The 72,089-nt window shown below is 38.4% G+C and overlaps 2 protein-coding genes across 50 annotated transcripts in view; both read right to left on the bottom strand.

Annotated features, from left to right (window-relative positions):
- Positions 1–39,619: 39,619 nt before the first annotated feature.
- On the bottom strand, positions 39,620–66,923 carry LOC311054367 (basement membrane-specific heparan sulfate proteoglycan core protein). Of its 3 annotated transcripts, XM_084070269.1 has the most exons (26): positions 66,794–66,923; positions 66,301–66,342; positions 64,043–64,357; positions 63,590–63,880; positions 63,069–63,335; positions 62,589–62,879; positions 62,189–62,455; positions 61,793–62,083; positions 61,099–61,374; positions 60,620–60,913; positions 60,242–60,511; positions 46,148–46,438; positions 45,745–46,017; positions 45,354–45,644; positions 44,646–44,924; positions 44,159–44,452; positions 43,765–44,034; positions 43,343–43,633; positions 42,404–42,685; positions 42,201–42,315; positions 41,801–41,952; positions 41,521–41,622; positions 41,154–41,222; positions 40,821–40,886; positions 40,595–40,663; positions 39,620–40,417 (listed from the first exon to the last, which is right to left on the bottom strand). In XM_084070269.1, exons 1-26 carry the CDS (start codon positions 66,822–66,824, stop codon positions 40,353–40,355), a joined length of 5,544 nt encoding a protein of 1,847 aa, XP_083926395.1. In that variant the 5' UTR covers positions 66,825–66,923; the 3' UTR covers positions 39,620–40,352. The 3 variants fall into 3 exon arrangements, with proteins under 3 accessions (XP_083926395.1, XP_083926396.1, XP_083926397.1); XM_084070270.1 differs by lacking the exons at positions 45,354–45,644; positions 45,745–46,017; positions 46,148–46,438 and adding an exon at positions 59,773–60,063; XM_084070271.1 differs by lacking the exons at positions 60,620–60,913; positions 61,099–61,374.
- Positions 66,924–70,145: 3,222 nt separating this feature from the next.
- Positions 70,146–72,089, bottom strand: part of mybpha (myosin binding protein Ha) — a 35,394-nt gene continuing 33,450 nt past the window's right edge. For all 47 annotated transcript variants that reach the window (XM_084068141.1, XM_084068152.1, XM_084068142.1 and 44 more), the window contains 2 exons: positions 70,994–71,036; positions 70,146–70,901 (listed from right to left, as the gene is read on the bottom strand). The gene's annotated coding sequence lies outside the window, so the exon portion shown is untranslated. The remainder of the gene's footprint in view (positions 70,902–70,993; positions 71,037–72,089) is intronic.

The raw sequence follows: 72,089 nt of genomic DNA, 5'->3' as shown, positions 1-72,089 counted from the left end.
ACACACACACACAAAATAAACTGTTCATTCACGGAAGCCGATACACCCAAACTTTTCCTGTCATGCTACACGCTCTGTTATCACTGTTTGCTAATTATCTTTGATAATTGCCAGAATCGCTCTTCACAGCTTTTTATTACAGAATTGCAGTCATTTACAGTTGAACCATACAGTCCTTTGCTGCTTAACATCATCATCAACTCTCCTCCCATTTGACAGTACAGACCGTAGGGTCTTCCTATTTGCTGTCTGTAGTCCTATAGTCCTCTCTGTGTATGTATTACATGTATATTATAATGATTGCTACCCTGATGGGTTAGTACAGAAAAACTCATTTGTTGGTCTTATGTGGTAAACAGTGTCCCCTTATGTCCATTATGTGTATAGGCCTGATTCCAGGGCCAATCTGTGGTACAATGACATGTAACTTTTGTCTAATCTGTCCGTGTGGGAGAAGATTAATTGCTTTGTAAGATAGAACACACTTTTATCTTTTACATTCATGAGTTTAATGAATGTCATATCCCTTTTATTATGACTGGTATATGGGCCTTATTTGTACTGCTAACTGGAGTTGGCGTATTTGACCGCGTGTTAAAGATTGGTAAAACACAGTAGTAGTAGTAGTAGTAGTAGTAGTAGTAGTAGTAGTAGTAGTAGTAGTAGTAGTAGTAGTAGTAGTAGTAGTGTTGGTTTTAAATGATATGCAAAATGTATAAAATAAATATTATTTTGACAGAAGTGAAATGTTGACTTGAAAGTCATCATGTTTATGATACTATATGTTGGTGTTGCAGGCAGTACAAAGTAGGCCCATGTGTGGATTTTAGATGTATGGAATCCTTGACATTATTTATATACCTGATCTAGAAAGATGTAATGAACTCTTTGAACCGAACTGACCAAGGCCCTTTGTTGAGCGGAGTCCCTCAGGGCTCTATCTATAACAGTGACTTTTCTGTTTTCGCTCTACAATAAATATCTTCACCGAAAATAGACGATCTACAAGCTTACAGCGCGTTGTTAGGTTGTAGATCGTGTAGATCTGTAAGCTACCATTGTCTGCGAAAGTTTTCCCAAGAATATGGATGTGGGGCTTTAAGTGGTTAAATGGACAATCCACACAGTTTCGAAGTCACTTGCTGAGAACAGAGAAAAGGTAGGGTTAGGGTTGTGGGGGGGGGGGGGGAGGGGGGGGGAGCAGGGGGGGGAGCACAATGTTGAAAATTATTATTTCTATGTATTTATGTCTGAAGATAAGCTGGTACGTAGTGGTGGATGTTTACTTTGTTTTCTTATCAATGTAGATTTGTCATCTGTACCCCATTCTGCTGAACAAGGACTGCTAATATGTTTTTGTACATTATAACCAAAGGGGTTCAAACTTCCTTAATCCAGTGTCCAATTAGTCATCATTGTTGTTCACACTGCCCCCCAGTGGACACTGTTGTTATATCCCTTGCTATGTGACGCCCCCTGTATACACAGTAAAATCCTCAGTGTCAATTAACTCTCTTGTACTGTGTACAAATGACCACGTGATTTGGTTACATTTGTACACAGTTAAATTAATACTCAGTATTTACTGTGTAGCTCACATATAGTTTATGTTAGTGAGAAAGACGGAGAGACGGAGCATGCATGTACTGTATGTATGTATGTATGTATGTATGTATGTATGTATGTATGTATGTATGTATGTATGTATGTATGTATGTATGTATGTATGTATGTATGTATGTATGTATGTATGTATGTATGTATGTATGTATGTATGTATGTATGTATGTATGTATGGTGGAAAGTAACTACGTGTACTCAAGTACTGTACTTAAGTACAATTTTGAGGTATTTGTACTTGAGTATTTCCAATTTCCAATACTTTGGAGTTCTACTCCACTATACATCTCAGAGGCAAATATTGTACTTTTACTCCACTACAATTATTTGAAAACTTTAGTTAGAAGTTACTTTGTAGATTTTGATTATTATTACAAAACATACATTAACCACTCTTTATAGCCGATCTACGCTGAGCTCACAGTCACAATGCGTCCCGATGCGATGCATTGTGAGCTTGTAGATCTGCTATTTTCAAAAGATGTGTATACATTTGAAAGACATTTTGCATAATGAGTACTTTTACTTCTGGTTCTTCAAGTACATTTTGATACCAATACTTTTGTACTTTTACTCAAGTAAATTTTGAATTCCAGACTTTTACTTGTAACAAAGTATTTCTACACATTTGAGTACTTTTCCCACCACTGTCTGTATGTATGTATGTGCATACATACAGTGTGTGTGTGTGTGTGTGTGTGTGTGTGTGTGTGTGTGTGTGTGTGTGTGTGTGTGTGTGTGTGTGTGTGTGTGTGTGTGTGTGTGTGTGTGTGTGTGTGTGTGTGTGTGTGTGCGTGCGTGCGTGCGTGCGCGCGCATGCGCTTCAGGGGACAGGAGAGTTGTGTATACTGGTTGAGGTGCGTGTGTTTAGGGCAGTCTGTCACAGTTCAGAGGTTGCAGAGGCAGACACGAACTTGCCACACTGTAATGCTCCTAGAGCTAGAGGTGTTTGTGAGTTGTCACTTGTCACATTGTTTTTGGTTAACACAATAAAATAAATACCCAGTTACTTCAATGCGTGGTTATCTGTTTTGTTATGAGTTTGTTAGACATGCATAAAGGCAGTGATGATAGAAGTAGGCTACTCAGATTTATTTTTTACGTAAAGGAGTAGTTCACCCCAATTGTAAAAGGCGAAAGCAGGTTCAAGTCCCGCCAAGGCACTGAAGCACATACTGTACTCATCGATGTACTCTACCCCCGGTTTACGGGGATGCAGTACAGTGGGGCCGGGGAGCGGTTTAGCTCCCCGGTGTTTCCACACAGTAAAACTATGTGATTATGGCAAAAGAAATCACACCTATCTGAACATTTATGTAACCAAGGTAACAATGACAATTAGGTGAGGTCACTTCCTGAACTGCACTCCTCCCACCTCACTGTACTCCTCCCACCTTGTGTTTCAGTAGTGACAAACTTTCGTTTCGGTAGTGACCCAATGGTGAAAAAATACATTTACTAAGTCCAGAACTCGATGAATGTTAGGGACCAAAAAATAAGTCACTACCAATCAACTTTAAATTGCCTGAAACGTACTCCTAACAGGTTTTTGGGGGAACAATTTTTTTTTTGGCCTCCACACTTAGTGATTTTTTCGTATTTAACTTCGTTTCGGTAGTGACACAATGGTGTCACTACCGAAACGAAAAAAAAATGAGAAAGTCCAGAGCTCGATGAATGTTAGGGACCAAAAAAAAAGTCACTACAAAGTACTACCAATCAACTTTAAATTGCCTGAAACGTACTCCTAACAGGTTTTTGGGGGAACAATTTTGGCCTCCACACTTAATGATTTTTTTCGGATTTAACTTCGTTTCGGTAGTGACACAATGGTGTCACTACCGAAACGAAAAAAAAATTACTAAGTCCAGAGCTCGATGAATGTTAGGGACCAAAAAAAAAGTCACTACAAAGTACTACCAATCAACTTTAAATTGCCTGAAACGTACATCTAACAGGTTTTTGGGGGAACACATTTTTTTTTGGCCTCCACACTTAGTGATTTTTTCGGATTTAACTTTGTTTCGGTAGTGACACAATGGTGTCACTACCGAAACGGAAAAAAAATTATTAAGTCCAGAGCTCGATGAATGTTAGGGACCAAAAAAAATGTCACTACCAATCAACTTTAAATTGCCTGAAACGTACTCCTAACAGGTTTTTGGGGGAACAATTTTTTTTCCGTTTCGGTAGTGACACCAGTGTCACTACCGAAACGAAAAAAAAAATTACTAAGTCCAGAGCTCGATGAATGTTAGTGACCAAAAAAAAAGTCACTACCAATCAACTTTAAATTGCCTGAAACGTACTCCTAACAGGTTTTTGGGGGAACAATTTTTTTTTCCGTTTTGGTTGTGTCACTACCGAAACGGAAAAAAAATTACTAAGTCCAGAGCTCGATGAATGTTAGGGACCCAAAAAAAAATCACTACCAATCAACTTTAAATTGCCTGAAACGTACTCCTAACAGGTTTTTGGGGGAACATTTTTTTTTTCGTTTCGGTAGTGTCACTACCGAAACGGGAAAAAAATTACTAAGTCCAGAGCTCGATGAATGTTAGGGACCAAAAAAAAAGTCACTACCAATCAACTTTAAATTGCCTGAAACGTACTCCTAACAGGTTTTTGGGGGAACAAATTTTTTTTCGTTTCGGTAGTGACACCATTGTGTCACTACCGAAACGAAAAAAAAAATACTAAGTCCAGAGCTCGATGAATGTTAGGGACCAAAAAAAAAGTCACTACCAATCAACTTTAAATTGCCTGAAACGTACTCCTAACAAGTTTTTGGGGGAACATTTTTTGTTTTTCGTTTCGGTACTGTCACTACCGAAACGGAAAAAAAAATACTAAGTCCAGAGCTCGATGAATGTTAGGGACCAAAAAAAAAGTCACTACCAATCAACTTTAAATTGCCTGAAACGTACTCCTAACAGGTTTTTGGGGGAACAATTTTTTTTTCCGTTTTGGTTGTGTCACTACCGAAACGGAAAAAAAATTACTAAGTCCAGAGCTCGATGAATGTTAGGGACCCAAAAAAAAATCACTACCAATCAACTTTAAATTGCCTGAAACGTACTCCTAACAGGTTTTTGGGGGAACAATTTTTTTTTCGTTTCGGTAGTGACACCATTGTGTCACTACCGAAACGAAAAAAAAATTACTAAGTCCAGAGCTCGATGAATGTTAGGGACCAAAAAAAAAGTCACTACCAATCAACTTTAAATTGCCTGAAACGTACTCCTAACAAGTTTTTGGGGGAACATTTTTTTTTTTCGTTTCGGTACTGTCACTACCGAAACGGAAAAAAAAATACTAAGTCCAGAGCTCGATGAATGTTAGTGACCAAAAAAAAAGTCACTACCAATCAACTTTAAATTGCCTGAAACGTACTCCTAACAGGTTTTTGGGGGAACAATTTTTTTTTCGTTTCGGTAGTGACACCATTGTGTCACTACCGAAACGAAAAAAAAAATTACTAAGTCCAGAGCTCGATGAATGTTAGTGACCAAAAAAAAAGTCACTACCAATCAACTTTAAATTGCCTGAAACGTACTCCTTACAGGTTTTTGGGGGAACATTTTTTTTTTCGTTTCGGTAGTGACACCATTGTGTCACTACCGAAACGGAAAAAAAATGACTAAGTCCAGAGCTCGATGAATGTTAGGGACCAAAAAAAAGTCACTACCAATCAACTTTAAATTGCCTGAAACGTACTCCTAACAGGTTTTTGGGGGAACATTTTTTTTCTCGTTTCGGTAGTGTCACTACCGAAACGGAAAAAAAATGACTAAGTCCAGAGCTCGATGAATGTTAGGGACCAAAAAAAAAGTCGGTAGCACTTTACAATAATGACCCGTTATAAAGCATTTATAAACGTTTATAAGTAGTTTGTAGACTATTAACAAATCATTAACAACCTGTTTATTGACATTCGTAAATGATTACTAAAACCTTTATAACTACGGTTACAAATCATCTATAAAGGTATTAGTAACTATTCATGAATAAGCCATGTATAATACATCTGTAAATGATTATTAAATCATTTGTAACTGATGTTACATAATATATACAAACTATTGGTAGCTTGTTCATGTTTAACATAATGCTTTGTTAAACATTCCTAAAGTATCTATAAATCCTTAGTACATGTTATTATGTGCCCTATAGTAAAGTGAAGACAGTTCATCATTTACAACTGTCTGTTAATGTGTTTGTTCATGTTTAACATGCTTTGTAAAACATTCCTAAAATATCTATAAATCCTTTGTACATGTTATTATGTGCCCTACAGTAAAGTGAAGACAGTTCATCATTTATGACTGTCTGTTAATGTGGACTTTCTCCTTACCTGTTGCAAACTACCTGGCTTTCATGAATGCAGACACCAAACAATTACTAGAATTATCATTCATGTTAAGCAAATGATGCGTAAGACATTCATAAAGAGTATGTAAACCATTTGCAGACGTTATCATGAGCCTGAGCCTAGTTGCTTCTTTTGGGCTTGTTTTCATAGACCTGTCCGCTTGTTTCTTTTGCAAAATCTGGCAACACACTGATTACCTGCTTTACACCTGCAGTAGCCTACTAGGGAGGAAGTGAACAGTGATGCAGTTGCAGACTGGACAGAAATATGTCTAATTCATGTTTTATGTGTTTTAACTGTCTTGTTGCAGGTGATCGAGGTAACATAAAATGGCTAATCTTACACACATGAAGTAGCATTATGACTAGGGGGTATTTTGATGGTGGCTGTTTGTATCCACAATGTTTGTTTTGATGTGTAGGCTAGTAATGTCCTCCATGCTTAGCAGTTTAGCTTAGCAGCTAAAGCTAACTTGTCATTTTTCGTCACCAGCATTTTTTCGTCATTTTTCGTCACCAGCATTTTTTTGTCACCAGCATTTTTTTCGTCACCAGCATTTTTCGTCATTTTTCGTCACCAGCATTTTTTCGTCACCAGCATTTTTCGCCATTTTTCGTCACCAGCATTTTTTCGTCAAAATGACAAAAAATGCTGGTGACCAGCATTTTTTGTCATTTTTCGTCACCAGCATTTTTTCGTCACCAGCATTTTTCGTCATTTTTCGTCACCAGCATTTTTCGTCACCAGCATTTTTTCGTCACCAGCATGTTTTTCGTCACCAGCATTTTTCGTCATTTTTCGTCACCAGCATTTTTCGTCATTTTTCGTCACCAGCATTTTTTCGTCACCAGCATTTTTTCGTCACCAGCATTTTTCGTCATTTTTCGTCACCAGCATTTTTCGTCATTTTTCGTCACCAGCATTTTTTCGTCACCAGCATTTTTTCGTCACCAGCATTTTTCGTCATTTTTCGTCACCAGCATTTTTTCGTCACCAGCATTTTTCGTCATTTTTCGTCACCAGCATTTTTTCGTCACCAGCAGTTTTCGTCATTTTTCGTCACCAGCATTTTTTCGTCACCAGCATTTTTTGTCATTTTTCGTCACCAGCATTTTTTCGTCACCAGCATTTTTTGTCATTTTTCGTCACCATCATTTTTTCGTCACCAGCATTTTTCGTCATTTTTCGTCACCAGCATTTTTCTGGACTCAGTAATTTTTTTTCCGTTTCGGTAGTGACACTACCGAACGAAAAAAAAAAAGTTCCCCCAAAAACCTGTTAGGAGTACGTTTCAGGCAATTTAAAGTTGATTGGTAGTGACTTTTTTTTTGGTCCCTAACAATCATCGAGCTCTGGACTTAGTCATTTTTTTTCCGTTTCGGTAGTGACACTACCGAAACGAAAAAAAAAAAAGTTCCCCCAAAAACCTGTTAGGAGTACGTTTCAGGCAATTTAAAGTTGATTGGTAGTGACTTTTTTTTTGGTCCCTAACATTCATCGAGCTCTGGACTTAGTAATTTTTTTTCCGTTTCGGTAGTGACACTACCGAAACGAAAAAAAAAAAGTTCCCTCAAAAACCTGTTAGGAGTACGTTTCAGGCAATTTAAAGTTGATTGGTAGTGACTTTATTTTTGGTCACTAACATTCATCGAGCTCTGGACTTAGTAATTTTTTTTCCGTTTCGGTAATGATACTACCGAAACGAAAAAAAAATTGTTCCCCCAAAAACCTGTTAGGAGTACGTTTCAGGCAATTTAAAGTTGATTGGTAGTGACTTTTTTTTTGGTCCCTAACATTCATCGAGCTCTGGACATTTTTCGTCATTTTTCGTCACCAGCATTTTTCGTCATTTTTCGTCACCAGCATTTTTTCGTCACCAGCATTTTTTCGTCACCAGCATTTTTTCGTCACCAACATTTTTCGTCATTTTTCGTCACCAGCGTTTTTCGTCATTTTTCGTCACCAGCATTTTTTCGTCATTTTTTGTCACCAGCATTTTTTCGTCACCAGCATTTTTCGTCATTTTTCGTCACCAGCATTTTTTTGTCACCAGCATTTTTCGTCACCAGCATTTTTCGTCACCAGCATTTTTCGTCACCAGCATTTTTTGTCATTTTTCGTCACCAGCATTTTTTCGTCACCAGCATTTTTTGTCATTTTTCGTCACCAGCATTTTTCGTCACCAGCATTTTTTCGTCACCAGCATTTTTTGTCATTTTTCGTCACCAGCATTTTTCGTCATTTTTCGTCACCAGCATTTTTTCGTCACCAGCATTTTACGTCATTTTTCGTCACCAGCATTTTTCGTCATTTTTCGTCACCAGCATTTTTTCGTCACCAGCATTTTTCGTCATTTTTCGTCACCAGCATTTTTCGTCATTTTTCGTCACCAGCATTTTTTCATCACCAGCATTTTTTCGTCACCAGCATTTTTCGTCATTTTTCGTCACCAGCATTTTTCGTCACCAGCATTTTTTCGTCATTTTTCGTCACCAGCATTTTTTCGTCACCAGCATTTTTCGTCATTTTTCGTCACCAGCATTTTTCGTCATTTTTCGTCACCAGTATTTTTTCGTCACCAGCATTTTTTGTCATTTTTCGTCACCAGCATTTTTTCGTCACCAGCATTTTTCGTCATTTTTCGTCACCAGCATTTTTCGTCACCAGCATTTTTTGTCATTTTTCGTCACCAGCATTTTTCGTCATTTTTCGTCACTAGCATTTTTTCGTCACCAGCATTTTTCGTCACCAGCATTTTTTGTCATTTTTCGTCACCAGCATTTTTTCGTCACCAGCATTTTTCGTCATTTTTCGTCACCAGCATTTTTCGTCACCAGCATTTTTTCGTCACCAGCATTTTTTGTCATTTTTCGTCACCAGCATTTTTCGTCATTTTTCGTCACCAGCATTTTTTCGTCACCAGCATTTTTCGTCATTTTTCGTCACCAGCATTTTTCGTCACCAGCATTTTTTGTCATTTTTCGTCACCAGCATTTTTCGTCTTTTTTCGTCACTAGCATTTTTTCGTCACCAGCATTTTTCGTCACCAGCATTTTTTGTCATTTTTCGTCACCAGCATTTTTTCGTCACCAGCATTTTTCGTCATTTTTCGTCACCAGCATTTTTCGTCACCAGCATTTTTTCGTCACCAGCATTTTTTTGTCATTTTTCGTCACCAGCATTTTTCGTCATTTTTCGTCACCAGCATTTTTTCGTCACCAACATTTTTCGTCATTTTTCGTCACCAGCATTTTTTGTCATTTTTCGTCACCAGCATTTTTTCGTCACCAGCATTTTTTCGTCACCAGCATTTTTCGTCATTTTTCGTCACCAGCATTTTTTTGTCACCAGCATTTTTCGTCACCAGCATTTTTCGTCACCAGCATTTTTTGTCATTTTTCGTCACCAGCATTTTTTCGTCACCAGCATTTTTTGTCATTTTTCGTCACCAGCATTTTTCGTCACCAGCATTTTTTCGTCACCAGCATTTTTTGTCATTTTTCGTCACCAGCATTTTTCGTCATTTTTCGTCACCAGCATTTTTTTCGTCACCAGCATTTTTCGTCATTTTTCGTCACCAGCATTTTTCGTCATTTTTCGTCACCAGCATTTTTCGTCATTTTTCGTCACCAGCATTTTTTCGTCACCAGCATTTTTTCGTCACCAGCATTTTTTCGTCACCAGCATTTTTCGTCATTTTTCGTCACCAGCATTTTTCGTCACCAGCATTTTTTCGTCATTTTTCGTCACCAGCATTTTTTCATCACCAGCATTTTTCGTCATTTTTTGTCATTTTTCGTCACCAGCATTTTTTCGTCACCAGCATTTTTCGTCATTTTTCGTCACCAGCATTTTTCGTCACCAGCATTTTTTCGTCATTTTTCGTCACCAGCATTTTTCGTCACCAGCATTTTTCGTCACCAGCATTTTTTCGACACCAGCATTTTTTGTCATTTTTCGTCACCAGCATTTTTCGTCACCAGCATTTTTTCGTCACCAGCATTTTTCGTCATTTTTCGTCACCAGCATTTTTTTCGTCACCAGCATTTTTCGTCATTTTTCGTCACCAGCATTTTTCGTCATTTTTCGTCACCAGCATTTTTTCGTCACCAGCATTTTTTCGTCACCAGCATTTTTTCGTCACCAGCATTTTTCGTCATTTTTCGTCACCAGCATTTTTTTCGTCACCAGCATTTTTCGTCATTTTTTGTCATTTTTCGTCACCAGCATTTTTTCGTCACCAGCATTTTTCGTCATTTTTCGTCCCAGCATTTTTCGTCACCAGCATTTTTTCGTCATTTTTCGTCACCAGCATTTTTTCGTCACCAGCATTTTTCGTCATTTTTCGTCACCAGCATTTTTCGTCATTTTTCGTCACCAGCATTTTTTCGTCACCAGCATTTTTTGTCATTTTTCGTCACCAGCATTTTTCGTCATTTTTCGTCACCAGCATTTTTCGTCACCAGCATTTTTTCGTCACCAGCATTTTTTGTCATTTTTCGTCACCAGCATTTTTTCGTCACCAGCATTTTTCGTCATTTTTCGTCACCAGCATTTTTCGTCACCTGCATTTTTTCGTCATTTTTCGTCACCAGCATTTTTTCGTCACCAGCATTTTTCGTCATTTTTCGTCACCAGCATTTTTCGTCATTTTTCGTCACCAGCATTTTTCGTCATTTTTCGTCACCAGCATTTTTCGTCACCAGCATTTTTTCGTCATTTTTCGTCACCAGCATTTTTTCGTCACCAGCATTTTTCGTCATTTTTCGTCACCAGCATTTTTCGTCACCAGCATTTTTTGTCATTTTTCGTCACCAGCATTTTTCGTCATTTTTCGTCACTAGCATTTTTTCGTCACCAGCATTTTTCGTCACCAGCATTTTTTCGTCACCAGCATTTTTCGTCATTTTTCGTCACCAGCATTTTTCGTCACCAGCATTTTTTCGTCACCAGCATTTTTTGTCATTTTTCGTCACCAGCATTTTTCGTCACTTTTCGTCACCAGCATTTTTTCGTCACCAACATTTTTCGTCATTTTTCGTCACCAGCATTTTTTGTCATTTTTCGTCACCAGCATTTTTCGTCACCAGCATTTTTTCGTCACCAGCATTTTTTGTCATTTTTCGTCACCAGCATTTTTCGTCATTTTTCGTCACCAGCATTTTTTCGTCACCAGCATTTTTCGTCACCAGCATTTTTTCGTCACCAGCATTTTTTGTCATTTTTCGTCACCAGCATTTTTCGTCATTTTTCGTCACCAGCATTTTTTCGTCACCAGCATTTTTCGTCATTTTTCGTCACCAGCATTTTTCGTCATTTTTCGTCACCAGCATTTTTTCGTCACCAGCATTTTTTCGTCACCAGCATTTTTTCGTCACCAGCATTTTTCGTCATTTTTCGTCACCAGCATTTTTCGTCACCTGCATTTTTTCGTCATTTTTCGTCACCAGCATTTTTTCGTCACCAGCATTTTTCGTCATTTTTCGTCACCAGCATTTTTTGTCATTTTTCGTCACCAGCATTTTTTCGTCACCAGCATTTTTCGTCATTTTTCGTCACCAGCATTTTTCGTCACCAGCATTTTTTGTCATTTTTCGTCACCAGCATTTTTCGTCATTTTTCGTCACTAGCATTTTTTTGTCACCAGCATTTTTCGTCACCAGCATTTTTTGTCATTTTTCGTCACCAGCATTTTTTCGTCACCAGCATTTTTCGTCATTTTTCGTCACCAGCATTTTTCGTCACCAGCATTTTTTCGTCACCAGCATTTTTTGTCATTTTTCGTCACCAGCATTTTTCGTCATTTTTCGTCACCAGCATTTTTTCGTCACCAACATTTTTCGTCATTTTTCGTCACCAGCATTTTTCGTCACCAGCATTTTTTCGTCACCAGCATTTTTTGCCATTTTTCGTCACCATCATTTTTCGTCATTTTTCGTCACCAGCATTTTTTCGTCACCAGCATTTTTCGTCATTTTTCGTCACCAGCATTTTTCGTCATTTTTCGTCACCAGCATTTTCTCGTCACCAGCATTTTTTCGTCACCAGCATTTTTTCGTCACCAGCATTTTTCGTCATTTTTCGTCACCAGCATTTTTCGTCACCAGCATTTTTTCGTCATTTTTCGTCACCAGCATTTTTTCGTCACCAGCATTTTTCGTCATTTTTCGTCACCAGCATTTTTCGTCATTTTTCGTCACCAGCATTTTTTCGTCACCAGCATTTTTTGTCATTTTTCGTCACCAGCATTTTTTCGTCACCAGCATTTTTCGTCATTTTTCGTCACCAGCATTTTTCGTCACCAGCATTTTTTGTCATTTTTCGTCACCAGCATTTTTTCGTCACCAGCATTTTTTCGTCACCAGCATTTCTCGTCATTCTTCGTCACCAGCATTTTTCGTCATTTTTCGTCACCAGCATTTTTTCGTCACCAGCATTTTTTCGTCACCAGCATTTCTCGTCATTTTTCGTCACCAGCATTTTTCGTCATTTTTCGTCACCAGCATTTTTTCGTCATTTTTCGTCACCAGCATTTTTTCGTCACCAGCATTTTTCGTCATTTTTCGTCACCAGCATTTTTTCGTCACCAGCATTTTTCGTCATTTTTCGTCACCAGCATTTTTTCGTCACCAGCATTTTTCGTCATTTTTCGTCACCAGAATTTTTCGTCATTTTTCGTCACCAGCATTTTTTCGTCACCAGCATTTTTCGTCATTTTTCGTCACCAGCATTTTTTCGTCTTTTTTCGTCATTTTTCGTCACCAGCATTTTTTCGTCACCAGCATTTTTCGTCATTTTTCGTCACCAGCATTTTTTCACTACCAATCAACTTTAAATTGCCTGAAACGTACTCCTAACAGGTTTTTGGGGGAACCATTTTTTTTTCGTTTCGGTAGTGTCACTACCGAAACGGAAACAAAATTACTAAGTCCAGAGCTCGATGAATGTTAGGGACCAAAAAAAAAGTCACTACCAATCAACTTTAAATTGCCTGAAACGTACTCCTAACAGGTTTTTGGGGGAAACATTTTTGGTAGCACTTTACAATAATGACCCGTTATAAAGCATTTATAAACGTTTATACAAAAGTACAAAAGTAGTTTGTAGACTATTAACAAATCATTAACAACCTGTTTGTTGACATTCGTAAATGATTACTAAAACCTTTATAACTACAGTTACAAATCATTTGTAAAGTATTAGTAAGTAGTGAACTATTAATGAATAAGCCATTTATATACATCTGTAAAAGATTATTAAATCATTTGTAACGACCCATTCTAAAGCATTTATAAACGTTTATAAGCAGTTTGTAGACTATTAACAAATCATTAACAACCTGTTTATTGACATTCGTAAATGATTACTAAAACCTTTATAACTACGGTTACAAATCATCTATAAAGGTATTAGTAACTATTCATGAATAAGCCATGTATAATACATCTGTAAATGATTATTAAATCATTTGTAACTGATGTTACATAATATATACAAGCTATTGGTAGCTTGTTCATGTTTAACATATGCTTTGTTAAACATTCCTAAAGTATCTATAAATCCTTAGTACATGTTATTATGTGCCCTATAGTAAAGTGAAGACAGTTCATCATTTACAACTGTCTGTTAATGTGTTTGTTCATGTTTAACATGCTTTGTAAAACATTCCTAAAATATCTATAAATCCTTTGTACATGTTATTATGTGCCCTACAGTAAAGTGAAGACAGTTCATCATTTATGACTGTCTGTTAATGTGGACTTTCTCCTTACCTGTTGCAAACTACCTGGCTTTCATGAATGCAGACACCAAACAATTACTAGAATTATCATTCATGTTAAGCAAATGATGCGTAAGACATTCGTAAAGAGTATGTAAACCATTTGTGGTGTTAGGAACCAAAAAAGTCACTACAAAGTACTACCAATCAACTCTAAATTGCCTGAAACGTACTCCTAACAGGTTTTTGGGGGGACGATTTTGCCTCCACACTTAGTGATTATTTCGGATTTAACTTTCGTTTCGGTGGTGACCAACTTTCGTTTCGGTAGTTTGATTACAAAATGTAAGTTGTGTAAAAAATAATCTGACTATACTAAGTTGTTATTTGTTTGTTTAAGTCAGGCTATACTCTACTCAGAGTCATAAGTTTACAAAATGTACTAAAGTACAGTGAACGTCTGTGCGGTTTGTCTTCATCACTGAAAATAACGTACATGTAAACTGATGTCATGTGCAGTTGGGTTGAAGAAACACAACCATTTCACTCCTAATAATACCTATTTGATTTGACATCCTGACTTGCTGCTGTAACTGAGGCTTGAACCTGTTACCTGTGGCTCACTAGTCAGTGACTCTATCCATTCACCTACAGCTGTTTCCTTGGAATCTGTGGTTCTGAAACGTTTTGTTGTCAACCCCCCAAATTGACATGTATTTGGGCAGTGGACCCCAATGTGAAAAGATGTAGTGTCAGGGCCCCCCATGAAAAAGATTTATATTTATGCTGTAACACATTTTTTTAAAGTTATTTGTCTTGTTTGTTGTTCAAGTCAAAGCACCAGGAAGGCTGTACTTGTCAGCCATCTGTTAGCTCAATGGGTTGAGACGCAGTATTCATGATCCAGAGGCCATGAGTTCAAATCCCATTGATGTCTTTCCTATGATTCTTTCCTTTGCAGACTGGCTTCCAGAAGGTCAACTGAAAACTACCAGGAAGGCTATATTTGTCATCCAACTGTTAGCTCAATGGGTTGAGACGCAGTATACGTGATCCAGAGGCCATGAGTTCAAATCCCATTGATGTCTTTCCTATGATTCTTTCCTTTGCAGACTGGCTTCCAGAAGATCAACTGAAAACTACCAGGAAGGCTGCACTTGTCAGCCATCTGTTAGCTCAATTGGTTGAGACGCAGTATTCATGATCCAGAGGCCATGAGTTCAAATCCCATTGATGTCTTTCCTATGATTCTTTCCTTTGCAGACTGGCTTCCAGAAGATCAACTGAAAACTATCAGGAAGGCTGTACTTGTCAGCCATCTGTTAGCTCAATGGGTTGAGACGCAGTATTCATGATCCAGAGGCCATGAGTTCAAATCCCATTGATGTCTTTCCTTTGCAGACTGGCTTCCAGAAGATCAACTGAAAACTACCAGGAAGGCTGTACTTGTCAGCCATCTGTTAGCTCAATGGGTTGAGACGCAGTATACATGATCCAGAGGCCATGAGTTCAAATCCCACTGGTGTCTTTACTGTGATGCTTTCCTTTGCAGACTAACTTCTAGAAAAACAAGTTAAAACCACCAGGAAACCTGTAACTCTCAGCCAACAGCTTAGCTCAACTGGTAGAGCGTCTGTCCAATAACATGACTTGACTTGACTTGAGTAGGTTCGATTCCCACTCGAGTCAAGTGTCCCCGGTAACTTGGGGCAAAGGATAAATTGACTGATATCCTTAGTGATGCTTCCCTTTGCAGACTAACTTCTAGAAAAACAAGTTAAAACCACCAGAAAACCTATAACTCTAAGCCAACAGCATAGCTCAACTGGTAGAGCGTCTGTCCAATAACATGACTTGACTTGACTTGAGTGGGTTCGATTCCCACTCGAGTCAAGTGTCCCAGGTAACTTTATCCGTTGCCCCAAGTTACCGGGGACACTTGCCTCGAGTGGGAATCGAACCCACTCAAGTCAAGTCAAGTCAAGTCATGTTATTGGACAGACGCTCTACCAGTTGAGCTATGCTTTTGGCAAAGAGTTACAGGTTTCCTGGTGGTTTTAACTTGTTTTTCTAGAAGTTTTCTGGTAGTTTTCAGTTGATCTTCTGGAAGCCAGTCTGCAAAGGAAAGAATCATAGGAAAGACATCAATGGGATTTGAACTCATGGCCTCTGGATCATGAATACTGCGTCTCAACCCATTGAGCTAATAGATGGCTAACAAGTACAGCCTTCCTGGTGCTTTGACTTGAACAACAAACAAGACAAATAACTTTAAAAAAATGTGTTACAGCATAAATATAAATCTTTTTCATGGGGGGGCCCTGACACTACATCTTTTCACATTGGGGTCCACTGCCCAAATACATGTCAATTTGGGGGGTTGACAACAAAACGTTTCAGAACCACAGATTCCAAGGAAACAGCTGTAGGTGAATGGATAGAGTCACTGACTAGTGAGCCGCAGGTAACAGGTTCAAGCCTCAGTTACAGCAGCAAGTCAGGATGTCAAATCAAATAGGTATTATTAGGAGTGAAATGGTTGTGTTTCTTCACCCCAACTGCACATGACATCAGTTTACATGTACGTTATTTTCAGTGATGAAGACAAACCGCACAGACGTTCACTGTACTTTAGTACATTTTGTAAACTTATGACTCTGAGTAGAGTATAGCCTGACTTAAACAAACAGATAACAACTTAGTATAGTCAGATTATTTTTTACACAACTTACATTTTGTAATCAAACTACCGAAACGAAAGTTGGTCACCACCGAAACGAAAGTTAAATCCGAAATAATCACTAAGTGTGGAGGCCAAAATCGTCCCCCCAAAAACCTGTTAGGAGTACGTTTCAGGCAATTTAGAGTTGATTGGTAGTACTTTGTAGTGACTTTTTTGGTTCCTAACACCACAAATGGTTTACATACTCTTTACGAATGTCTTACGCTTCATTTGCTTAACATGAATGATAATTCTAGTAATTGTTTGGTGTCTGCATTCATGAAAGCCAGGTAGTTTGCAACAGGTAAGGAGAAAGTCCACATTAACAGACAGTCATAAATGATGAACTGTCTTCACTTTACTGTAGGGCACATAATAACATGTACAAAGGATTTATAGATATTTTAGGAATGTTTTACAAAGCATGTTAAACATAAACAAACACATTAACAGACAGTTGTAAATGATGAACTGTCTTCACTTTACTATAGGGCACATAATAACATGTACTAAGGATTTATAGATACTTTAGGTTCCATTTGGTTCCATTTGTACACTAAAGAGTTACAGACCTGTAATGGTCCATTTGGTCATCAACAATTATAATGATAATGAAGGATCCCAACCCTACACAATGAACATAAAGAATAAAATAAACCATGTAAGGGTAAATACAACATTATGAACATAAAGATAAAATAAACCACATAAGGGGAAATACAACACTATGAACAAATAATTAAACAAACCATGTAATGGTAAATACAACACAATGAACATAAAGAATAAAAGATAAAACCATAAAGGGTAAATACAACACTATGAACATAAATAAAACAGACCATATAAAATGGTAAATACAACACTATGAGTAGGGCACTGCAGGGAATTGAACCCCATCCCGGTAAACCAGGAGAACCACACCAGAGCCTTTGTTTTTATGTTGTTATTTACAAATCACATGGTAACATTCACTCATTTACATTTCAACACTAAAGTCACTTCACAATTCAATGTAGATATTCATCTATACTCTTTGTCCAGAGTGACTCACAATAAACAAGGTAAACACATACATAGAATGCAGAGACAGTGTAGTGTCTCAGTAAACTAGGATCACAGGTAAACAAAGAACCTAGCATCAGTCTAAACGGTATAATAAATGAATAATCTGTACATAGAAACTATAGGATGCCAGGTCAACAAATGAACCCAGCATCTGAGGTATTTTTTACTTTACTGGAGTATTTCCAATTTTCAGTACTTTTACTTATACTCCACCACACCTCAGAGGCAAATATTGTACTTTTACTCCACTACAATTATTTGAAACTTTTAGTTACTTTGTAGATTTTGATTATTACTACAAAACATACAAACATTAACCCTATTTAAACTTTGGCCATTTGAAAATAGCAGATCTACAAGCTCAAAATGCATCTAAGTGCTACAGGATGAGGTGGAGTCTGAAGATGAGTCTCTTCACATTACAACAATGATGAGCTACGCTGTTGGTCACAGAATTCCTTAAGCAGCACAGCTGTACAGTTACAGATAATGAGCCTATTGAGATCAGATACGGTAATGTTTAGTGATATAGCGCCTTTATAAAAAAAAAAAGAAGAAAGCAATAAACAAACAAATAAATACAATTACAAAAAAAACATCACATTCAAATACAGTAAATGGAAGTTAAAACAAAACATACATTACAACTGAAATATTTTTGTGCAAATATTACATAATTTCCAATGATATTATCCATCAAAGACTAATGCTATTATGTCATTTTGACAAGCCTATGAAGTCATGACGACCAAGAAGAAAACAATAACCCAAAATACATGTCAATAATTAACATTACAACAATAAAAAAGGAGAAAAACTCAAACAAAATACAGATAAGATACAATAAACTAACAGATATTCAAATTAATATTTGCACAAAAAAAAAACTCTTGCTGACCTCCATCATCTATCCCGTCACAGTTCATCCATTTACCAATTTAGGGCGGATTCACACTGCGGCCTTGGAACCAGCTTTGAGGCTGGTAGGAAGGAATACCTGGGAAGGAATTGGTAAAGTGTGTGCACTTTGTGAGAAGTTTTATAAGGTTTTCAATAGGGGGCGAGCCTAACTTGTTTGCAATGTTTTTTTAAAAGCTATACCCTTACCTAATACCATTCCAAAAATCTAAAACTTCTCACAAAGTACACTTATAATAGATGCTAGCTTTACCAATTCCTTCCCAGGTATTCCTTCCAACCAGCCTCAAGGCTGGTTCAAGGCCGCAGTGTGAATCCGCCCTTAGTTTATCCACTTAACAAGGCTGCCATGTTAAAGGACAAGTCCGGACTAGAATAACAGCCTTTTTCCCTACTTTTATTGATCCCAAATGACTGGCCATGGAAAATTCATGAACAGGCCATAAATACGTAGCCATGTTTTCACTCCACACAAACTTTAAGGAAAACTCCTTAGACAGAGATTAAGAAAATATATTTGCATTTTATTTGTTCATGCTCATAAAGTGCTCCAAGAGCTAAGTGAAAAGTGCAGCAGCAAACTTTTGGGTCAAAGGACCATCGTCAGTGCCTCGCCTACTGACCGCCATGAATAATGAAGCTTTACCCGCAAATGACAACACATAAATCCACATCACATACAGCGCCTATGGTCATATGTGATGTGGACTGACGTGATGAAGACTTACCTGCACATGACTGAAGTGACGTGAAATGATAAGACGAGACGCAAATCAAATTACGCAAAATGAAACGAGACATAAGTCCACATCACATACTACACTACACTACACTACACCAGACATACACTATGGTCATATGTGATGTGGACTGACGTAATGAAGCTTTAACCGCAAATGATTAGATCTGATGATATAGCACTGACGATGGTTCTATGACCTAAATGTTTGCTGCTGCACTTTTCACTTTGATCCCTTGGAGCATTTTGTGATCATGAAACGAATAAAATAAAAATAGCTTTTCTTTGTCTCCGTCTAAGGAGTTTGTGGAGAGAGTCTTTTTTTTCTGCCAGTCTTTCCTTTTAGTTTCCTACAATAAAAAAGAAAGAAAGAAATGTACAGAAATAAAACGTTATTTTTCAAAGGAACCTCATATATTTAAGGAAACACATGGAACCAAATGGACCCTTGTCCACTGTTTCCCAAGTAATGGGTCGTGGACACATTTTCTTGGGTCATGAGTAAATAACCCCCCCCCCCCCAACCTGTTAATTAAGTATTCAATCAAAGCTTCCAGCAGGTGATTGGCCTGTGGATTACGGTTCATTGAACATTGTAATGTATTAAATACATTTGAAAATGACATTGGTTTGTTCTGAATGGAGCAGATATGACATATTGGAATATTGTTGATGTCCAAAAAACATTATAAAAAGTGAAAATAGCCATATAGAAGATAGAAGATCAATGTCAGAAAATAAAGAAAAACATTGAAAATAATGTAATTTAAGAAAATGCTAAATAAGAAATTCCATAAAGAAAAGAAAATATGAAAATCTACAAGAGTGAAGATCTACAAGCTCAAACTAATTTCATAAAGTAAATTAAAAAAAGAAAAGCAATTCCATACAGTAGGGGAATCATTTGTTTAACATACAACTTACATTTAGTTGAAATTTAAACCAGTGGTTCTCCTCCTAAATATTTGGCAAAAACATTAAGATTTAATATAAAAAAGTTATACTAAATAAATCATTTATACTAAGTTAGTACCAATGGATTGATTGGTCTTTAAAGCATGCTCTGAAAAGGCCCACCCATCTGTCCACTTAACACGGCTGCCATGTTAAGTGGTCAGATCCAGAATAAGGTTGAGAACCACTGATTTACACATTTCAAACATCTACAACTACAGCAGATGAAAACATAACCCTATGGATTAACACTCTGTAATTGAACATTTAATTAAAGATCTACAACTACGGCAGATGAAAACCTAACCCTATGGATTAAGTACATGAGCGACATGTAATTAAGTTTCACAATTAAGATTGACATTTTTAGAGGAACTTTATTTTATTTAACACTTGTTTAAAGCTGTGGACATTGTTTTAATAAAAACCTGATAATGCTTTTTAATCGGGTAAACGACATATAGATCATATTTGTTATCAAAAAACAAAAATGTCAACAAAACTTACAAGTGTGAAATAAAATCTTGACTCCTCCAACCAATTTTATATTTTTGAAAATTGTAATAATGTAATCATTTACAGACCATAAATGGGTAGCCATGTTAACATCTTTATAAAAAATAAAAAACGGTTGAATAAAATACTTACTCCACAAAAACCTTATGGAAAACTCCTTAGACAAAGACTAAGTAAATATATTAGTGTTTTAATTTTTCATGCTCATAAAGAGCTCCAAGTGCTAAAAGTGAAAAGTGCAGCAGCACACGTTTGGGTCAAAGGACCATCGTCAGTGCATCGCCTACTGACCGCCGTGAATAATCAAGCTTTACCCGCAAATGACAACACATAAATCCACATCACATACAGCGCCTATGGTCATATGTGATGTGGACTGACGTGATGAAGACTTACCTGCAAATTAATTATAAGTGACGTGAAATGATAAGACGAGACGCAAATAAAATTACGCAAAATGATACAAGACATAAATCCACATCACATACTACACTACACCAGACATACACTATGGTCATATGTGATGTGGACTGACGTAATGAAGCTTTAACCGCAAATGATTAGATCTGATGATATAGCACTGACGATGGTCCTATGACCTAAATGTGTGTTGCTGCACTTTTCACTTTGAGCACTTGGATCACTTTATGATCATGAAACAAATAAAACAAAAATAGATTTTCTTAATCTCTGTCTATAAATCTTCCTTTTTGTTTCCTACAATTTTTAAAATAAAAACATTTACAGAAATAAAGTTTTTTTTTTTTTTTAAATGACTGTCCTATTGTGTTGTTACCCGGACCGCTCTGTGCGTGGCACCAAGGTCCCCTTTATAAATGACACAGAAACAGGATGTTGTCACTATACGCTGAGGAAGGCCTCTGGGCCGAAACATCCGGTTTGACGCTGCTTGCTGGGGAGCTATGACCTAAATAAATAAGAGCCTAAAAGGACTTAGTGCTGGTATTCCTTTCTAGAAATAAAAAGTTCTCATATTTCAAAAGAACCTCATAGATTTAAGGCAACAAATGGACCCTGGTCCGCTGTTTCCCAAGTTATGGGTCGGGACTCAATTGTGGACACATTTTCTTGGGTCATGAGCAAATAACACCCCACCCCCCATGGACCTGTTAATAAAGTATTCAATCAAAGCTTCCATAAGGTAATTGGCCGTGGATTACAGTTCATTGAACATTGTAATTTATTAAATACATTTGAAAATGATATCCGTTCGTTCTGCACGGAGCAGATATGACATATTGGAATATTGTTGCTGTCCCAAAAACATGAAAAGTGAAAATAGCCGATCTACAAGAGCAATGTCACGAAAATACTACAATATTGACTCTTCCAAACAAAAACATTTAGAAATTTGTAATAATTTAATCATTTACAGACCATAAATGTGAAGCCATGTTAACATCTTTATACAAAAGGAAAACCGGTTGAAGAAAAGACTCACTCCACAAAAACCTTAAGAAAAACACCTTAGACAGAGACAAAAAAAAAATATTAGTGTTTTATTTGTTCATGCTCATAAAGAGCTCCAAGTGCTAAAAGTGAAAAGTGCAGCAGCAAACGTTTGGGTCAAAGGACCATCGTCAGTGCCTCGCCTATTGACCGGCATGAATAATGAAGCTTTACCCACAAATGACAACACATAAATCCACATCACATACTGTACTACACTACACTACATTATGGTCATTATGTGATGTGGACTGACGTGATGAAGCTTTAATTGCAAATGATTGCATCTGATGATATAGCACTGACGATGGTCCTACGACCTAAATGTGTGTTGCTGCACTTTTCACTTTGAGCACTTGGAGCACTTGATGAACATAGAAAAAATAAAATAAAAATATATGTTCTTAGTCTCTGTCTGAGGAGTTTTCCTTAAGGTTTTTATGGAGTGAGTCTTTATTTCTGCCAGTTTTCATTTGTTTTTGAGATCAGTCAGTAAATATTCCTCTTTCCTTTTAGTATCCTACATTTGTTTTACATGAATAAAATAAAATATTTAGAGTAGTAAAACGTTCTTATGTTTCAAAAGAACCCGATACATTTAAAAACAAAAATCAAAGAAATTCCATTTAAAATATTAAAATAAGAGTAATGAAAATAGCAGATCTACAAGCCGAGCTTGTAGATCTGCTATTCTCACTAGGTCCCAGGGAGACATCACATTTCTCTTTTGGGTCTCGAGCTAAAACGTTATGAAAATCTTTACACTGAAATGTTTACATCCCAGTGTGTTTTTGCCATTGCTTGTTTATTGATAATTTCAGATCCAGATTCAAACAATGACTATTTTTCTTGGGGTCAAATAGTAAAATTAAAATGAATTAAAAGCACATATAAGAAGCAAGCAAAATAGAACATGTGCTATTTCGTGAAAACATTTAATCTAAGCAATAAATTACAAACAAACAAAAAAAGAGGTTGTGAAAATAGATTTACATGCTCGTTGTGAGCTTGCAAATCTATTATCTTCACTAGTTTGGGTCCTGAGCTAAAAGGTTTGGGAACCTCTGCAGTGGCACAATGCCTGGTAGCTGTTAAATATAGAGCTTATACATTTTGAATGACATCAGTTATGACTGTAATGTTTAGAATGCAATCACACAGTTATGACTAATGTTTATTTTATTTTCCAGGAGTCATACAGTCTACAGTGACTGAACTGCCTCTTACACAGTGTCACAGTGGCTGCTAGCGGATGCCTATGAGTTCAATTCAAAGTTTACAATTTAAATGGTGCATTTATCTATAGTACCTTTAACCAAAGCACTTTGTAATGTGCATTACATTCACCAACATACTTACCAGGGGGAGAGATAGAGAGATGAGAGGGATAGAGAGACAGAGAGAGAGATAGAGACTCGTATAATTTACATCATTTGTACACGATTGACAAACTATACGAGGCGCATATGACGCAATGGAAGCAGCATTCTTTGCTTCATGTTCTCTGCATCAGTCTCAGTCCAGCATCAGTCCATTTCTTCATTATTCTCCTGCCAAATGACGAGCATTGTACGCAAACAACGTGAAACGAAGTCCACATCACATACTGGTCATATGTATCGTTTATATTATTATTATTATTATTATTATTATGTGATGTGGATTGACGTGATGAAGTTTTACTCGCAAATGACGGCACAAATAACGAGTAACTACACGTGATGCACATGCCGACATCCGTCACACACCTTCACATCACATACTGGTCATATGTGATGTGGCGTGATTAAGCTTTAACGCAAATGACGCAACCTAAAATCAATTGTGCCAATATTTGTCAGCAATACAGCAACAGCATGAATGACATTAGTACACAACATACAACACTATGAATGACATTAGAAAACAACATACAACACTATGAATAACATTAATACACAACATAAAACACAAGCAACAGGAATAACCAAAGTCATTAACCCTTTAAGACCTGAAGCCGATTCTACATGTCTCCTAAATCCCAACAGTTTTCTGAAAAACATAAGTTTCTATATCAGTGGTTCTCAAACTTTTTCATGTCAAGGACCCCCAAAATGATATGTATTTGGCCGTGGACACCCATCAAAATAATTTGTTCCAGGGACCCCCCCAGAAGCAAAGATTTGAGTTAAAAAATATTCGCTTTAAAAATATATATATTCAAAGATTTTCACACATTTTCAAAAATGTTCAAAAATAACAGATCTACAAGCTCATAGCGTGGCACTCGGTGCTGCGCTATGAGCTTGTATATCTGCTACTTTTGAATAGCCAAAGTGTAAAATAAAGCTTTTTAGCTCAAATCTAAAAATGACAGTTCCAGGTCTTAATAGGTTAAATGCATATGATACATGTATGAATGATGGCCCTACATCTCTTCCTGTTCTGACCTACTGTAAACATCGGCGTGTACCTCGCCTAAAAGAAAAAATTGCCGACCGATGTGAATGACGAGCTATCCGCAAATGTCGTGAAATAATCACAAAATCACATAAATCCACATCACATTAACTGACCAGTAATGTGATGTGGCCTGACGTGATTTACTCGCAAATAACCTGAAACAGTACAACGCCAATCATATTACGTGAAACGACACACGACGTAAAGGACGACATGCATCACATACCTCCACATATGTTCATATGTGACGTGGACTAACGTGATGATGTTTTACTCGCATATGTTGTGAAATGACACAACACAACCCATACCTCACATCAATGCACATCACATACGGCCCCCCTGTACGGTCATATGTGATGTGGGCTGACGTGATGAAGACTTACCTGCATATGACGGAAGCGACGTGAAATCAAATGTAATTTTTACCCGCATGCGTTGTGAAATGACAACACATACATCACATCAATCCACATCACATACTACACTACACTACACCATGGACTTATGTGATGTGGGCTGACGTGATGACTTACCTGCACGGATGTTACGTGAAATCCTGAGACGCGACGCAAATCAAATCAAAACGCTGGCCGTGACCCAATAATAAAAAAAACAATGGTCCAGTCCCTTCTTACTTATTCTTCACGAATGACGGGCATTGAACGCAAACGACGCAAACCGCTGGCCCGCCACCCGTTAAATGACGCAATGCAAGCAACACTAAAAAAGGTTTATTTGATACTATGACAGGGCAAAAAAAAGCTATATTTTTAACTTTATCAAAAATAGATAAAGCGCAAATAGGTTTAGCTATGTGAGTTTGCTATGTGACCAAGAGCCACTTATACTATACCTTGTCACTATATTATACAACCTAGTATACATATACTGTACCCTGTCACTATATTATACAGCTTAGTGTGAGCCTACATATACTGTACCCTGTCATTACATAAACAGCCTAGTATACGTATACTGTCAGTACGACAAATGGAACCAAATGGACCAGTGACGGGTCCATTTGGTTCCATTTGTACAAAAAACACACAGACACACTAGGGGGAAAAAAAGTAATAACTTTATTAAAGCAAATAATAGAGAAGAGAAAAGAGGGAAAGTTAAAGTATGGAGGTCAGGTAGAAACCTTTTATGTCCAAAACTGTTACTTTTTAACCCATTGAGACCTGAAGCCGATTCTACATGTCTCCTAAATCTCAACAGTTTTCTGAAAAACGTATGTTTCTATATCAGTGGTGCTCAATCTTTTTCATGTCAAGGACCCCCAAAATTATATGTATTTGGCCGCGGACCCCCATCAAAATATTTTGTTCCAGGAACCCCCCAGAAGCAAAGATTTGATAAATAAATAGATAAATAAATAAATAAATATATATATATATATAAATATATAAATATATATATATATATATATATATATATATATATATATATATATATATATATATATATATTTATTTATTATTTTTATTTTTTTTACTCAAATCTTTATATATATATATATATATATATATTCAAAGATTTGCACACATTTTAACGATTTTTGAATAGCCCAAAGTGTAAAATAATACTTTTTAGCTCAAATCTAAAAATGACACAGTTCCAGGTCTTAATGGGTTAAAATGGACACACAAAATAAACTGTGTTCCAATGGATCCAATGTAATTATCATGATCTTTGCTTTGTGAGCTTGTAGATCGGCTGTTTGTACTGCTTTAGTGTGTGACACTGTAGTATGACCAAGTAAAGAAATGTATTTACAAAAAATAATGTCTAAATATGGAGATACAAGGTTTCTGCCCGACAACCAATGATAGACCGTGTCACTACTAGCACTTACCTTCAACAGCAGCCACGACTCAAACAACAGCAAATGAAAAAAAAAAACACTAAGAAAGGAAGCAAATGACACAACACATCATTTGCTTTCTCTGTTAGTTTGCACAGACCTACAGCACAGATGGATGTAAACACAGTGTTAATGGGGCTACATGCTACCATAATGATACCAGACATAAATCACATACCTCCACATCACATACATTTGTACACACAAACTACTAGTGAAGAACTAGTGCAATAGACAGGCAAGAAGAAAGAAATGTGTTTGTGAAAAGAAAGAAAGACAAAAATAAAAAATCGATCAAATAACTCAGACACAAAAGTGAATAAAAACAAATCATTTTGTTATTGCTTTATTAAAGCAAAGAATAGAGGAAAAGAGGAGCAGTTACGACCACATATGGTCGTATGTGATGTGGACCGACGTGACCAAAGCTTTAGCCGAACAATTACGTGAAACGATAAATAAATCACATAAATGTGATGTGGACAGACATTTGTCATTTGTGGCAACGCAAATGACGTGAAACTATACGATAGACGACGCAAATGACATACATGGTATGGTAGCATGTAGCATGTAGCCCCCTTAACAAGCAGCAGCAGAAATCAAAAGGTTCCTACCTTCCTGCCATCTACAGACGTCTTCTTCTTGTCAACTTCATGTTCTGTAAAGACACAAGAAAAAGAAAACAAAAGGTTTAGTTGTGCCGGCCCTACAGGGTGACATTTTGGAAGCCATAGTGACATGTCATAACCTAGTCACTGACAGGCTGTGTCACCATTATGACATTTTACTTCATTAATTGTCACAAATAATTGCAATTAATGATTTAATTGTGTTTGTTTGGCATTGAACATCAAAAATATATTTTTGGCTGGCTTTTAAACTTCGTAAACAGGGCAGATATGACAAATAACTTAAATGAAGGCCATATTACCTGACTTGACTTTCTAATGTAAAAAAAAAAAAAGCGATCTACAAGCTCACAACGTGTCGCGATCACGGCACGGTGTGAGCTTGTAGATCGGCCATTTCCTCCATTTTATGAACTGGAAACTATGACGATTTTATGCAAAATAATTGCAATTACCTCAAATAATTTGCGATTATGTAACCGGAAGAGTGGGCACCTGGGAAAAGTGGGCACTTCAATGTGTAATTGGCCATTTATTTTCCTCACATTCGGGTCACGTGACGTCTGTTTACGTCCTGGTTTCCATTAGGAGGGGATCAGTCTATTTTCTCCATTGACTTACATGCATTCTGCTCATCAGACACAAGCCAACTAACGTCTTATTTCAAAAGGTAAAGTTATTCTAATACTGTGTGCTATGTTATTGTTCTTTTACATCTTACCATTTGGAAATTGACTTTAATAGATAGATTGTGAATATTAGCAATGTTACCTGCCTGTGTAGAACACATCACCATACAGTGGTGTAAAGTAACCAAGTACATTTACTCAAGTTTTACTTTACTGGAATTTCCAGTACTTTTACTCCACTGCATCTCAGAGGCAAATATTGTACTTTTCACTCCACTATTGCATTGTGAGCTTGTAGATCTGCTATTTTCATAAGATGTTTTATACATTTGAAAACTGGGACATTCTACATAGGTACCTTAAGTTGCCTACATTAACATTTTGATACCAATACCTTTTACTCAAGTACATTCTGAATTTCTGACCATACATACATTCATACATACACACATACTGTATGCTACAAGTGAAAGTCAGAAATTCAGAATTTACTTGAGTAAAAGGTATTGGCATCAAAATGTTAATGTAGGCTACTTAAGGTACCAAAGTAGAAAGTACGCATTATGTACATATGTAGAATGTCCCAGTTTTCAAATGTATAAAAAAATCTTAAGAAAATAGCAGATCTACAAGCTCACAATGCAATAGTTGAGTGAAAAGTACAATATTTGCCTCTGAGATGCAGTGGAGTATAAGTAAAAGTACTGGAAATTGTAAATACTCCAGTAAAGTAAAAAATACCTAAGAAATCGTACATAATTACAGTACTTGAGTAAATGTACTTGGTTACTTTACACCACTGTATGGTGAGTATATATATTGGTATAAAAAGGAAATGCTAAAATAAGCCTATGTGTTCTACACAGGCAGGTAACATTGCTAGCATTCTCAATCTATCTATTAAAGTCAATTTCCAAATGGTAAGATGTAAAAGAACAATAACATCATCAAGAAAACAAGATAATACAGCACACAGTATTAGAATAACTTTACCTTTCGAAATAAGACGTTAGTTGGCTTGTGTCTGATGAGCAGAATGCATGTAAGTCAATGGAGAAAATAGACTGATCCCCTCCTAATGGAAACCAGGAAGTAAATAGACGTCACGTGACCCGATGTGAATAAGGCCTAATACAGCCACTGTGGGCATAAAACAATACGTTGAAGGGTACGTTTAGGTCTGATAATGATGTACAGTACCAGGGACATGCTGGCCACTGGGAAATGTGGGACAATTCCAGAAAGGCCTCTCCACATTCCAGGCCGACCAGGCCGGCCGTTTAAAAAAAAACGGCAGAAATTAAGTTAAAAAAAATTCTGTGACCTTATGGGCCTCTCTATCTGAGATTCCCAGGCTGAATTAGGGGCCCAGCACGTCCCTATACAGTACACATGTTCACATCATGTATACTTTACATCACTTAAGATCATTTAGCAAATTCTTAATTTGTTTAACATTTGAGAAACAAAAATAGCCAATTTAACAAAGACGTGCCCACTATTCCTGTATCAAACACCATTTTCAAGTAAATATACAATGCTTAGCATTTAATCCAGTTTTAGAAACAACTAAACAGTGGCTCTCAAAGGTTTTCATATCAAGGACCCCAAATGAAAATGCATTTGACCAAGGATTGGGCCTCTTCCGTACTTTCCTTCACAGGTGTTACAAACGATATTAATTAAGAGTGTACAGATGGAACCAAATGGACCCGTAATTTGTTTCCATTTGTACACTCGGAGTTAAAGGGATATTTCATTTAAAAAAAAAACTTTGGGTCATTTTATCGTCTACTCAGGCTTTTGTGAGCCCCCCAGACCGTTTTTAAGTTGCTTGATTCAGTATTTAGACATTTGATATTCATTTTATCAGACACGCCCCCTTCCTATACAAACCCATATTAACTTCAAACTCCATTTTTAGCATGTTAGATAGGAAGGGGGCGTGTCTGATAAAATGAATATCAAATGTCTAAATACTGAATCAAGCAACTTAAAAACGGTCTGGGGGGCTCACAAAAGCCTGAGTAGACAATAAAATGACCAAAAGTTTTTTTGAAAGTGAAATATCCCTTTAAACACCCGTGGGCCGTTTGGAACTGAGCCTTCATTAGCATCATTGGTAACGCCTGTGAAGGGAAGCGAGCCCAATTTATGTCCATTATGGCAAACTCCCAGTTTGTGCCCCCCTCCTACAATGGTGGTGTTAGTGAAATTGGTGACCTTCAGAAAACATGCAACCATCTCGTTGGACTTCACATAAAGATCAATGTCCAAATCTAAATAACCACTGTTTTGTTTATTAACCGAGCAACTGTTCATAAACAGCAGTGATTTACTGTGTGTGTTTGACATTATGTGAAGTCCACAAGATGGACACATCTTTTGTCAGGTCACCAATTTCTCCATAACACTGGAGGCAGAATTTTGAGGTTTGGAATTTGGTTTGAAAACAACCACAGACAGTCTTGGTTCACCTCTCAGCCGTTTGACCAGTGATTCTCAAAGTGTGGTCTGATAACCCCCACAGCTTATCAGTCATCAGTTACCATGAGTATAAACCCTAGGGTTTATACTAGACCCGTCACAATTATTACGTAAATGCCTAATTGCAATTATTTTTCGATTTCGGAATTAAAAATGTATTTTGCATAATCGTCATGATCATTACCATGTTAAAAATGTTCATATATTTTCAAACATTTTCCAAAAATAGTGGATCTACGAGCTCAAAATGTGTCCCATCGCCACACGTTTTGAGCTTGTAGATCGGCCATTTCCACTCGGCTAATTCCACTATTAATTTATTTTTTGAAAGTATAAAAGTAATTAAATTATGTATATTATTTGTCATATCTGTCTGGTGCAAATGTTGTTTACGAAGCCCTAGAAGCCAAAAATAGATCAAATTTGTATTTATAATGTACCAATGTTCAACGTCAAACACAATTAAATCGTTAAATCGCAATCATTTGTGTGACAATTAATCATCAACTTTTCTAATGGTGACACAGCCCTAGTTTATACTGGCCAGGTGTGATCCAGGTACGTACCGTGTGGGGCCTTCCACCGCTCGGTTGAAGATAGCTGGTATTAATAGAGCCGCGTAGGTTGTATGGCACCACGTCCCGAGCACCGTACGCCTTGTATCTCATCGGAGAGCGTTCGTTGGCACCGTTATACGTTTCAGCTCTCAGGGCTCGTTGCTGCCTAGACTCAGTCGAGGTTCCATCTTCCTGAACCCTTTGTCCGAGTTACAGACACTCTATTACCAGCTATCTCCTGATGACTCCATCCATCCAGGACCTTCACTGTAGAACTCATACACCGAGTCAAACCCTGAGTCATAGCTAGGAGTCATGACTCAGGGTTTTTAACTCGCTGTATGAAGTAGATTTAGTCCACTCTGCAGGAGGTCACCGCATGGACGCCAAGGTCACATGATTAACCTGTAAGACACACACATATATACACCAACATTACACACTTTTCCCCCAGATTTTATATATTGTAGAATTCATAATATCAATAAGATTGTTTAAAAAAATGAATCTACAAAAACGACATTTCTTTTGTTTCCAGTTTTGTTGGGGTTATATGTTAGTTTGTGTTGCTATTAATTTGTTTTTAAACTCACTATTTTTCATGTATGTGATGATAGAGATAGAGACTTGAGTAGTTCACCCCGAAAAAAAATCTTATTTTCCATCAATTACACACCCCATGAAGCCTTGAATTCATGAATTTGTTTTGTTTTTTGTCACATTCCTAGGCCAATAATTTGATGACAGGGTGTATATCCGGTAGGAGACACAAAGAGTCTACTTTGTGTCTCCTACCGGATACTTTAGCATCTTTCCACCGGTAATCAAATTATTGGCTTAGAAATACGAAAAAAAAAAAAAATAAAATCCATGAATTCAAGGCTTCATGGGGTGTGCAATTGATAGAAACTAAGTCATTTTTTTTGGGTGAACTACTCCTTTAATACTGCAACACAACTGACAATAATAATAAGATAATCTACATTGTAAGTATGGTACACACAATAGCAACAAACATATTACGTTCGCTGCCGTCAGGGTAATCGCCATATTCTAACCTTGTGTTTTTTCATAAATCAACTCCCTACTTGATCATACTACAGCGTCACATAAAAGCAGGGACGTGCACAGATAGACTCTAGGTGGTGCTAGAGCAACTGCCCTTTGCCCTCTTGACCAGAAATGCCCTTTTGAAAAAAAAATTAAAAAAAGTTTTTTTTTTTTTCCAGTTTACAGCAGGGGTCTTCAATAGGGGGTCCGGGGCCCCTAGGGGTCCTCAGAGTTACTACAGGGGGTCCGCCAATTCTTTATGTGATATTTTTCTTTTTACCATAACCACTCGAAACCTAGCATCCCTTTTCTGAGGAGAACTTTAGCCAAAAATAGTAAATATAATAAATAAAAAATATAATAAATATTTTTGGCAAAGAGGTATAGGTGTAGAGGGAAAAAAGAGCAGACCAAGTCAACAAAAAAAAAGTATAATTTACTTGAGCAAAAGCATCAAGTAGCAGATCTACAAGCTCAAAATGCAGCGCAAACATGGAATAAAGATAAATAAAATCTCATGACTGAAACTGTAATGAATTATCATTATCTTGTTGCTGCTGTTCTACATACAGCCGACCGGTTGAAGAAAATCACAGATTGAGGCTTTAAAGGGATAGTCCACCCCCAAAGATTTCTATCGATCAGTCACCCCATAGAGACTTTCATTCATGGATAGTTTTTTAGTTTTTGTCTCATTCTCTAAGCCAATAATTTGATGACCGGCAGCGGTTCCGGTAGGAGACACAAATAGTCTCCTTTGTGTCTCCTACCGGAACCGCTGCCTACCGGTCCGCTGGTCAACAAATTATTGTCTTAGGAATGAGACAAAAACATATCCATGAATTCAAGTCTCCATGGGGTGACTAATCCATAGAAAAAAAGTCATTTTGGGGGTGAACTATCCCTTTAACCTTTGCTTTTACATTCATGTTTATGGAAGATGCTTCTAAATATACATTCTATTGCAAGGTTCATCACTTCGAACACTTTGATCTTAAAATAACAACAACAAAAAAAACATTTATTTTATATATTTTATGAAAAGTATGGAATGTGAAAAGTGCTATACAAATAAAGTTTCATTAATAAAGTTTCATTATTATTATCCTCCATCTTGACATTCTTGAACACTCCACAAAAATAGTGTTTGGCATATTAGCTCCATGTTAATCTCAAACATAAATGTATAAATTCTAAATATAAAGGGTGCCGAGTTCTTTGTAGTTTTTCTTAACGCCCTTACTGCTCCATAAATATACACACTAGCAACACATTAAGTATTTAAGCCCGAAGCCACGGTTGTTACCCGACCATACGGGTCGTTTGTGTTCCGTAATATTACGTAAAAGTTTAATAAATAAGTGTTTTAATTCCGTCTGTGTCCGAACGCCGTTCTACTTCTTCGTTTACATGGAGTGCAATACCTGCGCTCGCCTGCTGCTGCAACAGGTTGCAGCAGATGAACGCTGGTATTACACCCCACTGTCAACCAGGAAATACAATGATGTTCATTAACGAAAGGAATTAAAACAATTATTTATTAAATAACACACATTATTAACTAAACACCAACAACCCTTATGAACGGATAACATCAGTGGGTTTTAAGATAATCACTTCATAGTAAGAATTTATACATTAATGGAGACGCACGAACATAAATGCAAAACAATTCAATATCTGCTGTTGCATCAGCAGGCGAGCGCAGGTATTGCACTCCATGTGAACGAAGAAGTAGAGCGGCGTTCGGACACAGACGGAATTAAAACGCTTATTTATTAAACTTTTACGTAATATTACGGAACACAAACGACACGTATGGTCGGGTAACAACTGTGGCTTCGGGTTTAAACACTTAATGTGTTGCTAGTGTGTATATTTATGGAGCAGTAAGGGCGTTAAGAAAAACTACAAAGAACTCAGCATCAATCAAACAAGTCCCTGACCGCCTTGGTCCGAGGCTAAAGTTTTCTTATAGATTATAAATGCCAGTGGTGGAAAAAGTTATTAAATTCTTTACTTAAGTAAAAGTACCAATACTGCAATATAAGAATACTCTGTTACAAGTAAAAGTCCAGAATTAAAAATGTACTTGAGTGAAAGTACAAAAGCATTGGCATCAAAAGGTACTTAAAGTACCAAAAGTAAAAGTACTAAATATTTGAAAATAGCAGATCTACAAGCTCACAACATCGGCTATTTTCAAATAGCCTAGGTATAAAATAGGGCTAAAGTGGTTAATGTATGTTTTATAATATCATAATTTAAATCTGAAAAGTAACTAGTAACTTAAGTTTTCAAATAAATGTAGTGGAGTAAAAGTACAATATTTGGCTCTGAGATGTAGTGGAGTAGAAGTAAAAGTATTGGAAATTGGAAATACTCAAGCAAAGTACAAATAGGCCTACCTCAAAATAGTACTTAAGTAAATGTAATTAGTTACTTTACACCACTGTAGATTATAAATGCACAGAGTCTATGGCGGGGTTAGATCTACAAACCCCTCACATGTGTGAGAGGTTTGTGAGTGTGGTTAGGTTTAGTCAGTGATCATTTGGAACAATGTGTGTTTGATGCGTTTCATCCTCGGTTGTAAAACAAGAATATTCCAAATGTTTGGTCCATTAGGTGTCATAATTCACAAACAGCCTTAAAACCCCTAATGCTTAACTAATAATAGTGCTAATTATCGGCGGATTAAAAACGTCTCATATGTTGATATAAATGTAAACCAAACATTAGTAAAATACCTGATGCAGCATGGCCAGCCACGTTACAAAGTGAACCAACCGGCCGATGTGCGCCTGCGTACTATTTATTTATTTATTCACGTCCGGTCTGGAGCTCCGCCTACTGGATCCGGTATGTGTTGAAACCAATGTACATACATGAACGCATCGTTTCCGTTTCCGTTTTCTGAACGGATCTTCATCCGGCAGACAATTGATCACAATCAGTTTTCAATCATCATCAACACTGATCACAGGCAGCTGATCGCAACAAGGTTGCGCGTGTGTGTGTGTGTGTGTGTGTGTGTGTGTGTGTGTGTGTGTGTGTGTGTGTGTGTGTGTGTGTGTGTGCGCGCGTGCGTGCGTGCGTGTGCGTGCGTGCGTGCGTGTGTAAGGTATTAAGGCAATAAAAAAAGTGCCTTTTTATAAATAAATATTGTATTGTGTAAATAGCCCAGTGTTTCCCAAACGTTTTAGCTCGAGACCTTAAATGATATATCTCTCCCCAGGACCCAAGCTAGAGAAAATAGCAGATCTACAAGCTCTTGTAGATGGGCTATTTTCACTGCTTCTCAAACATTTGTTTTCTAATTTATGTAATATCTTTAACTCTTTTTTTAAATTATTCATTCATGGGTTATTCATGGTCGCCTTGCTAAAATAATGGCCTAAGTCATTTTTTCAGGAAAAATAAAAAACTGATCCAAAACAAAACTATACGATATTTCTTAATCATTTCACCCAAAATGTTTATAACAAATTATGACTATTTAAATAGAAATAACACTGTCTGTCAGTTATGTAACATAAGAGATTTAAATAGGTTTAAATAGGATTAAATGTCCTAAATTAGTAAATAATTTGTCCTAAGTCACAAAACCATGTGACTTAGGCCAAAAAAAAGGCCTATTTTGGCCTAAGTCACACTAGGGAGTTAGGCCATTATACTAAAAGGGGAGTGAACAGCATGATCCTTTTCAATTAGGATGGCTTTTACCAGAGGTGGCCAGTGTCATGAGGAGCTGACTTAGGCAAAAATATCATTTTCCTCAAAAAAATGACTTAGGCCATTAGTTTAGCAAGGTGAGAGGTCAGCAAAAAAACACAAAACAACAGCAGGCATACATTTTCTCACTGTGTGCTTTGAACACAAACCACCACCAGAGGGCGACACCACTCCTTTAGAATCTTAAATCCACTTGAAGCTGTCTCCACCAGGCCTGCTTCATGTAGGAAGGACCCTACAGCCCTGGATCTCAAACTTTTTCTTGTCAAGGACCCCCACATTGATGCATATATGGCCGAGGACCCCCGTCTGAAAAGGTTTTGTGCCAGAAGAGAAGATCTAGTTCTATCTAGTTTGTTTTTAAAAAGTAAAGTGATTCAAAACTTTCCAATATATTGTCGATATATATTAAAACATATTCTAAAAAAGCAGATGTGCAAATATGCTTTATTTATTTATTGTTAAAGCTCACTACAAGCTCACAACATGTGAGCTTGTAGATACTCTTTTAACTATTTTAGATTATAAGATTTCCTGTAGGTAAAAAGGGTTTATTTACCTGTGACCCGTAAAAGAAGAGTGGCAAAGGAGCTCTGTAGACTCAAATAAAATGTATAGAATAAAAGTATCATTATGTTCACTATAGATCAAAACCTGCAGTGTGAAATGTCTCCATAGACTGTTAGAATAGAAGAACAAAGCAGTGATCAGAGACACTTTATTCACAACAAGTCTATTTATACTGTGTCTCAGATCATCACAAACCCCCCACCACACATCACATCACATCCACTGGCTCTCTGTTGTTCACATCACTGTCCATCTATCACTATGAAGATAGAAAGTACACAACAGTGTCCATCACTATAAAGATAGAAAGTACACTACACTACAATACAGTGTCCAGTGACACTATAAAGGCATAAAGTACACTACAATGACACAATACAGACAAAGTATACACTACAGTGTCCAGTGACACTATAAAGGCATAAAGTACACTACAATGACACAATAAAGACATAAAGAACACTACAACCCTACAAAAAGTACCCAAATTGACTAATTGATATGCTGTGTTTGGATCCAGTGTGATTGGACATGAATATTGTAAGAAATCAGCTCTGCATGGTCCTGGTCTCCGGTGATGGCGACAGTCTATTCAGTGTCTCTGAGACGTTTGTCCCTGCCTCTTTAAGGGCGTCCTCTAGTTTGTCTCTCATCTTGGACACGGCCACAGTCACGTCTTCAAAGTACTTCAGAGGACGGACATTGCTGCTGACTGGGTGTGTAGAGAGGGAGGAGGTGTAACGCTGTAGAAAATGGATGTGATCCTCTGTGAGCAAGAGCTGCTCCAGCTCAGCATGTCTCCTCCTCAGCTCAGTGACCTCCTGCTCCACACGCCTCCTCAGTTCTTCAGCACGACTCACTTCACGTTCCTGCTGCTCTCTGATCAGCTCCCTCACCTCAGACCGTCTTCTTTCAGTGGAAGAGATGAACTCAGTAAAGATGGTGTCATTGTCCTCCACTGCTCTGTCAGCACAGTGGTCGATGGACTCCACCTCCTGGTGAAGCACCTTCAGGTCTTTCTCTCTCACCTGGATTCTCTGCTGGATGTTCTGCTGACTCGTATAAAGTTCTCTCTGTCTCTCAGTCCGTTTCTGATAATATTTTACTGACTGATTTGACTTTGTAAAAGCTCAGAATTGGTTATAAAGTCTTACTTACAAAAGCCTTTATTTTGCTATCAATAATGAGAAAATGATGCCTTCTGCATATATAATGTGTATTCAAATGTGTAAATACATTACACCAAAAAATAAATCTTCTGTAAACATATTTGACATGTAAAGCCTATAAGCAAAATATTTGCATGCACGAATTACTCAAGTAATTCATTAATTATTCTAGTAATTATTAATTCAGTAATACAGCTACCCTTACATCTCTTGAAGCTGCAATAACCAACTTTGGAGAAATTAGTGGAAAACAACCCTGAGTCCTCTTGGTCTGAGACCAAGTCAAGACCAAATACAATTGCAGGCGAGACCGGGACAAGACGGAGACCATCAAAATGAAACACCCTAAAAAGTACTCTTCACACATGCTAGAATGGAATTTACGTGTATATTCATTTAAGTTTCATTGAAAACATATAGAAATTACACAATTAAAAGAAAACATAATTTGGCTGTGATATGAATTAGGCTTTGATCTATAACCAAAATAGTTAACTTCCTAAAAACTTACATATGATGCTGAAGGCCTTGATAAACCTCATTTTCCATGGAGCGTGCAAAGTGCAATGTTGGTGACGCATGTACGATGCAGTTATGGTTAAAGTGTTGAAAGGTATGTCTACTCAGGAAATGCAAGTAGGGGTGTGCGTTTTGCTCATTTCTTAAAGTAGCTACCTGCTACCTGAGAGTGAGATAAGAATCTCACTTGTGGTCTGGCTGCTCTGGCACCTCTAAAACCCATGTTATGTGTTTCTTGAGAGCCAGAGACTAGCAGTCTCCCTACTAGGAAACTCACCACCCAGCTTAGAAGATGGAGCAGGAACCAACAGGCTACAGGCCTGCATGAGGCATCTCTCTCTCCCCTTCAGTGAGAGACTCTAGCTACTGTATGTCCTAAATTCATGAGCTTGATTTAGTTTGTCTCCTTAATCCATTAAGACCTGAGGTCGATTATACAAATGCCTTCTAATTCTGTAGTTTTCACACACAGATATACAAGCTTGCAGTGACCTTGTATATTTGCTATTTTTGAATAGCCAACGCAAACATCTAATGACACCGGTTTTAATAGGTTAAAGGGGTATTTCACTTCAAAACACTTTTAGGGTCATTTTAACATCTAATACTTGCACCCCAGTACAAATGTTTCAATATTTAGAAATTTGTAGGGCTGTCCAACAAAATCACCCCAAAACATGTTATTTTCGAATGAAGCTTTTTTGTTTCTCAGAAACGTTTTGTTTAATTATCCTCTGAAAGCACCAGCAGTCATAGTTAAAATATCAATGATAATAATACAATAATAATAATTTGGTGCCCACTCCTTGGAGTGCTCTTTGTCGCTATATATTTGCACATATGTGAAATTCGTCCTCTGCATTTTACCCATCCTATAGGAGCAAGTGAGCAGCTGTTGGTGTGAAGTGCTCAGGAAGTGTCTGGAGTGGAATTGAACGTGGGACCTTTGCCTTCACAATATTGAGGTATTAGGTCAAACATATTGTGACTTGATTTCGATATTGTGATATACATTTTTTTTGTCAATATTGCCCAACCAGGTGTTACTGGTCTGCATGCATTGTGGAAGTCAGTCTAAAGTTATTTATCTAAAGCAGGGGTCTTCAACGTTTTCAGGCCAAGGACCCCCTAGCTGAGAGAGAGATGAAGCAGGGACCCCCTACTCTATATTGTATAAAATTGTGTTTCAGATTAAAGTTTTTTTTTACTTAGTCTGCTATTTTTTCCCCTCTACACCTATATCCTCTTTTCCAAAAATAGCCGATCTACAAGCTCTCAACGCCTCGCAGCGCAAGGCGTTGAGAGCTTGTAGATCGGCTATTTTTGGCAAAAGTTCTCCTCAGGAAAGGGATGGTAGGGTTCAAGTGGTTAATGTAAAAAGAAAAAAAAAAAGTCATCACACAAAGATTTGGCGGACCCCCTGTCAGAACTCTGACGACCCCCTAGGGGTCCCGGACCCCCTGTTGAAGACCCCTGATCTAAAGGATTGTCTGAAACATTCTGGTATTCTGTTCTACTTCTGTCTTATACTGCATGTGCTCTCAGAGGAAAAGATAATCCCAATGACTGAACCATGGCACTAAACATAGTGTCTTCAGCTTTTGCAGTCAAATAGCATGTCACAATTCAACGCCACAATTATGAAAGAACACTCAGAAATGTATTTTGTATTTTGAACTTTAGGCAGATAGTCACTGCTCCATGGTGCATACTGTAAGCATACTGCTTCTCTGACATGGATAACCACCACTCAGCATCAATATGGTGTCTTTAATCAAACAAGGCAGTAACATACGCGCTTGGACTATGTCATGTGACTGTCGTGACAGGTAAACAAAACAACATAAGGATAAATGGTATGAAATATACACCACGGGCAGAACAAAAGAAAATACATTATATACAGCAAGACTATCATAAATTATTCATGTATGCAGATGTATTCATTTACTTCAATCAATTTAAGTGTTAATGACTTTAGCCTAAATGAAGAATTTGGAGCCATTTCAGGGTGTACAGTACACTGAATGTACATAAATGGATTTGGCTTGTACAATCAGTGATTAAATCAAACACAAATATGCATTCCAATGGAATAAATCATTTTGTTGGGATGAATACTGCATAACACAGAATCTGTACAACCTTTCAAAAAAAACTTTGGAGAATTAAGACAAATTACAAGACTATAGATGGTCAATAATCCAATGTTCCCTTTGGGAAAGACTTAAAATTATATGAATATATTAGCAAGATATATACTACTTTTCAAATGATTACCCGTGCAGAACGGGTAGAACGTGAGATATAACGTGAGATATACAACGACCAGGCTATCTCTTATGACCCTCCTGATAGATGTGGTTGCGAGACAATAATATATGAACTGTATTGACGTTTCTGGGAATATACACAATTGTGTGTGTGTGTGTGTGTGTGTGTGTGTGTGTGTGTGTGTGTGTGTGTGTGTGTGTGTGTGTGTGTGTGTGTGTGTGTGTGTGTGTGTGTGTGTGTGTGTGTGTGTGCGCGCGCGCGCACGTGCGTGCGTGTGTGCCTTGATGTAAAACACTAAAGTTATCCAAATAATATATCCTCAGTGCTTGAATGACATCAGCCGTCTTTCTACCTCTGGCGTATCAACACTCTCAGATGGCACAGCTAGAGAGAGAGAGAGAGAGAGAGAGAGAGAGAGAGAGAGAGAGAGAGAGAGAGAGAGAGAGAGAGAGAGAGAGAGACAGTTGTGGATCAGTGATATCATGCTTCTCCTGATAAAAACAAATATAGGCCAATAGAAATGTGCAAGTCATCATAGAGAGAAAACTATGGTTGTAATACCTTGGTCCTCTGGGGAAGATATGGGGAGGGTTGTTGATTCACTGCAAATGTCTTCATCGTCATCTGTCTCTGCAGGTCAAATTGTTTAAAAACAGCACACAAACACACATTCACATCCGAACAAATAACAAACAAAATGTAATATGAGAAATTAACCAAGAGGCCTTCGGGGTCACTAATTTCACCATATTTATCATCTATTATCTTAAAGGTTATGCATTTATACCTTTATTTGCAGCAGCCAATGCAACCTCAGAGACACGGTCATAGTCATCCAATGGGCAAGGGGCATCTAGAGAGATAGATAGATAGACCTTTATTGATCCCGCGGCGGTATTTCAATATGTAACTATGCATGTATATATGCATACTATATGCTGTTGGGCAGAAACCTCTTATCTCCATACTTTAACTTTGTGTGTTTTTTCGCAAATTAACGCCCTACTTGTAGATCTGCTACTATTGATACTTTTGAATTTGAATCCTGAAAAGTAACAGTTTTGGACATAATGAGGTTTCCACCCGACAGAGACGATATACACACAGGACATAGGCCTACCATCACGTGTCTTCAGCTCAGCCATGGTGAGAAAAAGGTTGGGCTCTTCTGACTTTTCTTCATTCTTGTCTGTGAGAGTTACACAGAAAAAAAGCGGGTTAATTTATAACTGTAATCATCCTAGGCTGGATTACCAGAAGGAAAATATATAATGTTTAGCTATTACTGTAGATTAAAGATGCCGTTTAGGTAGGCTACAGCATTTAATAATTGTATTCATGGTTTGGTTAAGAGTAGGAGGTTGGTTAGTAAATGATAATTGCCTGACCTCGAACTCCCAGATTCAGAGCTTGTAGACATTGTTTGTCTTACAGTTACATGGAACATATAATACATATACTGAAAGATGAGGAGGATAAAGCAAAACCTGGCTTGCGGGTCAGTCTCAGAGCGATGCATCCGATAAACACAGCAAGAATTCCAAAGAAGAGACAACCAGAGATGGAGAGGAGCACCCTTCTCTTCAGAACTATAAAGAGAAGTGAGACACGCAAAAAGAAAGGGAGAGAAAATCAACACAAGTTATATAATGTACTTTATGTGATTCTGGTCTTAACAGAAAGTCAAATTCATAGTATATAACCTATCAGTTATTTTTGGTGAGCGACAGTCCTACGACAAAGTATGATGAATTAGGTTTTACTCACGGAGGTTCTTGGTCTTGAAAGCATCACTGGGGTTGGAGTAAGAGGGCCGTTCAAAGCGGATACCCTGGCAGGTGTACTGGCTCTGATCAGGGTCATCCTGGGGCATGACTGTGAGGGTGTCGGAGGGACCCAGACCGTTTCCTTCTCTGAACCTGCATTTTTTGGTTTTGGAGTGTTTTTAAAACGAAATTGCATGTACATATATCTCTCTGCTGATTAAAACAAACCAATACTGCCTCATTAAAGTTGGTATGGTGACTTTACACTTTGCACTAATTTATTAAAATAAAATAAAACAGATGAAAAATTGAGATAGTTGGTTTCTGCCCGACAGCGACGATATAAGACATGAAGTGTGTGGTACACATCATACTACAACTACATACTGTGTAGATCGTACCATGTGTAGTTCCACTCATCTCGGCTGTCCGGCACCTCACATCTGAACAACAGGCTATCAGTGGAGAAGACTTCTGACCAGCCAGTTAACAAGGTCATGACGGCCCACGGACGCTCTGCAGACACAGTTGCAAAATGGTGTGATTTCGTTGAACAGCTGCGTGCTTGCAGACGCATTTAAGAAGGAAGGTTACTGACGCTTACCTTGAATGTCAAGGTTATGGGCCTCTGATAATTCGGTGCGAAATTCTTTTTTCTTGCCTCTTTTTGCTTGGCATTGATACTCCCCAGCGTTTGCTTTAACTGCAGAGCTGATGGAATGACTGTGTCCAGAAGTGAGTGGTAGTGGTGTTTTATCTTTATACCACTGATACTCCCATCCAGAGGAGACCGTAACTTCACAGCTGAAGTTCACAGAATCTCCAGTGTGCATCATTTGGAACTCTGGAACTTGTGTCAGTACAGCTTTGGCTTTGGGCATCTCATCTGAGGGTTAGGTTATGTAAATTATGTTAATGTTTAGATCAGGGGTCTTCAACAGGGGGTCCGGGACCCCTAGGGGGTCCTCAGAGTTACTACAAGGGGGCCACCAAATCTTTGTGTGATATGATTTTTATTTTTACCTTAACCACTTCAACCCTAGCATCCCTTTTCTGAGGAGAACTTTAGCCAAAAATAGCAGATCTACAAGCTCACAACGCCTGGCAGCACGAGGCGTTGTGAGCTTGTAGATCGGCTATTTTTGGCAAAGAGTTATAGGTGTGTAGAGGGGAAAAAAGACCAGCAAAAGTGTATCTGAATTGTATACAATATAGAGGGGGTCCCTGCTTCATCTCTCTCTCAGCTAGGGGGTCCTTGGCCTGAAAACGTTGAAGACCCCTGGTTTAGATCACACTGCACACTCCAGATAAAGGGCATGTTAGACAGTGATCAAATGTATATGTTGACATTTATTTTTAAGTTTCCTCTTCACAAGCTTCATCACATTGGAGAAGACTTTAAACATGTGAAGACTTTAAACATGTTCCCCTCTATTCATTTTTCCTAAAATGGCAACCTAGCTCTTTGACTTTAATTAAATGTTTCCCCCTTGTGTGTATGTCAAATTATCCATTGAAGTGGGCCAACAATAAAACATCTCACCGTAGATCTTGAGCACAGGTCCAGAACTATTTCTAGTGCTGACAGATCTGCTCTTATGTCGTCCCATACACTCATATGCTCCAGCATGTATGGCTGAGACAGAGTGGATGGAAAGAGTAGCTCTATCTGAGTCCAGGGATGGAAAATTGTCCAACTGCATCGGTGTTCTATTTCTGTACCATGTATAGGTCCAGTCAGAGCTGTCTGGAACCCCACAGCTCAACTCCACAGTCTCAGTGGGAAACACATCTGACCATGGAGTCATTAGCTTCAGAGCTGGAACAGGAATAGCTAAAAAGACATAGATAAATGTGACTTTTCTGTGTCCATAGTTATGCCATTTAAACAATACGTTTACATTATAAGCATTAAGCATAACAAATACAAGCATTACGACATTGAAATTACAGATTATGGCTCACCAGATATCTGTAGAGTCTGATTCTTGCTGTAGTCTGTATTGAATGCTGTTGTGCCTCTTTTGGCCATGCACTTATAAGTACCACTGTCTGATGAAGTAGCTGAGCTGATGTTATAACTATTACCACTGTTTGATTGTGGTGTTTCATCTTTATACCATAGATACTCCCAGCCAGTGGAAACATCAACTTCACAACCAAAGGACACTGGCTCTCCAAGGTACATCTTCTCAGCACTTGGAACTTGGATCATCAAGGGTGTTGGCTTGTTAGCTAAATTTTAAAAGAAAAAGGTTTATTCTGTAGTGTCCGAAATAAGTATTGTTACCGCTTGTGATGTGTGTAATAGTAATCAGAAATTAACGAGTGGACAAAACAACTGCTAAACTGTGCTCACCATAGACAACGAGAATGAGTGTGTTGTTGGATTGAGTTTTGACAGGCCGGGTTCTGTGTTGTCCTCTGCAGGTGTATGTTCCAGCATCTTCTTGTTTAGCAGATGAAATGATGAGAGATGATCCCTCTGCTCCAGGGGACACACTAACATGATCACCACTGAGTTCACGTCCATCTCTGTACCAGGTAAAAGTCCAGTCAGAGCTTCCCTGAACTCCGCAGCTCATTTCCACTCTCTCAGCGGGGAACACATCGAGCCATGGAGTTTGCAGCTCTAGAGCGGGAACAGGTATTTCTGCATAGACAACAACATGGAATTATACGTAAGTCCTATGATTGAATTCCCATCCTTTCCATATTAGAACTTGGTAATAAATTGGTATGAAATAATAAGTGGAAACGGCTTATCCTTATTCCACATACAGTATAACATAGTTTTTAAAACAAATATTTTATAAGCATTTTTAAGATTAAAAAAAGATTCTTACCAATTATATTAAGAGAAATATTCCTGCTCTCCTCTGTCAAGAATTCATGTTTGCCTCTTTTCCCATTGCATGTATACATTCCACCATCAGAGGGAGCAGGAGAGCCAATGTTGTAATTGGATTTACTGGAGTCAGAAGTGTTGAGTTGTTTTCCGTCTTTGAACCACAGATACTCCCAGCCAGAGGACACATCAACTTCACAGCTGAAGGTCACTGACTCTCCAACATACATCTGATCAAAGCCAGGATCCTTGCTTAATGTTGATTTGGGCCTGTTTTCTAAATCATAAAGTACAGTGAAGTCTCATTACCACTAAAGCTCATTACATATAAAAGTGTGGGTAAAATCACTAATAAACAAACTCAATGTACTTACATAGTGCATTTTTGTTATGTTCAGTAGTATGGCCTAACCTAACACTTCATTATTAATACAAAATGTATGATCTCTTACAGCAAACTGCAAAAGCATACTTTGTCAGTGGCAAGATAATGTGTGACTGTTATCTTCTCTCTTGATATGTTAAGATTAGAACCAAAGTCAGAGGTAAGAAATAACTACTTCTGCTGCACTGATGTAACATCAAGTGCACTGTCTGATATCATATCAGATCATATAATAGAACAAAGCCAATTCAAATATACACAAATTAAAGGAATGTTTCTCAATCTTGCTGAGAAAAACTGATTTAATTATTAGAAACTCACGATGAACTGTGATATCAGCAGAGTTGCTGGGTCCAGAGATGATGTTCCTGGTTTTATGGTGACTATTGCAGGTGTAGAGTCCTTGATGTGTTTGTGTGGCTGAGAGGATGGTGAGTGACATTCCCTCTTTATCCAGGGACACATCTGAGCCTCCACTGACTTTCCCTCCATTTCTGTACCAGGTAAAAGTCCAGTCAGAACTCCCCTGAACGCCACAGCTCATCTCTATTCTCTCAGTAGGGAACACATACAACCACAGGGTCTGTACCTCCAGAGATGGCTTAGGAGGATCTGAAAGTTTGCATTAAATATTCACATAAAATCTTAAAGAGTTTGACATTAAATTTGATGTGTCTTGGGCTGGCTGAGTTATCAAAAATGAAGTGCTTACCAGATAATTGCAGATTTTCCTTTTCACTCTGATCTGTGATGAACTGGCCTTTTCCTCGTTTGGCTCGACACCAGTATTGTCCACTGTCAGATGGCTTTGGAGATGTTATATTATATGTATTTCTGCTGGATGTGTGAACCTCTGTTCCTTCTTTGTACCAGATGTATTCCCACCCAGAGGACGTATCAACCAAACAGCTGAATGAAACAAGCTCTCCAATGTATATTTCTGTCAAATTTGGAGTTTGTTTCAGTCTGGGCTGGGGCTTGTTTGCTAATCAAAAAAGGAGAAGAACAGGCATTTTCGGTTAGTCTAGAGTCAAATATCATCACCTACAACAGGGATGCATACTGTATGATAGATGATAGAGTGGTACTGTATAGCAACATGTAAAGCAACTTACCATAGACTGTTAGGCCAAATACGTTACTATCTCCAGTAGTAATTGGCTTGGTCTTGTGTTGACCTCTACATGAGTAATTTCCAGCAGAAATTTGTGATGGAGGGGAGACAGTAACAGTTGAACCTTCAGGACCGAGGGACACAGTCGAGTCTTCATTGAGCTTCTGTCCATCTCTGTACCAGGTGAAGGTCCAGTCAGAACTCCCCTGAACTCCACAGCTCATCTCCACTTTCTCAGAGGGAAACACATCTGACCATGGAGTCATTGGCGTCAGGGCTGGAACAGGAATATCTAAAAAGAAAATAGATAGTGTTCTGTATTCATAGTTACAGTTTGCTGTTTCAATTAACCGTAACATTATAAATTGTGAGAGGCAATGCTATGCTCCAGATTATTGTGTCAGTGTATTTGATACACAGAAGTATTCAAAGATAGAAATAACATATTAGAAACATTTCTCACCAGATATTTGTAGAGTCTGAGCCTCGCTGTAGTCTGTATTGAATGTTGTGCCTCTTTTGGCCTTGCACTTATAAGTACCACTGTCTGATAAAGTTGCTGAGCTGATGTTATAACTATTGCCATTGACTGATGATAGTGTTCCATCTTTGAACCATAGATACTCCCAGCCAGTGGATTTGTCAACTTTACAACCAAAGAACACTGGCTTTCCAGCGTACATGTCGTCAACACTTGGATCTTGAATCATCAAGGGTTTCGGCTTTTTAGCTAAAATTGAAATGGAAAATAAATGTTCATTTTGTGGTGTCACAACTCACAAGTAAGTATCATTACTGCTTGTGCAATATAATAGTAATCAGAAATGTAAATAACTCATACTTTTGCTGCATGGATATTAAACTAAAAGTGTATACTCTCTCATATCAGATCAGATAGTAGAACATAGCCAGTTAAAATAAGCACCAATTAAGCATTATTTCTGTGATAAATGTAATAGATCTGTTTTAAACTCACAATGAACTGTGATATTAACTGATTTGCTGTAATCAGAGCTGATTTTCTTGATTCTTCTTCTCAGAATGATTTTCCTGGTTTTATGTAGACTTTTGCAGGTGTAGAGGCCTGCATGTGTTTGTCTGGCTACGAGGATGGTGAGTGACTTTCCCTCTGCATCCAGGGACACACCTGAGCCTCCACTGACTTGCTGGCCATCTCTCCACCAGGCAAAAGTCCAGTCAGAACTCCCCTTAACTCCACAGCTCATCTCAATTCTCTCAGTAGGGAACACATCCAACCACTGGGTCTGTACCTCCAGAGTTGGTGTTGGTGGGTCTGCAATTTAAACAAATTAGATCAGATGAACAATAATTACAAAGATCAACATTTTACATATTCATTATTGTTATCATGATTGCTATCACCACCAGACCGGGAAACAGCCGGGGGTGGGGGATTATGTTTACTCCCCTGTCCGTCCCTCTGTCAGTCAGTCAGTCAGTCAGTCAGTCTGACTGAATGTGGGCAGCTAATCTCTGCCGCTGGACCAATCGGCGTGAAACTTTGCGCACACGTTGCAGTGTCGGTCGTACAAACTCTACTCACACCCGCAGCTTCCTCATGTCCTGAGGGGCCGCACCCCTCGACCAGTGTTGGGGTAATGTGTTACAAAGTAAGGCATCAAAAAAGGTTGAGAACCACTGCACTATTCCTATCTCACGGTTACCCATAGTCAGTTCTATCCAAATTCTGATATACTGATTGTACTGTAACTTATGTATGAGCGAGCACACACATGGGATTATATGGGCTCATTTCCTAATAATGATGACTCAATCAGGTACTCCCTTCTTGAGAGATTCAAACTCCAAAGTCCTCTAACTTCCCAGTAAATGACAACATTGACACATCATCATCCAGGTTATTTAGTGCACTCAAATAGTGAAGAAAAAAAAACGTCACTTTCCTACATTACTAAATGCATGCCAAGGGACCACATGCAATACCTTCACGGACCACCAGTGGTCCATGGACCACCAGTTGAAAACCCCTGTTCTACTCTAACAAAGAAGACTATGAATTTTGAAAAAAAATGATTTCAGTCATCATGAAGTCTCACCAATAACAGTGAATGAAACATCATCGCTAAATGCTGAGAGTTCCTCTCCTCGCTTGATTCGGCACCAGTATGTTCCATTGTGAGCAGGGGCAGCAGAGTTAATGGTATATTCTGTAGAAGTTGGTTTAGGTAGAGGTGTTCCTTGGTTATCATGGAACCACTGATACGTCCAGTCTGGAGTACTGCCTGTAGCATCACAGCGCAGATTAACCCTCTCCCCCCGATAGATGTGGGCAGCAGGTGGATCCACAGACAAAACTGGAGTTACACTGGCAATTGTGACATTGGGAAGGTCATTGAGCGTGGTAGCTGGGGAATGGGATACAGAGGGGACAAGGGTTAGATCACAACAAACACAACCACCAACAGCAATAATATAACAGTTGTAGTGTACTTCTATGTTCGTGCATTAAATGCGTAAAAAGTCTGTAAAGAAGAACCCATGTGGTTGGAACCAGGGCTAAATGTAAAGCTGATAAAAACTAAAAACACTTCTATTTAAAATAATTTAAACTGATATAGGCCGCGTTTCCCAAACGAATTTGAGCTCCTGCGTAGCCTAGAAGCTGCGTAGGTGCCTCCACGCATCTGCGCAGTAGCAACCCCGCTGCGCACTATCTTCGTTAGTAGCAGCTGTGTGTGCCCAACGTCTCATCTAAATTGGCTTCAGTAGACACCATCTTCGTACGGTTCCGTTTCGTCTGTGCTAAAACTACATTCGTGAGACAGCATGTGCGTGAAGAGATCCTGGACGTAGCCTACGTAAAGCCTACGTCAACTACGTAGTGCTATCCTACTATAGTTTAAACACCCTTTGCATACATATATCTATATATACAGGATTTTGCAAAAATACTAAGATAAAGTCGCACCTTTATCTAACTTACCTTTATATGAATTGGACACTTACATTTTTATAGGTACATTCTGTAATGTATTAAAATGCATTTTTTAAGGTGACATTTCAATGATCTTAAATAAACACTGCGGCCATTGTTCGCCGTTCCAAAAAAATCAGAGGATAGAGGGGGCGTCCCCCTGCATGATTGACAGCTTAACGCGTAACGGGCGACGCCTCCCCCAAAAAACAGACATATATACAACAAACACACTGCGACATGCCGTGTTGATAGCTTGCAGATCTGTTATTTTTCACTCACAAAGTGACAGCTGTTGCGCTCGGCGAGCGCAACAGCTGTCACTTTGTGAGAGGAACTGCACTTTCATCATAACGTTTAACTATAAAACTTCGAAATCAAGGAAACATATTTAGCTCAGCATCATTTATATACCTTTAGTTAACTTGGCATGTGCTTAATATTTTTATTAGATGATCGGATCATCCGTGAGAGTACGATTTGTAAACTTCGGGTTCATGCATAGAGGACGAAGCACTGCAGCCGCTCGCCCTTTTACGCACCGGCCCGGCCCGGCCGTAATATATATATATATATATATATATATATATATATATATATATATATATATATATATATATATATATATATATATATATATATATATATATATATATACATACACATACACACGTGTGTGTGTGTGTGTGTGTGTGTGTGTGTGTGTGTGTGTGTGTGTGTGTGTGTGTGTGTGTGTGTGTGTGTGTGTGTGTGTGTGTGTGTCGGTCTTTTCATAGATTTCATTGAACGATGGGTGTTACACGCGGCCCAGGGCGCTCGTTACAAAATGCTTCGTAGGACAGTACTCCCCTCCTACTGTGGGCGGGGAGTATGCTGCGCGCATTCTGTCTCACGAATGTACTTTTACCACAATCGCAGCCAGTTTAGATGGCACGCAGGGGCACAACCACCTGCTACTAATGAGGGTAGAGCGTAGGTTTGGCCGAGTCCCAGCTGTGTAGGAGACGCTTGCGCAAGCTGCGTACGGCCACGCATGACCTGAAATCTACGTGCCTGCTATGGTACTGCGAAGCATGTGACGTCACACGTTAGACCCGTCGTCGGACCTGCGACGATGCTCTACGCACGAGCTCTTTGGGAAACCCGGCCATAGTTAACATATATGGCAGATTATTTATTATTCATATGTAATGGAATAAATCAAAGTATAGCTTTCAAGGTCAATCCAACATAGAAGTTATAAAGAAACAGATGCAGCTGAAGAACATGATAATACAATGAAAGATGGAACTTTTATTATATTGCAAACTTCCAGCTGCAGTTTATATCGAACTCTGCATTGTTTTAGCTTAATCTCTCCCAGTAGCCAGTTTGAATATGATTTACGTAGGTCACACTCAAAATGACACATTTTCGCTTGACACTTTTTTTAATCATTTAAAAATGTCCCTTATGAAAAGGGTCATGTAACAAATTATATGCCAGGCTGAACAATGGTTTCAGACTCTTGTAAGAGAATCAAATTCCATGCGTTTTTAAATTGCAGTCTCTTCAAGCTGCTGTACATTAAAATAAAACCAAGGATACCTCTGCTGTTTTGTTTTTGTTTGGTTGATTAAACTGTATGTTATAGAGCTAGAAAACATAAAAAAGAGAAGCAAGCTCACTTCATTTTTTTAGTTCCTGTCATTTAAAAATGTGGTTGGACTTGAACTAGCCGTAGTGCTATTTCTGTTCATGCAGAATGCTTTTGCAGCAAACAGCAGTAAATGTCAGTGATGGCACATATATTTCAAGTACAATTTACAATTTGGCATTTAGTAGATCATATCCAGAGCAAAATGGGACATTCTTCATAATGAGTACTTTCTACTTTTGGTACATTTTGTACTTTGTATTTTGGTACTTTTACTCAAGTAAAATTTGAATAGCAGACTTTTACTTGTAACCGAGTATTTCAACATTGCGATATTGATACTTTTACTTAAGTAAAAAATGTGAGTACTACTACTGACTTCATGAACACTCAGCCCTAACAGCTCTGACATTAATGCCTGTGCTTATACTACAACAATTTAATCTTCAATACAACTGTCTGGCTTCCTGATAGTATTGTGCTCAATACAATTATTACATTTACTTAAACGGTGCTTGATTATAATTTAGTTTGATCCCTCTTTCCTTTGACCTCACTCCTTCACCTCCCTCAGCAAAAATGTTTTTGTGACGTTAGAACAAGCTGTTCATTATACCTTTGGTATCTACTGTGTATAACTGCACAAAATGTTTGTCTATTGTTTGACTCTTCTTGTCATGTGTGTTTTATCAGCAACAACCATTTAAACAGATTATAACAGTCTATCCTTTAGCACAGTTACATAATGTATCTGTCCTTTGGCACATTTGAACATTATTATTGTTTTTAATGTGTGTTTTTTTTTGTTGTTGTCTCGGATGCCTGTGTCTGTTTTTATTTTGTGTCCCGTTACATCAATGATTTCTGTTAATCATTACAATCTGCAACACAAATCTAGAAGATTATTTACAACACAGTGTAATAGATTCAGACCTTACCATTTTCATTTGCATCCTGGGCTGTACAAAGAACAGCAAACACTGCTGAAAAAAAGAGGGAGCAGAATTCAGAGTTGGTGTACAGTTTAGACAATTATATTTAATACATGAGAGAAGTGCAAGTTCCTTTTTATGACTAAAGAGATGAGCATGATAGGTCACTAATACCTGAAATCACTGTTCAAATGTTAGCATGGCATAACATTTTATTTAAATGTCAGCGAAAGCTTGTGGAAATTATGCAATAATAACACAATAATAATTGGCTGCCAAATCATTTTTTGGGTGACAAAACTGTTACAAAATGCAACTTCCTAAAAAACAAAAAACTTACATATGATGCTGAAGGCCTTGGTAAACCACATTTTTCATTGAGGTGAGCATGCCATGTGCAAAGAAAGATGGTGATGCATGCACAGCCGCAGGGCTGTGGTAAGTTAGTATCAGTAAGGCGATGCAAGTAGGGTTGTGTGCTTAGTTCATTTTTTGACTTACGTAGCTGCTTTCCTGTGTAGCAGCTTTCCTGTTTCACTTGCATATGCAACTTTTTTTTTTGCTAAAGGAAATGTGTTGGTTAACCACATGTTTAACATGCATGCACAAGAATGTCCATACATGTACAATTCTGATCATTTCTCAAAATGAACTACCAAGGAAATGAAATAAAAAATAATCTGTCAACAAAGATTTACAGCATTGCCTTTTGACTGCTTTGGTAATGTCCCCTCAGCCCTACAGTATGTTCTATCACTTTAGGGTTATGGTTGAGGTTGGAGTTGGTGTTAGGTTTATGGTTAGGGTTGGGGCTAAGGTTTAGGGCACATACCGTATGCTTGGTTCACAAACAACCAAACAAATATTATTGCATATGAACCAAATATGATATATGTTCAAGAGCAGTAAGACTTTGGGTAATTTTGAAAAATATAAATTATATTCTGTTCAGTTATATATATTAAGAATGAATGTTTACATTTCAGCTATAGTTACTGGCTTACTTATAATACTTTTAAACTCTAGTGTTGGCCTGTATTGTTATTGTTGCTATGGTGATGTTGCTATATTACAACTGTATGTTGATGAGTCACTATGGTGATTTAGCTATTGCTGCAATAGTGATTCATCATGTGGCTTTTTGTATCTTAAACCGCACATGTCTTTTTTTCTGCTTGTATCTGTACAAATCTGACAAATAAATCTTGATTCTTGAATAACTATAGTGTTCTCTACTGTAGGTCTCTCTCTCTCTCTCTCTCTCTCTCTCGCGCGCGCACGCACGCACGCACGCACGCACGCACGCACGTGCACGCGCACACACACACACACACACACACACACACACACACACACACACACACACACACACACACACACACACACACACACACACACACACACACACACACACACACACACACACACACACACACACACCCTCACAAGGTCCATGTGCAGGTGCAGGATATGTGACTTTCATTTGTAGATGAACTCGTCGTCAAAAAGTGAGAGAAAAGATGAAAAAAAACCTGCTCATCCGTTGTTAAACCAAACTGTATTGACAGTGGGTTAGGTGCTGGAGCTAAATCAGGTAAATCACAATGATTTACTGCACACTCAGAACTGTACACAATTACATTTTCTTTGTGAGCTTTTGTTTGCCTGAAGAAGGTCAATGGTCTTATGTTACATAACTGACAGACAGTGTTATTTCTACAGTATTTAAATAGTCATAATTTGTTATAAACATTTTGGGTGAAATGATTAAGAAATATCATATAGTTTTTTTTTTCCCTGAAAAACTTAAAAAAAATGACTTAGGCCATTAGTTTAGCAAGGCGACGATATTTGAACTGGGGACCCACCCTGACAATCACTTGGACTTGTAGGAATATAGGCATTACATTTAGTTTGACTCGGTTGCGAGGCGTTGTGAGCTTGTAGATCGGCTTGTTGATTGCGTTTGATGCAGTAATGGTCTTTTTTCATTTCACTTTTAATTTTTTATCAAAAAGGTCTGAAAAGTCCTTAAATTGTCACTTTACTGTCATCTGAGCTCTTGCCTGAGTGACTGCGCACATCGTGCAACCACATTTCTACTTCCACCTACACCTTCCTGTTGCCTTTGTCACAGTATAGCAGCTGTGGAAAGTAACTAAGTACTCAAGTACTGTACTTAAGTACAGTTTTGAGGTACTTTCACTTTACTGGAATATTTCCAATGTTCTATACTTTTACTTTTACTCCACTACATCTCAGAGACAAATATTGTACTTTTACTCCACAACATTTTTGTACTACTTTTACTTTTGGTAATTCAAGTACATTTTGATACCAATACTTTTGTACTTTTACTCAAGTCAATTTTGAATTCCGGATTTTTACTTGTAGCAGAGTATTCCTACATTGCAGTATTGATACTTTTACTTAAGTAAAACAATTGAGTACTTTTTCCACCACTGCAGTATGTCTATATACAGAAATGAGAGTCAAACAGTAGCCTCCACCCCCTGCCTTCCTATAATCCATTTAGACACTTTTAGTTGTACCATTATCATCTATAGAATATTAATGAATGTTTTTTATTAACTGATTGAACACTTTATTAACAGTTTGCAAAAGGTACAGCGGTACAATTATACAAGAATGCTAAAAGACACAAAAAGCACAGAGGGCTTGTTTCCATTGTGGTCCTAAGTATTCAATTCATCAAGACATATAAAGAGATATTGTGATTTAATTTAACCCAGCCATGAATTACTTTAGTGTATGCCTTGCATTGTGGAAGCAGTGGCGTAGCGCAAAATCGTCCGACGCAAGGAGGGGGGTGGGGGCCCTTTCGCAAATGCCAATGGAGATGGCCCGCAGTGGGCCCCCCCCCCCCCCCCGGAGTGCATCGCTTGCTACCACTTCGCTACGCCACTGTGTGGAAGTCAGTCTAAAGCTATTTATCAAAAGGTCTTTCTGGAACATTTGTGTTCTCAGAGGAAAAGATGCTACAAAAAGTCTTCAGGTTTTGTAATTAAATATCATACACATATCAACATTACAAGTCTGAATGAACACGCTTAAATATTTAGTCTTTTGTAGTTTGATATTTTATTTAGCAATATCCAATGTCCTTGAGACTAGTTGGTACTGTACTGTGTATACAATAGCTACTCTGACATGGATAAACATATCACACAGCATCAATATGGTCACTTTAATCAAACAAAGCAGGAACATACACTTTTGGAATATTTGTGACGTGGCAAACAAATAAAACAAGAATATTTCAGTTCATACTGTACACCAGGGGTGGGCAACTTTGATGATGGAGAGGGCCACTATATTTCCACACTCACTCTAGACTCTAGAGTGAGGGCCACATGCATATTGTTGCTGTCGGGCAGAAACCTCTTATCTCCATACTTTTTTCGTAAATTAATGCCGTACTTCGTCATTCTAGTATGTCACACAAAAGTAGCAAAAATAGCTGATCTACAAGCTCAAAATGTTTTGAGCTTGTAGATCTGCTATTTTATTTTATTTTTATTTTTTTTCAAATGCATTTAGTTATACTAGAGTTAACTCTATGAACTTAAATACAAATACATTGGACATAAAAAAAAGTAATTAAACTAATAATATAGACAGTAATTAAAGCAGGTCATGCTTGCATGTTTGGAATTGGAACAGATTAAATCAATATATCAGTATTCCGCATTAAGTGAAGGTGAGGGCAGCATGTGGCCCATGAATGCTGTAAAGTATAATATATGGTATCTGCTGACATCTGGTGTTTAGCAAAAGAATTGAAGCATTATCTACAAGTGAACTCAGCACCATATTGTACTGTACATGTACTGTATGTTAATTTCAGAGCTTATCAAAAAGGTGATGTATCATATTTCTTTGAACAATAGTCTGCTTCCAAACCTGACACCCTGGAGGTGTCAGCTTGTGTCATATAAGAAGGGGGGTTCCAGGGATAAAAAGGTTGGAAACTGCTGCCCTAAAGCACACCCTGCCAAGGAGCAACCCCTATTCACAAGTCCTGAGCCCTAACTCATCCTCACATACCACTGCACCTATAACAAATCTCCCTTTCCCCTTGAATAAACACGCCAACAGGCTTCACTGACCTTCACACGCATGCCCTCATTTGCATAAACATGTCCCTTTTTTTTTTGTTGCAACAGGAAATGTATTGGTGAACCGCATTCAGACATTCGTCATGAACTTGTCATTTCCAGTATACAAGGGGGAGAAACAGAGAGAGCTGATCTAAACTATGTGATAATTGTCAGGGCATGATGACTGTGTAGTCAGTGTTGAAGGACAAGTAACAACACTAAAGTGATCTAAATATATCCTCACTGCTTGAATGAAATCATCCCTCCATTTCCATCTGTCGTATCAGGGCTCTCAGATGTCACAGCTAGAGAGAGAGAGAGAGAGAGAAATAAAGGAGGATGTGGGTCAGTGATATGCCTCTCGTGATAAAATATGTACAGAAATGTGCAAGTCATCGTCGAGAGAAAACCTAAGATGTCCGATTGTCTGTAATACCTTGGTCCTCTGGGGAAGTTATGGGGAGGGGTGTTGATTCACTGCAAATGACTTCATCGTCTTCTGTCTCTGCAAGTCAAATTGTTTAACCAATTAAAACCGGGAAAGCATCTGTGTGATTTTAGATTTTATACGTTGGCTATTCAAAAATAGCCAAAAATAGCCAAAAATAGCCAGCGCGTCACTTTGTGCCGCACTGCAAGCTTGTACATCTGCAATTTTTTTGCTAGTTTTGAAAAATCTTGAAAGAACTACTGGTTTAGAAGGCAATTAGCACACAATCACACATATACATCCAAGCAAACAACGAAGAAAATGTAACATGAGAAATGAATCAAGAGAGTACGCCGAGCCGACCTACAAGCTTGTAGATCTGCTATTCTCTGCCGTTCTCAGCGTTTGACACCATCGCACAACGGAGCAAAAATTATCATCTGTTTTATATAAATAATATCTTTATACCTTTATTTGAAGCAGTCAGTGTAACCTCAGTGACACGGTCATAGTCGTCCAATGGGCAAGGGGCATCTGTAGCATAGAGGACAGGTCTTAAAGGTAGGGTAAGTGATATTTTTGGGTAATTATTTTTGTTGTCAAAAAAAGGACTATTCTGATAGTAATCATTGCTAAAGAGAGTTTGTTCGGTCACAGGGGTCTCTCGAGCTCTTTAGTAAAAAGAATATAGTACATTTTCAGGTAAGTGACAACATTTAACACATTGAGTGCCAAAAACGGTCCGGACCGTTTTTCATAATCCAAACGAGGTGTGCCAAAAACGGTTATGGATGTTTTTGGGCAAAAAAAAAAGCAGCACCAGGAGATATGATTTTACGAAGATTTAGACTCCAATCCACTTCCTGGTTAACTTATGACTTCAAAAGCCTGTATCTCGGCTCCTGTGTACTTTTTGTTTTTACGATGTATTTTCGACTATTTTCAACTGGCTGCAACTATGGAACGGATTACCGAATGTTTTTAATCTTTTTCCCCGGATTGTACGAGACCTCTATGTGTGTAATGAGGGTATCACCGTGAGGACGGTGATTACTGAAAATGTTTTGTGACTACTTGAAAAAGGTTCAAAAATGGTTAAAAATCCAGGCACTGGAGGTACCCTGTTTTGAAAAACCCCTGGCACTCAATGTGTTAAGCCAATCAGGAGAGAGCACTGAAAATGAATTTTCTGTTTATTAAAGAGCTGGAGACACATGGGAGACTCCTTTTACTGAACAAACACTCTATAGCAATGAGTACTATCACTTATTTTAACCAAAGTAAATCACATACCCTACAGTACCTTTAACATGGACTGTAAACATTTGAAAGAACAGTGCTGAAAGAATTGCTGCTGCGGATGACATTAGCACACGCCCAACAGCATGCATACATGCATACATGCGTACATGCATACATGCATACATGCATACATGCATACATGCATACAGTACATACCATCACATGTCTTCAGCTCAGCCATGGTGAGAAAAAGGTTGGGCTCTTCTGGCTTTTCTGCATTCTGGTCTGTGAGGGTTGAGAAGAAAGAAAATGTCACCTGCAACTGTCGCCACAAAGAGCTAAGCTTTTTTAGGTATCCTCATGACAGATTAACTTTTCTGTAACCTAACCCGTCTATCCGACCTACTCGAAGCCGCGCACTCAACCCCCTCGGGTCGTCGGCGGTCGGACGGTTCTCTTATTTTCACATAATCTTTTTTCTTCTCTTTTGTTTCTTTTCTTTTTTACCCATGATGCATTAGACAAACAGCTAGAGTGGATCATTTCAAATGTATTTTCCTATTACCATTACTGACAATATCTAGGCCATTGTCAGTAATGCTAATAGGAAAATACATGATACATGAAATGATTACATTTGTTTAGCTATTAGGTTAAAGATGGATATGTTTTGCCTTTTATTCATGGGTTTCATAAGGGTAGGGAATAGGGATCTTGGGGGGGGGGGGGGGGTTAGTACCTGGGGTTGTTTGACCAAAAAACAGATTCAGAGCTTGTACCAATAAACTAATTATTGGTACTTGTAATGAAAAACATATACTGAAAGATTCTGAGGAGGATAAAGACCAACACCTGGTTTGCGGGTTAGTCTTAGAGCGATGCATCCGATAAAAACAACGATAATTCCAAAGAAGAGGCAACCAGAGATGGAGAGAAGCACCCTTCTCTTCAGAACTATAATGACGGGAGAGAGACACAGAAAAAAGGGAAAGGAAATCAATATAATAACTCTTATACTGTACTGGATTCTGGTGTTCAAGTAAAATTTATAACATATGTCATGTCAGTTATTTGTGGTGAGCGACAATCCTTTGACAAAGTATGAATCAGGTTTTACTCACGGAGGTTCTTGGTCTTGAAAGCATCACTGAGGGTGGAGTAAGACGGCCGTCCAAAGCGGATACCCTTGCAGGTGTACTGGCTCTGATCAGGGTCATCCTGGGGCGTGACTGTGTGTATGTCAGAGGGACCTAGATGGTTTCCTTCTCTGTACCTGTATGTTTTAGAGTGTTTTAAGATGCGATGGGACATAAAATATCTAACACTATGCTTGAATATATAGATCATACCATGTGTAGTTCCACTGGTCTTGGCTTTGACTTCCCTTCACCTCACACCTGAGCACCAGAGTATCAGTGGAGAAGACCTCTGACCAGCCAGTTAACAAGGTCATGACAGCCCACGGACGCACTGCAGACACAGTTGAAAAATGAGGTGAACTCGTTCCAACAGCTGCATGCTTGCAGATGCATTTAAAGAAGGAAAAGGTTATTATGCTTACCGTGAATGTCAAGGTTACGGGCCTCTGAAAATTCTGTGTGAATTTTTGTTTTCTTGCCTCTTGTAGCTTGGCATTGATACCCCCCCTTGTTTGTTTGAACAACAGAGCTGATGGAATGACTGTGTCTAGAAGTGAACAGTGGTGATTTATCTTTGTACAACTGATACTCCCATCCAGAGGAGACCGTAACATCACAGCTGAAGTTCACAGATTCTCCAATGTACATCACATTGTACTCCGGGCCTTGCTTCAGTACAGCTTTGGGCATCTCATCTGAGGTTATAATATGCCAGATAAGTTTAGATAACACTGCACAATCTAGACTAAGGACATACAGTATTAGTCATTCGTATATATTACCCCATTTAGACCTGAGGCCAATTTTAAAAACACCTAAATCCTAACCTAAGTTTTCTGAATCTTCCATTTCCAATTCAATAATAGAAAAACAATTCATGTTGCTATATAGCAACATCTAAAATGAGACATATGCTTTCCTGGATTGAAAGGTATAACAACGTATAGGCTTGCCAGGTCTAAATGGGTTAAAGGCACATTTTGCCAATTTTAAGTTTCCTCATCACAGGCCTTGTCCCTTTGCAGAATATTTAAACTGTTCTCATAAAAGGAACAGCTTGGTATTTGACTCTAGCCCTCTGGTGTCCATAGGAAACATTTAACCAACTAAAATACAAAATGTCAAATTATCCATTGAAGTGGGGTAACAATAGTGTATAAATAATCTTACCATAGACTGTGAGATTAGATCCAGAACTATTTCCAGTGCTGACAGATCTGCTCTTATGTCGTCCCATACACTCATATTCTCCAGCATGTATGGCTGAGGCAGACTGGATGGAAAGAGTAGCTCTATCTGAGTCCAGGGATGAAGATGTGTCCAACTGCATCTGTGTTCTATTTCTGTACCATGTATAGGTCCAGTCAGAGCTGTCTGGAACCCCACAGCTCAACTCCACAGTCTCAGTGGGAAACACATCTGACCATGCAGTCATTAGCTTCAGAGATGGAACAGGAATAGCTAAAAAGAAATAGGCAGTTTTGAGTTTACTGCATACATAGTTAGGCTTTTTCATTTAAACAGTAGGCTATGTCACCATTATAAATCATGAGAGGCAATGCTATCAGATTATTGTATCAATTTATATGATACACAAGCGTTCAAAAACTGAAATCACAGTACATTTTATTTGTCTCACCAGATATTTGTAGAGTCCGAACCTTGCTGTCGTCTGTATTGAATGCTGTTGTGCCTCTTTTGGCCATGCACTTATAAGTACCATTGTCTGATGAAGCAGCTGAGCTGATGTTATAACTATTACCGCTGATTGATAGAGATGCTCTATCTTTATACCATAGATACTCCCAGCCAGTGGAATTGTCAACTTTGCAACCAAAGGACACTGGCTCTCCAATGTACATCTTCTCAACACTTGGATCTTGGGTCATCAAGGGTTTTGGCTTGTTAGCTAAATTTGAAAAGGAAAATGTTTATTCTGTGTTGTCAGAAACAAGTGTCTTTACTCTTTACTGCTTGTGCAATGTAATAGTAATCAGAAATGGACGACTGTGCTCACCATAGACAAAGAGAATGAGCTTGTTGCTGGATTGAGTTTTGACAGGCCTGGTTCTGTGTTGTCCTCTACATGTGTACGTTCCAATATCTTCATGTTTAGCAGATGAAATGATGAGAGATGTACCCTCTGCTCCAGGGGACACACTAATATGATCACCACTGGGTTCATGTCCGTCTCTGTGCCAGGTATAGGTCCAATCAGAGCTTCCCTGAACTCCGCAGCTCATTTCCACTCTCTCAGCGGGGAACACATCGAGCCATGGAGTTTGCAGCTCCAGAGAGGGAACAGGTATTTCTGCATAGACGACAACATGGCATAAGTTATACCAGTTAATTCCCATCCCTTACCTATTAGACCTTGGCAATACAATTTTCATACATTTATAGCTGGTAACTGTACATTCTAACACTAGCTCTAACATACAGTAATTCTTAAAACAGATATTTTAGAAACGTTTTAAAGATCTTTTCTTTTCTTACCAATAATTTTAAGAGAAATTGTCTCGCTGTCATTTGCAAAGAATTCATGTTTGCCTCTTTTCCCCTTGCATGTATAAATTCCACCATCAGAGGAAGCAGGAGAGCTGATGTTATAGGATTTACTGGAGTCAGAAGTGATGAGTTGTTTTCCGTCTTTGAACCACAGATACTCCCAGCCAGAGGACACATCAACTTCACAGCTGAAGGTCACTGACTCTCCAACATACATCTGATCAAAGCCAGGATTCTTGCTTAATGTTGACTTGGGTCTGTTTTCTAAATCAGAAAGTACAACAACAACCCATCATATTACAACTAAAGCTTATTACAAAGAAGTGTCACGAGAAAAAAAAACACTGTTAAAGAAACGTGTCTGTTATGTAGTAGCCTAATATTGCATCATTAATACAAAATGAATGGCCTCTGAGAGCAAACTTCAAAAACATACTTTGTATTATCAGTGTAATAATAAGATAATGTGACCGCTATCTTCCCTCTTGATATGTTAGCATTAGAACCAATGACATAGGTAAGCAATTACAGTACTTCTGCTGCACTGATATTACAGTACTAAGTGTACTGTCTCTTATCCGATCGGATAGAATATAGCCAATTAAAATAACCAATTAATGGCATGTGTCAATCTTGCTGAGAAGAACTAATGTGTAATATACAGTAACTGTTAAAAACTCACGATGAACTGTGATATCAGCAGAGTTGCTGGGTCCAGAGCTGATGTTCCTGGCTTTATGGTGACTTTTACAGGTGTAGAGTCCTTTATGTGTTTGTGTGGCTGAGAGGATGGTGAGTGACATTCCCTCTGCATCCAGGGACACAGATGAAACTTCACTGACTTTCTGTCCATCTCTGTACCAGGTAAAAGTCCAGTCAGAATTCCCTTGAACTCCACAGCTCATCTCTATTCTCTCAGTAGGGAACACATCCAACCGCTGGGTCTGTACCTCCAGAGATGGCTTAGGAGGATCTGGAAGTTTGTAGCAAATGGATATTCACTTCAAATGTTCAAGAGTTTGATATTAAAGGTGATGTCTCCTGGGCTGGGTGAGTTAAGAAAAAAATAAGTGCTTACCAGATAATTGCAGACTTTTTATTTCACTCTTGTCTGTATAGAACGGGCCCTTTCCTCGTTTGGCCCGACACCGGTATTGTCCACTGTTAGATGGCTTTGGGGATGTTATATTATAATTGCTGGATGTGTTAAACTCTGTTCCATTTCTGTACCAGATGTATTCCCACCCAGAGGACTTATCAACCATGCAGCTGAATGAAACAGGCTCTCCAATGTAAATTTCTTTCAAACCTGGAGTTTGTGTCACTCTGGGCTGGGGCTTGTTTTCTAATCAAAAATTGAGAAGAAACAGACATTTTCTGTTAGTCTCGATTCACACAGACCTCATGACTTACAGGATGCAAATGATAATGTGATAAAAAAAAAAACAATTATGGCATGGTAATGTAAAGGAACTTACCATACACTTTTAGGTCAAATGTGTTACTATCGCCAGTGTTAACTCGCTTCTTCTTGTGATGACCTCTACAAGAGTACTTTCCAGTATATGTCCGTGATGGAGGGGAGACAGTGACAGTTGAACCTTCAGGACCGAGGGACACAGTCGAGTCTTCATTGAGCTTCTGTCCATCTCTGTACCAGGTGAAGGTCCAGTCAGAACTCCCCTGAACTCCACAGCTCATCTCCACTTTCTCAGAGGGAAACACATCTGACCATGGAGTCATTGGCATCAGGGTTGGAACAGGAATAGCTAAAAAGAAAATAGGCAGTTTTAAGTTTACTGCATACATAGTTATGCTTTTTTATTTAAATAGAATGTCACCATTATAAATCATTAGAGACAATGCTATCAAATTATTTTATCAATTTACATACACATATACAGATACACAAGCAAGCATTCAAAAACAGAAATCACAGTACATTTTATTTGGCTCACCAGATATCTGAGTCTGAACCTCGCTGTATTCTGTATTGAATGTTGTTGTGCCTCTTTTGGCCATGCACTTATAAGTACCACTGTCTGATGAAGTAGCTGAGCTGATGTTATAACTATTGCCGCTGTTTGATAGAGATGCTCCATCTTTGAACCATAGATACTCCCAGTCAGTGGAAACATCAACTTTACAACCAAAGAACACTGGCTCTCCAATGTATATCTTCTCAGCACTTGGATATTGAGTCATCAAGGGTTTTGGCTTGTTAGCTACATTTGAAAAGGAAAATACATGTTAATTCTGTGGTGTCACACATTTGTATCGTTACTGCTTGTGCAATATAATAGTGGTCAGAAATGGAAAGAACTCATACTTCTGGCTGCACGGATATTGCAGTTTACTGTCTCATATCAAATAAGATCAGATAACAGAACATATAGCCAATTAAAATAAACAACAATTAATTGAATGTTTTGGTCTTGCTGAGATAAAGTAACATGTAATAGAACTGTAAGAAACTCACGATGAACTGTGATATCAGCAGACTTGCTGGGTCCAGAGGTGATGTTCCTGGTTTTATGGTGACTTTTACATGCGTAGAGTCCTTGATGTGTTTGTGTGGCTGAGAGGATGGTGAGTGACATTCCCTCTGCATCCAGGGACACAGATGAGTCTGCACTGAGTCTCTGTCCATCTTTGTACCAGGTAAAAGTCCAGTCAGAACTCCCCTGAACTCCACAGCTCATCTTCACTTTCTCAGAAGGAAACACATCCAACCACTGGGTCTGTACCTCCAGAGATGGCGTTGGTGGGTCTGCAATTTTATAAAATGTAAAACTTATTACAGAGATTTCTGAAACACATTTTAAGGCCATATTCATAATTGTTACACATACGTTTTGTCTTTAACTAGCTCTGGAAGAACAGTATGGTCATTATGACTATGAAGTGTGAAAACCACTGGTCTCAGTCTCACCAATAATAGTCAATGAAATGTCATTGCTAAATGGTGAGAGTTCCTCCCCTCGCTTGATTCGGCACCAGTATGTTCCATCGTCAGCAGTAATGGTATGTTCTGTAGAAGTTGGTTCAGCAGAATGTAGAGGTGTTCCTTGGCTATTATTATGGAACCACTGATACGTCCAGTCTGGAGTATTGCCTGTAGCATCACAATGCAGATTAACCCTCTCTCCCCGATAGATGTGGGCAGCAGGTGGATCCACAGACAAAGCTGGAGTTACACTGGACATTGGGAGCAGAGTTGTCATGGGAAGGTCACTGAGCGTGGTAGCTGGGGAAATTGATGGGATACAGAGGGGACAAGCGTCAGATCACAACAAACACAATAACCAACAGCAATAACAGTTGTAATGTACTTCTATGTTCATGGAAAGACTGTAAATAGAAACCTACAGTATGTGAGTGGAACCAGGGTTGAAAGCTCATAAAACTGAAAATCTCATATTTAAAATAATTTAAAACGATAGAGATAACATTGATAAATAAATATCGATGATTGATAATTACAGTTGTGCCTTTTTTTAATAGAAGGTAATTACCATAAATCAATTGTATACAATGGAATATTATTTAAGTACCTGACAATGTCAATACAACATAGAAGACAGAAAGAAACCGATCGAAATGAATAACAATGAAAGATGAAATGTATTATATATATTGTAAATTCAATTCAAAGAATGGCAAAATGTATTCGCCATTCCCAGCTGTTGTTTAAGTATTTTGGTCACACTCAAAATTATGTATTTTCAACTAAAACGTGATGCTTGACACTTTATTTAATCAGTTAAAAATATGTCATGCAACAAAAAGGATCATGCAACAAATTATATGAATAAGACTGAACAATTGTTTCAGACTCTTGAGAAGGAAATCAAGGATATGTCTGCTGTTTGGCTTTTGTCTGGTTGATTATATACTGCATGTATGTCATACAACTAGAACATTTAATAATAAAAAAGCTCACTTCTATTTTGGAGTTCTTGTCATGTGGTTGGACTAATAGCCGTACTGCTACTTTTGGTCATGCTGTTTAAAGTTTTATTTCATGTTTTTACAATTAAAGTAAAACTTTAAACTATAGTAAACAGCAGTACATGTGATTGACGTCACACATAGTTTGACATAAGATTGCATCTTGTTTTTCAAGTGGAAGGTAACATGAACATAATAGTGTGTAACACCATCATACTTCAGACATAGGTCAGACATGCTCCCATATAATGACTTCTGTGTTGGCTACTACGGTCTTCATGAACACTTAGTCTCTACTGTATAACAGGTCTGATATTAATGGCTGTGCTTATACTACAACAATAATAACCTTCAATACAACTGTTTGACTTCCTGACAGTATTGCGCTCATGAATATAATTATTTAATATACTTAAACAGTACGTGATTATAATTTGATCCCTCTCTCCCTTGCCCTCACTCCTTTGCCTCCCTCAGCAACATACGTATCTTTTTGTTGAGGGACTTGAACTGTTGTTGTTCACTTGAACTGTTGGTATATATAACCACACAAAATGTTTGTCTATTGTTTGACTCCTGTTGTCTGTGTTCATGTGTGTGCTGAACACACCAACAACACTTTTAACAGATCAAAATAGTCTATCCTTTAGCCCAGTTACATATTGTTAGCCTGATAGCATAATAATAAGTAATCTTTTGGTCAAATTGACATTTATGCCCAACTCTCCTAACACTGCTGTATGCTGATAGGCTGTGGACATAGGCAATAAGGCAGGGTGACAGCAGTGTTACAATAGGAGAGTAGAGTTAGGCAGAAATAAATAAAGGCAGATAAACATGACTTAGGCAAAATTATTTTTTTCCTCATGATTGTCTAAGTCACTACATGACCGTCTTAGGCAAATAGTGATTTTTCATTTCTTCTTTTCTAAAAACCTAAACAATATGACTTAGGCAATTATGCTATGAGGCTAATGATATGTGCCTATTGACACATTTGAACAGATGTCCTTATTATCATTCTTTTTTTATAATAATAAGGACATCTGTGAAAACACATTATTTGTTTTAATGTGTTTTTGTTGTCCCAGGTAGCTGTGCTGTTTTATTGTACATGTCAAAGATGATCTTTGTGTCCTGTTCTGAATCTTACATCAATGATTGCTGTTAAAAATCATGACAATTTGCAACATAAATGTACACGGTTATTTCAAACAGTGTAATAGAATCAGACCATACCATTTTCATCAGCATCCTGGGCTGTACAAAGAGCAGCTAACACTGTTGAAAAAAAAGGAAGCCGAATTGTGAAAACTGACCAGTTTTCACAATTCTAATATGCATGAGAGAAGTACAAAACCTTTTCTAAAGAGATGAAAAAAGGGGGAGGAAATGAAGAAAAAAATGTTTTTCTTCAATGCAATACCCTAATGCAGCACAATTCAAATTTTAGCATGGCATATCTGTATAAATAATAATAATACATGTATTTAAGTGTCAGAGAAAACATTTCAACTTTACACAGTAATTACATAATTACACAATTAAAATGAAATATCATTTGGCTGTAATCACAGCCAAATTACACATGGAAGAATTGTTACAGAGTGCAACTTCTTACAAACATATATATAATAATTACACAGTTAAAACGAAACATAATTTGCCTGCATCACATCCAAATTATACTTATGGCAGAATAGTTACAGAGTGAAACTTCTTACAAACTTACATATGATGCTGAAGGCCTCGATGAACCACATATTTCAATGCATGCACAATGCCGTTATTGTTCATCTGTTGAATGAATCGTCTACCCAGGCCTGCGATAAGTTTGTAAGTAGGGTGAGTAAGTATGTAAGGGTGTGTTTGGCGCATTTCTAAAATCACATAGTCTGGCTGATTTCCTGTGTCAAGCAGCTTCTTTCCTGTTTCACTCACACGCTAGAGTTTTGTTGGGGGCAAAAGGAAATGTGCTGGTGAACCACATTCTGATGTTCATCACGTATGCACATGAATTTCCATGCATGTACATTTATGATCATTGCTAAATCATTGCTGATCATTACTACGAAGGATATTAAACAAAATTACTGATGTTACTGAATTTCATCATAGTTACTAAATTATTTATAGCAATTGGTTTACTTTGTTACTGTTGTATTCATTTGAGGTCAACGCTCTATTGTTGACCTCGAAACCTGTTAATTGGAACAAATGGTTTGGTGCCGTTCCAAAATTGACAACTCATTGTATCTTTGTGAAAGAAAGTGAATTTAATCCAACACTTTACTGTCTGTTGTGTAGGCTAGCCACTAGCCTAATCTTCTAGATTCTAGAGGGTGGTTATTACAGTTAGTTTCTATGCTGATAGCATAGATACTGACATGATACTGACCATGATACTACCATGATATTGACTATGATACTGGCTATCATGGTCAGTATCATGTTAAAGGGCTGTTGCAGGAATGTCAGGGCCAGGATGTCAGACCATCTGAACAGACATGGCCTGGCTGATGTTGTTTGGGCGATCGATTAGCCAGGCAGCGGCTTCCCTGATTGGCCAACCTAACCCATCACCCTCACAGACTGACAAGCTCCGCGTGACAGTTGTGCTGTTCCCATAAGTAGTAGCGTCAATAGCACTCTGCTAATATCTCTAGGCTGTCTTCCGAAATCTGGGATCAGAACTGGATGCTAGCATGTTACACGTTTGATAAATATCTTCAGAAGACTGCTGACATAGAGAAACAGAATTATTAAAGTAGAGGCTTCTACCCTTGTTTGCCCATGGGAACAGAACCTCTAAACAAATCTACGTTCTTCCCTGTACAGGGTCCAGCTTCAGTGAAAAAGTTTCCTCGGCACAACCAGTCTCTGCGCTACTTATTGACGTCTATCAACCGTGCTTCTGGTGCGTGAAATGTTGTGCTGGACAGTGCATCTGAAAGGATCAAGGAAAACCATCCAATCTGCTGTGGCAGTGGGGCACAAGGTGTTCTCCTTTGGATGGGAGTGGGACGACAAGAATGACATTGAGGTGTACAATCACATTGAGGTGTACATCTTCAATACAGTGGCTTTGTGCTGGATTAAGTTACCCCCTGTGACAACTGGAGGAGGAAAACGTCCCCCTGAGGTTCCCTGCAGGCGCTTCAACCACACAGCTGTGTGGATAGAAGAGCTCATCTACAACTGGGGAGGGTATAAGTCTTATACAGAGGGGTACTGCAACGTACTTTATGCATTTGATGTCGACGCCCATAAATGGCTCAAACCCGAGATCTCTGGGACTGTTCCAGAGGCCAGGACAGGCCACTCGGCCTGTGACCTGGGGAAGGTCATGTATATATTTGGAGGGTACAGTGTGCTGATTGAATGCACTAATGACATCTACAAGTTGGACACCGCCACAATGGCCTGGTCTTTAATTAAACCCAGAGGCGCTGCGCCACCTGTTCCATCATGTCACTCTGCCACCATCGTTGGTACAAAGATGTTTGTGTTTGGAGGCACAGGAGAATGGACCCCCCACAACAACCTCAGTGTGTTTGACACAGAGACCAACTGCTGGCTGAGGACGCCTTCTGCACAGCTTCTCCCAAAAGGACGCCAGTGTCATTCAGCCTTTGCCTACAACGGAGAGCTGTATATAATTGGTGGCAACAACTTGACCCAGAGATTCAGCGACCTGTGGAACTTCGATCCCGAGACTTTCTCCTGGAAGGAGATTGAGCCCAATGGGAGAGGCCCATGTTGGATGATTAGAATGTGCTGTTGCACCGTGGGCGATTGCGTCATCATCTTTGGTGGACACAAAGGATCCACGTCCACTGATGACCTGTACGTCTTAGACTTAAGTCCTAGTCTGAGGACTTTATGCAAGCTAGCAGTTATTCTATACGGTCTGGATCAGTCGGGACTCCCACATGACATCAGGTGGGAACTGGCAGCCATGACAAAATGAAAACAGCGAGGCCACTAAGAACAAAGGCAAAAGTGGAACTGCCAGAAATGACGACTTATTTGTTGTTTGTTTGTTTATTTTTATTTTGGGAAATGTATTTCTGTGAGATGAATATTCTAACATGAGTCATGATGGTCAGCAATTATCTCAAGCCAAGATTATTTTCAGTATTGCCAATAGGCAATACTCCGTTATGTTACTTCCTCATTCTGCTGAGTGAGGCTGAATGGAGAAAGATGTACAGTACATGTGTGTCACCTGTCTCACCTGTTTTCCAGTAGTATTCCAGCAGTAGTATCTATGGGCTCTCTGAGACCTGTAACTCTCGCTGCCAGCGCATTCCTAGTGGATGTTGAAGATCTTGAAGATGGAAACAAAAACAAACAGCAAGCCCCCTGAAAAAGAAGACGGTATCTATAATGATGGTGAGGCTCCCATGTGGCCAGCTGCCGGTCACCAATGATGTAGCTCGGTCAGTGACAAAATGGTTGGCAAGTTAACAAATGTAAAAAATCTTTTAAATTCTTATTTTAAAGACCTGTAGCAGGTTTGTAAAATGTTATTTTGTAGTCATGTTGGTTTCACGTCATTTGATCTTTTCAAATTTACCCAAAATGTTTTTCCAAACATAGCAGATCTACAAGCTGACAATGCGCCACACCACGTAATGTTGTGAGTATGTACATTTTAGCTATTTTCAAATAGAAGTATAAAATAGGGCTAATAAGTGGTTAATGTATTTTTTACATAAATAATTGAAATCTGCAAAGTAGTAATTAGCAACTAAACCCGCCAAATAATTGTAGTGGAGTACAAAAAGGTATGAGCGACGCGAAGTATAAAGTATCAAATACTTGTGTAAAGTCAAAGTACCTCAAAATTGTACTCAAGTGCAGTACTTGAGTAAATGATACTGACATGATATGATACTGACCATGATACTGACATGATACTAACCATGATACTGACATAATCCTAACCATGATATTGATCATGATGTGACAATGTGATCCCAGACTGTCATGGTTTTGTTCTGTACATGCTCAGCAAGGGTGCACACTTGCTGGGTGGTGTATGGACAGATTGGACACAAACAGAAACAACAAGCAATCCACCAACTTCACAGTTCTTTATTCAAGAAGAGAGAATCACAAAGAATTTACAATCACATTTTTCTCTCTCACCTCGGCTCTGCTGTGGATCCCAAAAGACTCAAGCTCAATGCACTTGACCTGCACTTACGCCTTCGGCGCTCCAAGTTTAATGCACTTACACCTTTTGCGCTCTATACTCAATTGAAGGTTTTCACTTACAACTTTAGCTTTTCAGCCTTTATTTTGAAAAGCAAAAATCATAGGCATAATAACCATATTCTTTTACCATCTGACAGAGCACATTGAGACCTTTAAAATTATACATAAAAGTAATTTTCGCCCTTTGCACTCCAAGCCCTCGATATATAACAGACGTAATAATAGAAGTGGATAGCTATTGTCGACACCCTAACATATTTGCTGACACATTTTCAGCACTCTCATAAAAATACACTTTTAATACATATCCTTAAAGTCATTACTATAACGTGTTCACGGGTTCACCATTTTATTAAGTAGTACATATACGGGGCAGAAAATAATAGACAGACACACACCATCGAATCACATTGCCACAAATTCTCAGTTCAAAATGAAAAATATTCATCAAAATATAAATTAGGCGTGCAGGGTGGGGTAGGGAGGGTGGGTGGGGGGGGGGTACGTGATCTGTGGATCAGGAGGAACCGAATGTGATGTTGGTTAAGCGTGATGTTCTATTCCGTTCACTATGTACACAGCTGCAGAGCCATCTGCCGTTCACCTCCCCGTTCACTCTGGATAAGAAAGTAGAGAAACACCCGTAAAGGGACAGATGTGCATAATAAAGTGCCCCGACACAGACCCACAGGAAAACGCTCCAACTTACCTTAAAACATAAGACCTAGACTCCTGCTGGCCCTTTTAAAGCACTGTAAGACAGACAGGTAAAGAGAAGAGGAAGTTAAATTGGGCTTTATGCCGAATTCACACTAGCAGCGGTATTTCACTGGCACATTCTGAGCAAGTGCCAACGTTCAATGCATTGTCTATGGAGAAGGGTGAACGCCACTTTCCCTACCGTGGCAGGAGGTGGAGCCAACAAAAAGGGAAGCGCCAAGGTTTAGAAAAGTTCAACAGAAGTGCACTGTGCTCTGAAGAAGAAAGAATGTTGGTGTAGACTAGTGTTGGTGTAGACTAGGCGTATACTGTACACTCAACACCAAAGAAACAGACTACTGTATGGAAGTAGCAACTATTAAAGTATTAAACTAATCAGCTGTACTGTAGGTGTGAAATTAATCAAGACTGTGCATCTACAGGACCTGAATTCTTACCTAAAATGTATACATCCTTTACAAACAAGCTGCCATATGACGAGCAAGTGTCAGTACTTCTGCCTGTCTGTGAGCTCTCTTGCTTGGCACAGCCGAATAGCGGCCCCTTGCAGCGGAGCTCTCGCTGGACCACAACTCGCTTATTTACGGACACATTTTTATTGCATTTTGCGATAAAGCAGAGGGATAGTAATCGCTGGTGTGAATTCCCCGTTAAGGTGGTGATAGTCACTTGAGCTAGGAGACATCAGTACATCGGTGTGTGAGTGGCACTGAGTGCAGGATCTGTCACGTATTAGTCAGCTGCGGCTTTCTGTCCTTGTTATTGCCCTCTTAGCCCATTCTTTCTTCTTCTCACTGGGGCCATCTGTGTCTGTTGACTCATGGTAATGTGAAGAGTTTGGCCGTGATGCAGATCTTATGGAGTTATTTTCAGACACTATGGATTCCCCCTCCCCCCCAGCCCCACCCAAAGAGACTCTTCTTTCTCTTCTCTCCCCTTGGGGAAGCACTCCCATGTATGGCTGCATCTTATGGGACCACAAACGGCTGCCCCCCTCCCCCCCGTAGTGATTGACAGGAAGCTAATGAGAGGAAGGAACGGACCGTTCCCCTTGTCACCAGGATCCTCTGACCTGCCACTGGTTG

This window comes from Gymnoscopelus microlampas (assembly GCF_963454915.1).
Source record: "Gymnoscopelus microlampas genome assembly, chromosome: 10".
In the NCBI taxonomy this organism is placed as follows: Eukaryota; Metazoa; Chordata; class Actinopteri; order Myctophiformes; family Myctophidae; genus Gymnoscopelus; species Gymnoscopelus microlampas.
Note: the sequence above shows the minus strand (reverse complement) of the source record. Positions and strands in the feature narration are given on the sequence as shown.

Coding starts and splice junctions, on each gene's coding strand:
- LOC311054367 (XM_084070269.1), bottom strand. CDS start 66,824: ATGTGGTTCATCGAGGCCTTCAGCATCATAT. Junction 61,375..61,792: donor TGCTGATATCACAGTTCATC/GTGAGTTTTTAA, acceptor TTTCTGATTTAG/AAAACAGACCCAAGTCAACA. Junction 46,439..60,241: donor TCGGACTCTACAAATATCTG/GTGAGACAAATA, acceptor TTTTCTTTTTAG/ATATTCCTGTTCCAGCCCTG.